This window comes from Phoca vitulina, unplaced genomic scaffold, assembly GCF_004348235.1.
Source record: "Phoca vitulina isolate PV1807 unplaced genomic scaffold, GSC_HSeal_1.0 scaffold12, whole genome shotgun sequence".
Classification (NCBI taxonomy): domain Eukaryota; kingdom Metazoa; phylum Chordata; class Mammalia; order Carnivora; family Phocidae; genus Phoca; species Phoca vitulina.
In genome coordinates this window covers 13014179-13086267 of record NW_022589715.1, presented here as the reverse complement: position 1 = coordinate 13086267, position 72089 = coordinate 13014179, and the positions used below count along the sequence as shown (strand labels likewise).

The 72089-nt window shown below is 40.0% G+C and overlaps 1 protein-coding gene across 1 annotated transcript; it reads left to right on the top strand.

Annotated features, from left to right (window-relative positions):
- The first annotated feature begins 15861 nt into the window (after positions 1-15861).
- On the top strand, positions 15862-69567 carry KDM3A (lysine demethylase 3A). The gene is made up of 26 exons (XM_032410515.1): positions 15862-15967; positions 16571-16786; positions 23283-23438; positions 24570-24680; positions 27984-28086; positions 28812-28936; positions 29188-29260; positions 29373-29461; positions 35879-36042; positions 37938-38455; positions 44140-44344; positions 47730-47944; positions 50946-51098; positions 51239-51334; positions 51723-51850; positions 53655-53850; positions 55587-55759; positions 56139-56375; positions 57646-57817; positions 60093-60180; positions 60844-60974; positions 65732-65851; positions 65931-66070; positions 67496-67672; positions 67756-67890; positions 68848-69567. The coding sequence occupies exons 2-26, from the start codon at positions 16601-16603 to the stop codon at positions 68926-68928; spliced, it is 3972 nt and encodes a 1323-aa protein (XP_032266406.1). The 5' UTR covers positions 15862-15967; positions 16571-16600; the 3' UTR covers positions 68929-69567.
- Positions 69568-72089: the final 2522 nt, after the last annotated feature.

Here is a 72089-nt window from a genome sequence, read left to right as displayed (position 1 = left end):
GGACCAACACTGGCCTCCTGTTACCTGTTAGGCCTTAGCCCTCTTTAGTCACTCTGCTGCAGCCACTCTGGCCTTCGTGGGACATGCCAGGTACACCTCTGCCTTATGGCACTTTCTGGTCCTTCTGCTGGGAACACTCTTTCCCCAGGTTACTCACATGCATGTTCCCACACATCCTCAGGTCTTTATCCAGATGTCACCTTCTTACTTAGAACCCCATTCTAGCCTCTTTTTCCCCTTCGTAGCACTTATCATCTTCTGATATTCTGTATAATACACAAATTTATTTTTCCCTATCTCCCCACTGAAAGCACCAGAGGGGCAAGAATTTTTTTCTGCCTTATTTTTTTACTGTACCCCAGTGCCTAGAACAGGGTCTGGCACATAGTAGATACTCAGCTAATCTTTGTGAAACATTAAATGACTCCACTGTAGCTGAGAAATAAAAAAAATTAAGCTGTAAGTGTCCTTAGATCAAGTCATATCTGCAATAAACCAGCTTTCTCACCTGTCTCCCACCTCATGGATAGGGTCACCATCCACCTCATGGCTCAAGCCAGAAAAACTGGAACCATCCTGGATTCCTCCTATACTTTTAGCCCCTCTCTATGCATCACCAAGTCCTACTGATTATTCCTTACTGTTTTCCAAGCCCTTCCATTACCCTCCACCTCCTCTGTCAGTAACCTAGGTCATCTCCCCTCTCAATTAAGAGAACAGTCTCCTGACTTCTCTCTCTGCTGCTGCTCTCATCTCTTCCATTTTATAATTCAGGATCACCTTAAGCTTGCCTAAACCATCTAATGGCTGCTGTTTGCTCTCAGCATAAAGTCCAAACTCCCTGGCATGGCTTAAATCCCCTTTCTATCTGGGTCAGTATAACTCGTTAGCCTCCTTTCTCTGGGCCTTTACACATGCTCTTCCCTTGGCAAAAAAACTGTCTCTCCATCCCCTCTTTGCCTGGCTAACGTTGCAGTGTCACTTCTTCCACAAACCTGGGGCTCAGACAGAAGCCTGTACTTCGCCATCCTAGCATTCATCAAATTCTCTGTTGCCTATTCCCCCACCCCACCTACCTACCCTAATCTCTGAGCTCTGAGGGCAGGAGAATGAAGGCTTGGTGCTCAGCCTACTCTGAGAGGGTCAGAGAGGTGGCACTGGAGTTGTGTTTCAAAGGTGAACAGGAATTATTATTCCACCTTACTAACATTCCCCACAACCATGGTACATTTGTTACAACTGATGAACCTATACTGACACAACAAAATCACCCATAGTTTACATTATGTTCGCTCTTGGTGTTGTACATTTTATGTACAATGTATATGACATTGTAGAATGACATGTATCCATCATTATGGTATCATACAGAGTATTTTCACTGCCTTAAAAATCCTATATGCTCTACCCATTCATCCCTCTCCCTGCCCTCCCAATCCCCAGCAACCACTGATCTTTTTACTGTCTTCATAGTTATGCCTTTTCCAGAATGTCACACAGATAGAATCATACAGAATGTAGCCTTTTCAGATTAGCTTCTTTTACTTAGTAATATGCACTTAAGAATCTTCCATGTCTTTTCATGGCTTCATAGCTCATTCCTTTTTAAGTACTGATTGCCTAGATATACCACAGTTTATTTATCCATTTATCTTCTGAAGGACATCTTGGTGGCTTTTAAGTTTGGGCAGTTATGATTAAAACGGATACAAACATCTGTGTGCATGTTTTCGTGTGGACATAAGTTTTCAACTCCTTCGGGAAATACCAAGGAGCAAATTGCTGGATCCCATGGTAAGAGTATGCTTAGTTTTTAAAGAAACTGCCAAACTGTCTTCCAAAGTGGCCATACCGTTTTTCATTCCTGCCAGCAATGAACGAGAATTCCTGTTGTTCCACATCTTCACTACCATTTGGTATTGTCAGTGTTTTGGATTTTGGCCATTCTAGCAGGTGTTTAGTGGTATACAAGATGGTTTTGAAGATGCCACATGGCAGGTAAGTGGACCAATGAGAGGATTTCACTTTTCTAGAGCCTCTCATCATGGCAACTATGTCTTCAAATCTGCCTTACTATTGGTTCTAACAGGCACGTTCAGCTAAGTCAAATAAGCCAAAATATGATTTTTTTTTGAAGTAAGAAGATGTTTAAACAGAAAAGATGTTTAAGATGGTCTATTCAATAATTTGGTTTTTTCATAAACATTTCCTCGACTTTCCAAGGTTAGATATTACTTCCCTATAGCTCTTGTTAAACCAGGAACTGCAAGGATGAAACCTGTGTTTCCCTAAATATGGAATGGATAAAACCTGTTTTACTTTCCAGAGCTTTGTGATAAGAAATGAGAGGAATGCCTCTCTCACTTTAGGCAAATGAGATGGAGTTCTGAAAGGCTATCACTGGTAAAAATCACTGACAGTGAAAACCTTTTACTATCTTAATTTTCTTAACCTCTTGATCTCATCAGTTCGATGTGAGTCCTTGATAGTTTAAAATGTATGACTCTTTGTGCCTTATGTACATGTTTCCTATTCCACAATGCAAACCCTGTCTCCCTTGACATATTAGGATAATTTTCCTCATTTTCCAAAGTGCTATGATACTTTGCTATTTTAAAATTAATTTTATAAATAATGTTGGGCATATGTATGCATTAAAATATGCATAACTAAACATACCTTGTTTCATGAAAATAATATGTATTTATAATCTTAATTTCATTAATAATGAATCATGAAAGGTGAATAATAATGAATAATAATTTTCATCAATTAATGAAAATAACATTATATATAAATATATGAGTTAATTTATTTTATATATGTATTTACATATATAGATAGATAGACACAAACATATATATATATAACTCTGTGTGGTAGGTATTACTGGAGCAATCTTATCTGTGAGGAAACTGAGACCCATAGAGATTAGATAATGTGCTCAGTCATCCAGTAAATGATGGAGCCAGGGCATGACTCAGGGTTATGCATGAGTCAAAGCCCTGGTTACTTCCACTGTACAGTGCCTCTCCTTGTGTCTGCTGTTTGATCAATGTAACTAGGAACTTTCAGCAGCACTCTTAATAACACCACAAGAAAGACCCTTTCACCCCCCGGAAAGCTCTTAGAAGCTAAAAAGCCTCCATGGGAAATGTATGTGATGACAAAAATAGGGACCTGAGGGGGTAGGACCCAGAAATGCAGTCAATTGGTTGTGGATACTTTGTCATACAGATGAAAAGCTTTGTAGAGTCTTTGGAACACCTCCCAGATGCTATTAATACAGGCTACTCCTAAGGCAGAGTCATTGAGTTAGATTTATGTTCATTTCATAGGTCATCAGCATTTCATTGGTCTATTTTAATGTTGTTTATTTTAAATCTATAAGCTCTTAAATATTTGATTAAAAGATAGAGATGTAAAAAAATAAGTTATTTTTTAAAAATTTTCTTAGTTTTCTTTTAGTACTGTTTCAGTTTTATTTTTTCCTGCTTAAATCTTTCAACTTCTCGTGTAAAATATGAGGTAGGGATTCAACTTTACCTTTTTTCAGATGACTATCCAGTTTTTGCTGTGGGATCATTTGTCATATTTGTATCATTTGAATCTCATTTCTATATTTGGGGCCGCTCTTATGTTATGTGCCCTGCCTCCTCAAAGTATGAGGCAACATTCAATTCCCCAACTTCTGTTGTGGGTAGGAGAAAGGCACATGACCTAGGCTTCATCATCTAGGCATGTACAAGTGAGGTCTTGATTTGGTAAAGAGTATCATGGGGAGGCAGGTACTACTACCCAAATGTAGTTCCTGAGGAGGGTGATGAAGCACAGCAGAAAGATAAGTCAGCAGCAGCAACAGCACATCTATGCTGTAAAGTGTGGTGCTAGCACTAGAAATGGTGTGACCATTCCTGTGAGCAGTTGAATAGGCTAACTTAGTTTTCTTTTCTTTTTTTTTTTAAATATTTTATTTATTTATTTGACACACAGAGAGAGAGAGAGAGCACAAGCAGGGAGAGCAGCAGGCAAAGGGAGAGGGAGAAGCAGGCCCGCCACAGAGCAGGGAGCCCAACGCCGGGCTTGATCCCAGGACCCTGGGATCCTGACCTGAGCTGAAGGCAGCCACTTAACTGACTGAGCCACCCAGGCGCCCCCTAACTTAGTTTTCAAATGCTTCACCTCAATGCCCAACTCAATGACCCTTGTAGAAAAAATTTTAACCTACTTAATATTGCTTGATACATTTCTGTTAAAACGATCTCAATTGGATTCTATGATTGCAAATTAGAACCCTGATTAAGAGGTGTTGACTACATTTATTGAATAATTCATCTTTTTCTCCACTGATCTGAATTACATGTTTGGTGAAATTCTGCTTTTGAAAAAATGAAATATCAGGGACCAGATTTACTCCCTGCCTGAAACAAATAAAAAAACAGACAAGATATATGAAACAATGGGTTTCAAACATAACATTATGTGGCGCAAGGCCATGATTCCTGAAAGAGGGGAAACAAATGAGATGAGCCCTGCAATTGCCCAAGCTTAGACTTTTGAGAGTTTTTAGGCCACAGTTCAGGGAGTGGGAACCCAGGCAAAGCCTTGGGTTTCCTCGAGCTAAACAGATAGACTTAGGAGACTGGGGAGGCCAAGACAGCTCAAATTCACAGAGCAGAGTACCAGAGGGGAAAGAGCTGCACAAAGAAAAAGTTCTGGATAATTGTAAAAGGTTCACTTCAAGTGGTTAGCTAAATGCTCTAAATACTCAGAGTATATGAGTAACTGATCTGCCCCAAACTAGGGAAATAACTGTCTGAAAGGAACACTATCACCAGAGCTTGCAGAGAGCCAGGAATAGCCAATGACTGTACCAGACAGAGTAGAATATAGCACCATTCATGGGTGTTAAGTAAAGTTCTCAGAAGAGCAATATAAGCCTTAGACTAATTGCCTCAGTAGTGTGATGAAACACTATAACAAAGCTCAGTACTATTTGTAGGAATACAAAAAATATCTAGGATCCAGCAAAGCAAAATTCACAATGTCCAGCATCTAATAAAAAACCACCAGACATACTATTCACAATGAGAAGAAAAATCAAGCCATTGAAACAGACCCATAAATGTCATGGGTGATAGAATCAGTAGATAAGGACATTAAAATGGTTATAACCAGTATATCCCATATAATTGAGAAGGTAGAGGAAAGCAGAAACATGTGAGGGAGAGACATGGAAAATACACAAAAGACCCAAATTAAACTTCTAGAGATAATAAAAACCAATGTCTGAAATGAAAAATACCGTGGAACAGATTAGCAGAAGACTAGACACTTCAGAAGAAAAGTTAGTAAGCTGGAAGACATAGCAATAAAAATGATCTAAAATAAAACAGAGTGAGAAGACTGAAAAACTATTTAATAGGGCATCATATAGCTGTGGGACAACTTCAGGTGGCCCAATATATGTTCAATTGGAGTAAGAGAAAGAAGATAGAGAGGAAAACAAAACAAAACAAAATTTGAAGTAATGACCGGTTTTTTCAAATTATTTGAAAATTGTAAATCTACAGATCCAAGAAGCTCAACAACTTCAAGTGTAAGAACATGAAGAAAACTATCTCGAGGCACATGATAATCAAATTACTTAAATTCACCAGCATAGCCACACTACAAGAAATGTTAAGGGAAGTTCTACAGGCAGGGAAAAAAAAAAAAAAAAGATGCCAAATGGAAACCTGGATAGACATAAAGGAATGAAAAACCCCAGAAATGGTAACTATGTGGGTAAACATTAAAGATTTTTCTTATTATCTTAATCTCTTTAACAGATAATCTCTTTATCTTAATCTCTTTAATAGATAATAGACTTTAAACAAAATAATAAAATGTATTTTGGGGCTTATGACGTGTAAAAGTAAAAGCATGAAAATCAAAATATCATCAAGGACTGACAATAGCAGAGTAGGGAGGTTTAAAACTCTGTTCCTCTTTTAAAGCAATGACTATGTTCACAAAAGCTGTCTGAATGAACTTTAACAGAACTTTAGAACATAGTAAAAACATATAACAACCAGAGGAATGCTAAATGCAGAATTAAGCTGCTAAATTTTTGTAATATAGCATTGTTTGGCATTTTTACTTACATACCTACCATCTCCCACTTCCCAGATCAGCAGCAGTCACAAAATGTCTCAATAAATTTAAAAGCATTGAAACCATACAAAGCATGTTCTTTAACCACAACAGAATAAAATTATAAATCATTAACAAAAGAAAAACAAGAAAATTCATGAAGTATGAATTAAACAACACTCTTAAATAATCACTGGGTCAAAGAAGAAATCACAAGGGAAATTAGAAAATATTTTGAGACAAATGAAAATGAAAACACAACATACCAAAATTTATGACATGCAGCAAAAACTGTGCACAGAGGGAAATAAAAGATCTCAAATCAATAATTGTACACCTTAAGAAATTAGGAAAAGGAGTACAAACTAAATCCAAAGCTAGCAGAAGGAAGAAAATAATAAAGATTTGAGATCATTAAAGATTAGAAAAACAATAGGGAGAGTTAATGACCCCAAAAGTTGGTTCTTTGAAAAAACAGCAACAAATCTGACAAATCTTTAGCTGCACTAACCAAGGGGGAAAAAAAGACTCAATTAATAAAATTAGAAGTGAAAGTTCTATACTACTACCAACCTTATAGAAATAAAAAGAAGTATAAGAAAATACTATGAACAATGATACACCAACAAATTAGATAACATGTGAAATAGACAAGTTCCTGGAAACATACAAACCACTAAAATTGACTGAAGAAGAAATATAAAACCTGAACAGACCTATAATAAGTAGAGATCAATTGAATCAGGAATCAAAAACCAGCAAAGAAAACCCAAGGACTAGATGACTTCCCTGGTGAATTCTACCTGGTTCATTTAGGCATATTGTCCTGCCTTCTCACTTTTTTCTTTCCAGGTTTTTGTGCCCTGTATTTGAATGCCAAGCCTCTCTGATTTTTTTCTATTGTGTGTATTTGTGCAGACTTTTCTGTGGTTATGTTGTATTCATCTGAGAAATCTGCCTGGCACATCTGCTGACCTCACAGATCTGCCTGGTATCTGGTTCCTCTCAGCCATGCCTGGTCATGTCCACTAAGCTGTAAATGGATCCTGGGCATGACAGAGAAAAAGGGAAGGATTCAGATAATCTGGGGAGAACTGTGTAAAGAAGGAAGTTGGTTCAGAATATACATGGAAGAGGAATCAGCAAGGAATTTGGGAACAATAGATTCAAACTGTCAAGGGTCAGCTCAATACTTATTGAGCAACTGCTAGTAACTAGTGCTAGTAAGTATAGTTTCAAAGAAAAACAAGACAAGATAGAAAAATCCCAGGCAGGATCTTTGAATGAGAAGGTAGGCATGCCTAATTTAAATGCAGGGAATGCATAAAGATCGGGGTCAAGACTGAGTCAAAGGCAGGTGTATCAGAGATCATGGTGATCTGAGGGCCAGAAGTTTCAAACAGTGGATCAGAGTCAGCCCAGTTGTTATCAAAAGAGTAAAAAAACAAAGTTACCTTTTGCTTTCTACTTTAGGTGTAGAAATCTTCAAGAGAATGTTGTTCCCGCTGTAATGATGAGAATGAGCTGAGTAATCTACAGAATCATGGTTAAGTCCATTAGAACCTCTCAAAGAAACCTAGTAAATGAAAATCCATGAAGTGGCAAGCCTTCCTAGGAGAAAGGAACCCATGGCTGATTTCAGTCATGGTAGAGTAGCAGAAACAGCAGAAGGAAGCATCTGTGGATGGAGGCAAGAAGAACAAAGCTGAATTTTAAATGAATTTTAAAGGCAGGATGTGGTCTAGAATGACAGTTTAGAATTCCTGGAATGTGAAGACACAGGGGAGTCTGAACAAAACTGCCAACTCTTTTCCATAGACTTTGTCGCTGACTTCTCAGAAGAAAGGTTAAGACAGGCCATTTGAGAGACACTCTCTGGGGTGCAGATGTGTTAGGCCTGTTGATGTCTGAGGGTGAAGTGAGAGAATGGAGAATCACTCTGGGCCTTACACTGAGTATGAGGTCAAGAAGTTGCCCACTGGGGAGAGACAAGCTGAGAGATCCCCCTGAAGAAACCCCACAAGCATTTCCAGCCTTACACTGATTATCAGGCAGTATCTGCTGCTTGGAGGCGATAGAAAAGCTCTCAACAGGACCCCTGAAATACTGTCACATGGAATCTGCTGACATCTGTGGGTAGATGAAGAAAAAGAAGACGAGTCTTCCAGACACTCAGATTAGAAGTCCTGTTAAATGTTCTCACACCAGACGGTCAGGACTAGAGTGAGACCAATGAGGCAAATGAGGAACTTGCCCTTGGCACAAAAAAGGGGTACCCAAAAAACTCAGCAATAATAATAAATGATATTTTAATGCAGTATTTACAAAACTCAAAGTTATGTGAAAAAATCCATAATAAGCAAAATCTAAAAATTTTAAATAATGACAGAGATGGTATTACTGATTTTTCCTTCTGCCTCAGGTTCCAAAATAGCTCAGCACAGCATTTATGGATCCTGTCTCATTGTGTGCCTCAGCAAATGCCTCACGTCTTTTACCTTAGTCCTGGTCTTGAACTTCTCTCAAATAATTCAAAGAGACCAAGAGATAATATATTAGCATCTTTTTTTTTTTTTTTAAGATTTTATCCATTTATTTCACAGAGAGAGATAGCGAAGCAGGAACACAAGCAGGGGGAGTGGGAGAGGGAGAAGCAGGCTTCCAGCTGAGCAGGGAGCCGGATGTGGGGCTTGATCCCAGGACCCTGGGATCAAGACCTGAGCCAAAGGCAGACGCTTAACAACTGAGCCACCCAGGCGCCCCTATATTGGCATTTTTAAATGAATTTTAAATGAAAAAAAAAATCCTGTCAATCCTGAATTCTGTATCTAGCAAAAATATCCTTCAAAAATGAAGGTGAAATTAAGAGTTTTTAAACAGACAAAAGCTGAAATAACTTATCTACAGATCTGTACTGCAAGATCTAAAAGAAGTTCATTAGCATAAAAGAAGTGCTGGGCTATATCTGAAGGCTGCAGAAATTAATGGTTTGGATATATTTATAATAAACTAAATTAAACTTTTTCTATAAGAAGAAAAATTAAGATCACTTATTTGAAAACAAAGATGAAGCCCCACCTTCCAATTTGCTTTCTTATTAGTTCCTTCCAAAGTAAGGTCTTAAAGCTGTGACTGACATTTTCCTCATAATGAATCCTCACAGAACATTGCTTAGCTTGTGGTAAGCACAAAGGGAGAGGAAGACATATTTAAGAGCTTTACTATCAGTATAATCCTTCCTAGCTGAATGTTGTCCTTCTCTTATTCCATTAAGTCAAAAAACAAATCAGCACTGTTACTCAGTTTCCAATATTTTTAAATGTATTGTTGTGAAAAGTATTCCTTATACAGTTGTGTATGTATTGCTTATATGACTCAAGCTAAATTGATGGCTTTGATGTATGCTCTAAAGCAGAATGAATAATGCAAAAATTAATATTATTACTTGTAACCATGAGATGAATCCTGACATCAGTGTTAAGTACCATTTTGTATTTTTCCCCGTATGTTCTCTATAGTGTACATACTCCCCAAATCATTGAGCTGCTCTTAAAAACAAAGAAGAAAAACAGCTTGACATTGTGTACATATTTTCTTCTTGTGGATCAAATTACACATGGAAACATGTAATGAAACTAAATGGAGTATATATCAGTCTTGTCTTAGTATTATAGGTGGGCAGAATTGCACAGTGAACATTATTACATTATTCCTTTGATTGGTCCTTAAGCTATCTAAATCACTAAAAAATTGTTAATCCATTTTAAAAGTTCATTAGGCTGAAGGTAAATTATATTGGATAGAAAGCTGGCTTTGAAGGAGGGAAAGAGGAATAGCAGAGTTAAAATATTAGAAAATATAAAGGCAGGACAGATAAGACAAACAAAAATAAAACTTAGTAGACTTAAAGTCAAACATATTTGTAATTATATTATTCGTAATAGCCAAGAACTGAAAAATGGATATGGAAACAATGGCATATTCAGACAATGGAATACTAACTAACAATGAAAGGGAATAAACATGTTACAGATGTAATCACATGGATGGATCTCAAAAACATGCTGAGTAAAGGAAGCTAGGCACAAGAGTACATACTGTATTATGTCATTTAAATAAAATTCAAGAACAGGCAAAGCCAATTTATATGGATAGAAATTGGAACAAAGGTTACTCTGGGCAGGAGTATTGACTTGAGAAAAGCACTTAGAAACCTTCAGGGGTGATGGAATGTTCTCTATCAGGGTTTGGCAAACCTTTTCTGTAAGGGGATGGAGAGTAGGTGTTTTAGGCTTTGAGGTTCATACGGTCTCTAGTGCAACTGCTCAACTTTACCACTGTAGCATGAAATTAGTCATAGATAAAACATAAACAAATGGGTATGGCTGTGTTCTAATTTCATTTGGGTATGGGTTATATGGATGTAGGCCTTGGTAAAACTAATGAAACTGTTCGCTTAAGATCTGGGCATTTCTCTAGATGTAAGTGAACAGAAAAAGTCCTTATAAAAAAGAAACAAGGAGCTTACTTAATTCTGATGCTCTGCTTGCTTCATTAATTGTCACAGGTGCACTGCATTAACAAAGAGCATAAGATATTTACATTTTCACACAAATACACCATTCTCATGCAATTTAAGGAAAGAATATTTTTTATTTTTTTATTTTTTAGAGAGAGAGAGTGTGTGCACACCCATGAACAGTGTGGGGGGGGGGAAGAGAGAGGGAGAGAGAATCGTAGTAGGCTCATGCCCAGGGAAAAGCTGATGCAGGGCTCGATCTCATGATCCTGAGATCATGACCTGAGCTGAAATCAAGAGTCTGATGCTTTTCTTTTCTTTTCTTTCTTTCTTTCTTTCTTTCTTTCTTTCTTTCTTTCTTTCTTTCTTTCTTTCTTTCTTTCTTTCTTTCTTTCTTTCTTTCTTTTTTTTAAAAGATTTTATTTATTTATTTGACAGAGAGACAGCGAGAGAGGGAACACAAGCAGGGGGAGTGGGAGAGGGAGAAGCAGGCTTCCTGCCGAGCAGGGAGCCTGATGCGGGGCTCGATCCCAGGACCCTGGGATCACTACCTGAGCCAAAGGCAGATGCTTAACCACTGAGCCACCCAGGTGCCCCTTCTTAAAGTCTTTTAGAAACTTCTGATGTTCTTTGGGGTAAAATTCAACTCAACTGGTTAGTGACAGGATTTGACTGGAAGGTATATGCTGGAGCTTATTAACCAGTAGAAATGATTTCTGATAATACCTCTAGGCTAAAATATATTTGTTGGAAATGTCAATAACCTGCTGCTCAGTTCTTTATCTGCCTTGACCTTAGCATATCCTTTGATCTCTCTGAATAGTTCTCCAAATTGGAATTCTCTCCTGCCTTCTTTCCAGGATGCACCTCTCTCCTGATTCTCCTCCTGCTTGAAACATCTCTCTTGGTCTTTTCATTGTCCTTTGCCGGTCCTTGTATGAATGCTCTCCTCACCTTCCTTAGGCTCTAATACCCTGTGCCAGGCTTTCCCCCAATGTGGGCAGTCTCTTCATCCTGGTTGGACTCTAACATACCACACTAGGTGACTCCCATTCATGGATGCCCTCCTCACCTCACTTGGCCTCTAGATGTTCTTTGTTGGTTCATCTTCTGTGTGTCTACCCTTCTCACCCCACTTGAGCTCTCCCTCCCCATGTGAGGCTACAACTCCTTATTCTTTCTAGTTCAATCATTCCATGCCAGGCAGCCTGTCCTTATGAAAATATACTTTGCTCTGTGCTCCTACTGCCTTTAGGACTGAAATGTTCAGGAAGAGGAAGGGAAAGAGAAGGGGGAGGGAAAGGGAAAGAAATTTTAATTACTATATTTTTATTTAGCTCTTTGATCCATATAACCAATAAACCCTAAAGCATATATTGAATAGTTTATTCACACTCATTTGAAATACGGTGTTAATCATAAACTAATTTTCACATATACATGGATCTGTTTCTGTATTCTCAACAATTTTATATTTCTATTTTGGTTCTTTCATTCATTGATATTGTAGCTTACTTTAAGAAGAAATGACATTTTTACCAAGTCATATAAGGAGACAGAACTTTTCAAATCTTCTTTTATGCCTGTCAGTAAAGTCTTACAGTTTTCTTCATATACATTTTATTGATTTCACCTTATGTTTTTTCCTTACGTAGTCGCAATTTTCAGGACCATAGATCGTTTCTTTTTTTCTATTGTACATTCTAATTGGTGCTTAAGGAATAGGAATTCTTTTAATTTTTGTTTGATCTTTTATTGCACCTCCTTTTTGACTCTTATATTAGCCTTAACAATTTGGCACAAATGCTCTTGGGTGTTAATGTAGTAGATACCGTTCACAGGATTTGAAAATTAACTTTCAGGGACGCCTGGCTGGCTCAGTCAGTTGGGTGGCCAACTCTTGGTTTTGGCTCAGGTCATGATCTCAGGGTCCTGGGATCCAGCCCCATGTTGGGCTCCACGATTGCAAGGGAGTCTGCTTGTGGATTCTCTCTCTTCCTCTGCATCTGCCCCTCCTCCCCGCTCATGCTCTCTCTCTAAAATAAATAAATAAATCTTAAAAAAAAATTTAACTTTCAATAGTAACATATGAATACATTTGCCTTATAAAAATGAATTACAAATAATGCTAAATCACCTTTGACCAATACCCCCAATCCTATTGTGCCTCCCCAATACCAGTAACTATTATCATGAATTTAAGTATGTTTCATAGAACATACATAGTGTTATTTGTGTACATTTTCAAATATTACCAAATGCAACTTTCTTTTTCATCCAAAATGTGTTTTGCTAACCTATCCTTATTGGTACATCTAAATATATTTCATTCAAAAAATATAAACATATTTCACTCATTTTCAAATGCTCTACAGCTTTCTATTAGATGTATTACATTCCATTTATTCATTTTATCTATTCATTCCCCAACTGAAGTACATTTAGATTATTTTGAACTTTCACAACCACAAACAATGCTGAAATGAACAAACTTGATGCCTCCTAGTTCACATGCGTGGATGTTTTTCTAGGGTAGATATCTTATATTCATAAGTTTCTGGGAAGTTTAACATTATTTAAAAAAATAATTAGTATTAAATATGTGTGTCTCCTAACATTCCTAACATTCTAGGCAGTTCAGTGTTCAATATGAATGTTTGGTCTTTTTAGCCTCTACTAAAATGAACACATGATTTTTTCTCTTTTAACCAGTTTTGGTGAATTATAGTAATTTTCTAATCTTGAAATATCCTTGTATTCATATAATCCTAATTAATCATGGTGATTATTTTTAAAAAAAGACTTTAATTTGATTTGATTTTTTAAAAAGATTTTATTTATTTATTTGAGAGAGAGAGAGCGAGCGCACACACAAGCTGGGGAAGAGGCAGAGGGAGGGGGAGAAGAAGACTCCCCCCCCGCCCCCCGAGCAGGGATCTCAACGCTGGGTTCAATCCCAGGACCCTGAGATCATGACCCGAGCTGAAGGCAGCCGCTTAACCAACTAAGCCACCCATGAGCCCCAGTTTGCTGATATTTTATATAAGAATTTTCCATCTATGTTCATGAGCCTCATTGATGTAAACTTTTCCTTTTTTGTATTCTCCTGATCAGATTTGATAATAGGGTATTGCAAGTTTTATAAAGTGCTTCAGGGGCACCTGGGTGGCTCAGTCGGTTAAGTGTCTGCCTTTGGCTCAGGTCATGATCCCAGGGTCCTGGGATTGAGTCCTGCATTGGGCTCCCTCCTCAACGGGGAGCCTGCTCTCCCTCTCACTCTGCCTGCTGCTCCCCCTACTTGTGCTCTCTCTCTCTCCGTCAAACAAAGAAATAAAATCTTGAAAAAAAAAAAATGCTTCAGATATCTTTCCTATGTTCTGGAACCACAAATAGGAATTATATGTTCTTTGAACCTTGGTAGAACTTATCCCTTTGTTTTACAAATTAATAATTATGTAATCAAAGTCCTCCATACCCCCACTTATTTTTAAAATCTGAGATGCCTATTTCTGGGGTAGATATATTTGTATCTTCTGCTTCTATTACAAATTGTCAAAAATTTCCCATAATTCTAATAGTCAGTCTTAGCTATGTTCTCAGAGTGACAATAGTTTAAGAGTGTATATTATCTTTGTGGACTTTTTCCTTTATTAATATAAAATCCTTTTCTCTTTTGATGCTTTTCTTTTCAATTATATTAACATTGCTATATTGCTTTCCTTTGATCACCATTTGGTCAGTAAATCTTTTAACCTAATATTTTCAAGGTTTCTGTGTCATTGGTGGAGCTTGCCTGTGGTCAAGTTATAGCTGGATTTTGTTTTTAATCCAGTCTGTCTTTTTAATTTATGAGTAAAATTAACCCATTTACATTTATTGTAAATACTGATGTTTGGACTTATTTTTCTCGTCTTATCTTTTTCTATTTACTGTACTTCCATCAAGTTTCTTTTTCTTTTCTTGTTCTCGTTTCTGACTTTTGTTGGACTAGATAGGTTTTCTTTGTTCCATTCCCCCCCTTTTAATGGTCTGCAAATTATAAATCCAATTTAATTCTTCAGTGTTTAGATTTTAAAATTTATTTAATGTCACATATTCAGAACATATATGTTAAAGCTCAACACCTGGCATTAACCTGTACCTATAATCCCTTTCTGAAATTTTTTTGATTCTCAGTTTTCTGTAAAATTGGGATTTTGCGTTCTTCACTTAATTTGCTTAAATGTGATGCCATGTCAAGCTCTAGTCTTTATTAAGTAAGGGGTCTTCAATTCCTTCGTTCCATTTCGTCTTTATTCAAGCAAAAAACTTCAGGTCCAAAAGACACAATCGCCTTTTATCTCCTTTGTCCTTCAAAGTCACCTCTTCTTATTTCTTGCATCATTATGGCCTTCATCTAGTCTTTCAATTTCTCTATAAGACTCAGAATATCTTCTCAACTTCCCTTTACATAAAAAAAATCCCATTCAGCATTGTACTGAATGGCCTCTTTTGCTCTAGATTCAAAGAACGTCATTTCCCAATGACTCCATGCCTTTCTTCATTTTTCCTTCAAAATGGCGGACTTTAGACGTTCCACGAATAACACCACGTGCGCCTGCGCCTCCCGCGGCCATTTCGCCCAGCAGCCCAAACTCCAGCCTCTGCTCCGCGAAGCGCCTGCGCAAGAGCCTCCAGAGCCCAGTGGCTCCTCCCCCTAGCTGAGTACGCTTGAAACCGCACGTTCCCGTCCCTTCCCTCCCCCGCTGACTCTGCACCGCCCTTACCCCTTTCCTGTGAGATTCTTCCGCCAAGTGGAAAACCCATCTTCGGTCGACAGCCTACGCAATTGAAGAGCAATCCAATAGGCACATACAGCCCTGGGGCTCGTCACTCAGTCTTATCTATGCACCCCTGCAATTTTCCTCTGGGCCCTAAAGTTGATAAGCGATTTCGCGGGACTTTTTTGCATACCGTAGGCAACAAATGGAAAGAATGGCTGTGGCGGAGGGATCTCTCGCTTACGCTCTGTGTACTTTAACCTAATGGGGGTCGTCCGGGAGTCGGAGGGGGAGGGGAGAGGGAGGAGGCAGCCAAGGAATTGTTTTTTTCTCTCGCCCCGCCTGCGCCAGGCCGGCCAATGGAGATGGGCTATTTACCCACGAGCCTCGCCCAGCTTCTTGGACTAGGCCAATGAGCGGCGGAAGCGGCTCCGAGGGGGCGGACCCGAGAGGCTGTGCGTGTCTTGTGAGAGCTCTTGAACCAAGTCAGAGCTAGAGCTGGGCGGCTGGAAACGGCGGCCGCCGCTGGTGACTCAGGGAGGCAGGAGGCGGGGTAAGAGCGCCGCGGCCTCGGCTGAGGGGAGAGGAGGAAGAAAGATGAAGGCGCCGAGCCCGCGGCCCTGCCGCCCCCGCCCCGCGGCGCAGGCCGGGGCGAGGGACGCCCGGGGGTCGGCGGCCGGGAGAGCGCTGTGTCGGGGCGGGGCGGCGGGGCAAGTGCGGAACCGCGGGCTCGCCCCTCCCGCGGGGCCGCCCGGGGCGGGGACGCGGCCGCCCCGGACGGGCCCTCGCTTCTGGCCTTTTCTTTCCCAGGGTGGGGGGCGAACACTTTAAAATCCACTTAGGCTACAGAATAATTCTCCCGTCACTCCCTCTGCGTTTAGGTTTAAGGTTTTGGAAAAGCGAAACTTGGGAGAACGAGGGTCACGCGGCGCTTGGGCCCGTGTTTGCGGTGGGGGAGGGATCCGGGGGGCGGGGGAGGACGCCGGTGTAGAGATCGGGTGTTGGGTCCTCCCTCGCACCGGCCGCCGCCGCCTAGGGTCTGGTGCTCCGAGCGGGGTTAGGACCCATCCCTCCGTCCCCGCTTCCCCCGCGTCCTCTCTTCCCGGCCCCCTCCCACCGGCAGCCCCGGTTGCATTTTGTTTTTGTATTTTTGCAGGGAGGAGCCCTTCCTGCAGGCGTGGAAACCATGGTGCTCACGCTCGGAGAAAGTTGGCCAGTATTGGTGGGGAAGCGATTCCTCAGTCTGTCCGCAGCCGACGGCAGCGACGGCAGCCACGACAGCTGGGACGTGGAGCGCGTCGCCGAGTGGCCCTGGCTCTCTGGGACCATTCGAGCTGTCTCCCACACCGACGTTACCAAGAAGGACCTGAAGGTAAAATCAGCTCCCGGGCCTCAGCTGTCGGGCGTTTTGTAGTTACCTTGGTAACGAGACAGCCAGTGGGGGGCCCCCCTCCCCTCTTCTGAAAAGGGCGACCAGAAAGTTGGCATCTGATCTGAAGGTGCAGAAAACTAGACCTTGAAAGTCTTTGAAATGGTTGTGTAGAACCGAGGTGTGTTTGGTTTCCAGTTGCTTGAGTTTAATGACGGCCTTGGGGTTGCTCAGACACGCTTCGTTACTGCCCGCTCTGTGCCTTAGTAGGACTGTATGATTATTTTTCCGAAGGGGGAGTATTGTTAATATTAGATTGGTCAGGTAGGTGATGTTAGGAATCATTAAGAATTGAGAGCTACCGCTTCCAGGTGGTTTTTTTGTTTGTGTGTTCCTCTTAATTTCTTCACCCAACGTTAAACTTTCAGACTTGATAGAAATGAAGTGCGTGAAGAGGGAGGAGCTTAGTTCTGTTTGGCATATTAGGGTGGGTACTTGTCCGTATATGGTGGGTCAGGGTGGAAGTGGGTTCCTGGTCGCCTGTGATGAGCCTGTAGGTAGGTGTGGGCTTTGACCATATATGGAGGGCAGGGGTGGAGCCGACCCTTATATGGTGTGTTAGAGGACCGGCTTTGAAATATTCCACTTTGGTGTTGGGGGGGGAGGGAGAAAACGGGAACAAGTGTGGACAGTGATTTTTAATCAGAATGACACTCAGAACCTTTTTCAGTTAGATCTTTTCAAAAAGAGATGAATTCTAATTGTACTCCCTAATTGAAGTATTGGTGGCAAAGGATTGTCTGGGAACAACCAGTGAGGAAGCTATTCTACCAACAAAGACTCCTTTGTGCAAAAATAACTGGAGAAAGGTCCCTAACAAAGACTCCAAAGTGGTGATAATTTGAAGGAAGCTTGTTAGAAGAGATTTCCACCCTGGATAGTGGATATGTTTTAGCATCTTCACTGGATCATTATGGCTTTTTCTTGAAAACTGTGTTCAGATTGGAAAGCAAGTTTTAGCATTGGCAGTTGAATACATGTTGATTTCTGACACCCTACTCATTTGAACACTTTAAGGTGATAGTACATGCCCAAACCAGTTTTAATCTGCAAAGGGTTGTTGGAAAAGGATATGTGGTCATATATTTTTAAAGCTTCCAGCATGCCTTGTCTTCATGTTGAAAAGGAGTGACTGTTGAGCACTTAGCCACGTGCCAGGCATCCTACTGAACACTTCTTAGCCATGATCTTATTAATCCTTACAGCAGCTCTTCGGGAGTAGGTACTAATATTGCTGCATTTTACAGACAAAAATATCGGGGTTGGGGGAATTAAGTATCTCACCAAGGTCACATACCTAGAAATTGGCATAGCCTGTGTTCTAACCTAGGAAGTTTTGATACTTGAGCCCACCGTCTTTACCATTATTCTCCCTGTGCCACAAAAGGACTCCTGTCATACACTGTGAAGTTTGGTTTTTCATTCCTCCCAGCAAAGTGGATTTTGCTGTTTATAGAAAGAAAGTAGTGTGGTACAAAGATGGCCAACCTATTTGCTTCGGGCTAATCTTTCTCCATAAAGTGGGCTTTGTGTACCAGATTTCAGTCATAGTTGTTGTGGTTTATTTCACCTGCCAAGTAGAATTTTCTCTAGTGCGTTTGTTTTTATCTCATTTGAATGGAAACAAGATTTAAGTCTTTAGTTCTTTGGCAGATGATGACAGACTAGGTGTTCTCTTCCCCAACAGGACCTAACTATAGACCCATTGGATTAGGAAGGCAGTCTAGGAGGTCCTTCTTGGGTATTCTTTTTAATCTCCACTTTCCTGCCACCCCCAGTCTTTGAGGTGGTGGTAATATCTTCGTTTTCAGAATGAGAAGCTAGATTTGGGAAAAGGAGTTTTGTCCAGATTTGCATAATTAGCTACTCAGTGATGGAGAGAGGATTTGAATCTAGATTTGGCTTTGTCTTTTCCATTGCACCAAGGTGCCTCACCTGAAGATAAACAGGGATTTTTCATTTGAAGAACAATTTTAACTATATTTGATTTTTGATTTACCTGCAGACTTTGTAATTCAGCCTTCATGTAAGGTGCAAATTACTTGATTTCTTTTATCTAATCATGATTTATCATTATGTTCCTTAATTGAGTAACAGATGGTTTAAGTTTTAAGGGCATCTTGTATTAGCAAAAACATAGACTTTCAAAATACTAGAACCAAATCCTGGTTGGGGAAATGCAGGCAGGAGCTAGTAATGAAGACCATGATTACAGTTGGGCTTAATGTATTAAGTTTTTGGGGGTAAAATGGGACTGGGGTCTAAGATGAATATAAATGAATAAAATTCAAGTAGTATGCAACTGGTTTGGTTTTAGAAGTACAAGTTTGTCTAGACTGAGGATGATGTTAATGAGGCCAAGACTTGTTAACTTTGTTTCACCTCGCGAGAGACTTTATAACACAGTCACTCACTCAGATACAATATGTCTAGTTGTTGCTTACGAAGAGGGTGAAGACCAAGTAATGATTAAATGCTTATTATGTGGCACCTTATTTAATTCTCACAAACATCCTAGATGGTAAACCACATTTTTTAGTGTTAGAAATTGAGGCTTGAAGAAATTAAAAAACTTGCCTAAGTTTGTCTTTAGATCTTAAACAGTGGACTTTAATATTCAGGTAGAGTGAGATTAAAGCACTGTATTTTGTGGGCCTTTATATCTTTAGCACTTAGAACACTGCTTGGCATGTAGTGTTTGCTGAAATACTTGAATGAATAAATGCAAGGAATCACAATTATTCTACATTGAAAAGCAGTTTTAGAAATAATCTACTGATGGAGCAGTGGCATTCTCTTGCTCTAGAATAACAACAAATCTTTATTAGTATGGTTATAAGAACCTCTTTTTATTTTACTCTTTCTACTTGAGTGTGAGACAAGTATCTTCATTGTGCATGCTGGGAATGTCTTTCTTCCCCAACTTGTCTGTCTAGGTCTTTTCTAGTTTCCTTTCTTCGAACCTAACTTATACTTGAGTCTTCTGCTGCTTCTTAGTTCTTAGGGATATCCCTAAGTAGCAGATGAGTAGTACTTGCCATCTCTGTGTACTATTTCCTGCTGTTAAAATTCCCTTTTTGGCAGTTGGGTGCTTTGACCAATGCCTAGCCTTTTCATCCTTACATGCAATTGGAATTCTGCTGCCAGTCAAACCATGTAAAATGAGAAATTCCTACCAGTGTAATAAAATCTGTTTACCCCCATAATTGAATGCTAAACTCTGGGATTTTAGGTAAGTATTTTATTTAGGTGTAAGAAGACATAAGCAGAAGCATAAAGTAATAATTTCCTAATTTGTGGAGAGTGGAATAAGTGGTATTCTGCATTATTAGTGCTGAGCATAGAATAGATATGTCATTAAAAACTTGACTAACAACCATGCCATTCTGTAAGTGCCTACTTTTAAACTTGGAAATATTTTACTTGGCCTTTCTGATGGTTTTCATAATCATATACTCAGATGAGATTAATGTATGTTAAGAGCGGGAGGTTTTGAGATTAGCTTGATTAGATATAATATTCATGTATTAAAAAGATCTTCTGTTGGGGAAAAATTAACTTGAAATAATTAATTTGAAATATTCAACATCTGGTCCAGATATTTAATAGGCTAATAAGGTACACATTTACAAAATGTCCTATTAAAAAAATAGCAAGTTTGGAAATTATAGGTAGTGAATCATAATTAATCGGCCTCTTTTTGGCCTTTGGAATCAGACAGCATAAATAACATCTACTTTGTGTGCCAAAGGAACATGAGGGGAATAACACAATTTAAATGAGAACTAGTTACATCATTAAGCTTGCAGAAGCTTGGTCAGGTCACTTTAGTTCCCCCTGAATTTGAATTTTTATTGGTGTCCCTTTCTGGGGGGGGAGGGGCAGAGGGAGAGGGAAGGACAGAGAGAGAGAGAATCACAAGCAGGCTCCATGCCTAGCGCGTGAGCCCAATGTGGGGCTCGATCTCACAACCCTGAGATCATGACCTGAGTTGAAAGCAAGCAAGAGTCAGATGCTTAACCCACTGAGCCACTCAGACGTCCCTGGTGTGTCTTTTTATAGAAATTTTTGCATAGGAGGCTTGGGGGGGGGGCGTCCCTTACATAGAGATCCTCAAGCTTCAAGGCACAAATGAGAGACATTTGTGGTTATGATAGGAAACTTTTGAAAGAGTGAAGAGAGCTTACAACTTGTTGGTTTCATTCTATTTTTTTAAAAAGTCACCTTTTTTCAAAGTAAAGTTACTGTGAGTTTTTGACCAATGCAGCCTAAACTCCGAAGTGATAAACTAAGTTATTTTTAAGGAGCTAAACTTAATTTTTGAATCACTCAAAAATTGGGATATAAAGAAGAAGGAGCCGTGTCTAAATTCTGGTTTAGGGTTGATCATAAGCTTTATAGATATAGTGATAAGTTTTGGAAAGCTACTGAACATCTTAATCCTTTACTTTTTTTTTTTTTTCTGAATAGATATTGGATAATCATATTTAGGATCTTCTCTCCCCCATTCCTAACTGAACTGATACTCTGATACAAAGTAAGATTTGAATTACCATGGAAGTCTTAAAGCTACCTAATCTCCTTGCCAGATACTTTACATACCTTGTTTTAAGATTTTACTAACAATTCAGTGAGGGGTAGGTGTTAGTATTTTCATTTTGGAGCTAGCAAAACCAGTTTCAAAGAGCTTAGATTTAAGCAGGGGTTCTTAACCTGGCATGCAGGCTAATTGGTTTTCTTTGTAATGCTACATATATTGTTTTATGCAGGTAAAATCATTCTAAAAAAGCTTCAGCATAGCTGGGATTCAAACCCAGATTTCTTTGGTGCTGTAGTTTGTATATGCTCATTCCTCTTACACCACATTGATGGGAAAACTCATCTAAATCTAGTGTGGGTTTGAGGTTGATGTGATGTGGGGCAGAAAGACTACCCAATTTAGGGGAGCTATCATAGGACCTGTATTCTGTGACTGGGAAGGCAGGAAGATGAGCAGTCTCTAAACAGTTCTGTGAAGGACCATTGGATTGGATATAGTGATGGATGGAATTCCTAGAACCAAGGAGAGTGACAGGGCCTTGTCACATAATAGGTGCTGACACATCGGTATGGATTCTGTTATAACTGCAAGATTAAAAGCCTGCCATACCAAGAAGAGCATCTTCTCAGGGGGAGTTGCCTGAAAGTTAGGGATGCAGATTTTACTGTAGCGGGAGAAGGGTAGGATGGTTTTAAATTTCACTGATTTTTAAAGATTGATATTATAAAGCCATAAAACTGGAGAAGGTTTGGGATTGGGACTAGTGGTATACCAGTTGGGAATGTCCTACCTGCTAAATGGTTGAGAGTAACAGAAGGTAAGAGGCCAATTCAGAGAGAAATTTATTCATTCAACAAGTATTTGAGTACTGACTGGGGACTGGATACCAGTGAAATACAGTGGTAAGTAAATACAGATATAGATTTCAACCTATTAAAATTCATGTGAATCAGCCACAAATAAATAATTCAAAGTGTGGGTAAGTGCTAGGAAGGAAAAGTATAGGGCTTTGGGTACAATTAACAAGGGGAACTCTTTTTGTGGGGGGGTTGCTCATTGGTATGGGAAGGCTTCTTTGAAGAAAGGATTTTTTAATTTGAGTTCTGACAGATGAATGGAAGTTAACTAAACTTTTTTTTAAGTTAAAGCTTGGAAAGGGAGATGGGATTGTCTATGAAATTATGAACAGGGCTGATGTGTTCATTAACTGATTCTTTGAAGCCAAAACTGAGAGGCCTCTCTAGTAAGAAAAGGGATTTTTAAGTCAAGTAAAAATAGTGATTTTTACACCAAATATTGAAGGAGTTTAGGGTCAGTTTATCAACTATTTGTTTCTATATTTAGCAAAGTAGTCTTTGACTCCAGACTCCCAGTTTATTCAACTGAAAGGGATGTTGAGGATGTGCTGTCTACTAGGCCTTGTAAGGCTAAATCCTATGCATACCAAAGGGATTCAAAACAAGTGGTGGATTATGCTGATGGTGGGGGGGTCATCTTAAGCCCACAGTGTCATTTTAGAATCACAATGACGCCCAATAGGTATTTTTTTTTAGGGTTTCAAATTTCTTTCTTTTGATTCTCAAAACTCTGATGTCTGGCATATGTAAAAACCTTCTACATGGGGGTTCTTTGCTGTATGGGCTTCCTAGAAGTTACTTTTGGGGCAGAGATTGGCCTCCTTGACTGCTATTTCCCAAAATGATGTGGAAGCCAAAGCTTGATGGTTAGATTAACCTGTTAGGTTGGTTTATTGTGGACTGTGAAAGGAAGTAAGAGTGGGAAAGAGGGACAGCACATTTAGATAAAGATTCAAGTAGAAAATTAAGGGTATAATTCAACTTTGGCATTTTTCATGTTTATTTTCATTAATTGAATCTGCTTTTTTTCACTTCTGTTTAGGTGTGTGTGGAGTTTGATGGGGAATCTTGGAGGAAGAGAAGATGGATAGAAGTCTACAGCCTTCTAAGGAGAGCATTTTTAGTAGAGCATAACTTGGTTTTGGCTGAACGAAAATCTCCTGAAATTTCTGAACGAGTTGTTCAGTGGCCTGCAATAGTGAGTACAGCTTGGGGTTATGAGAACAGCGTATTTAATCCATTATGAGTGAAACAAGGGAAATGTATATGGCCTTTAGAGAATAATATTTGGCCTTTGGAGAATAATAGTACAGATACATGGCAAGGTAGAGGAGTCAGAAGAGCACCCAGAATCTCCTGTCAGCCCTGCTAGGCACCCTATTACTCTGGGCCCCTGACTTTCTCCCACCTCATTTTCTTCACTTGAAAAATGGGGATGGAGGTAATGTGGGGAATGTCTAGGTCAGAGGTCAGAAATCAGCATATGTATATAGGCATACATATATATGTATATTTGACTTGACCTTTATAGAGTTTTAAGAAAATTTGAATTAGTTGTTTGCTTTTAAAATACGGAGAGTATACCTTAAAATCTGGCTGTTTCCTGGCTCCTGTAGGGGTTGCCAGTCTTGGCCTAATGATCTCTAAGGTTCTCTCTGACTCATAATATTCTTTGGCTCTGAAGGTACTGGCAGTCAGTACATGATTATGCCATTTCCACATCGTAAATCTGGTGTAGTTAGAAGATGAGAGTGCTCACAGTGTCTGGAGAGGACAATTCAGGTTTTGTGAGACATAGGGCTTAACAGTGGAAGTGCCAGGTTTAAACAGTTGGAAAAGCTAGAAGGTGGCTGAAAGGCTGACTAGATTGTGAAGGGTCTAGCATGCTGTGCTAGCAAAGTTAAGATTTTGCCTGTGGGTGAGAAGAGCTGCTGGAGGTTTTTGAGTGGTATAGGGTTTTGGTTAAAGTTGTATTTTGCTCTTTGTATCCCCACCCCCAGCTATTAAGAATTTCCTAAAAACATAGCCCTGTCTCCCCAAAAAAATGTATACACACAATTTTTCACATAAATTTTGGAGAAGCCGTGTATTTCTTAACCCAGACCTATATGTTAATGACTCCCAAATGTGTGTCTGGTTTAAATGATTGATTTTGGATGAAAATTGTGCAATCTTGTTGTGGTTTTATAAATAGTTGTTATTGAGATACCAGCAGTAAGTAAAAAACTTAATGGTTTTATCTCTCTGCATGTGTAGAAAATTGCTAGTCCCCATATTCAGAGTTATGCTGATGGCAATTGTGACGCCAAGACATTTTGTTTTGTTCTAGGTGTATAAGTCTCTGTTGGACAAAGCTGGTTTGGGATCCATAACCTCTATTCGCTTTCTAGGAGATCAACAAAGAGCGTTTCTTTCTAAAGACCTTCTGAAGCCTATACAGGTAAAAGATAAAAACAATATTAAACTCTAAAGATAGAAATATAAATTTTTTAATATGAGAACTAAAATACTGATTCTGATTGCTCTAATTCTAGTAGATAACACAGAAAAGGACCCATCTCATCAGAAGTTAGTTGTTAGACATCATCCTTCAGTGTTAACCATTGGGTTGGTGCTGTCCATTTGGGGTTGGAAGGACAGAGGTAGTACAGTTGATGGTGTGTGTTTATGTATGGAAACACTAGGTGATACGAAAATAATTTTTAAAAATTTGTATATATATACATGTACATGTATCCATATCCATGTAGGGCGGTCATTATTTATGTATTCTATGTGTGGGAAGTTGCCTGCTTGCTGGAATATATTTATAACCCCCAAATCAGTACTTAGGCACTTTCATGGTCATTCACAGACATTGGCAGAGTGGTAAAAAATTTGAGTTACCTGACAAGTCTTCCCAGCTGAAGTCAGATAAAGTGACACATTCTGCCTTCTTGTTTCATCTCTCATACTGTAAACTGATGTGCTTTTTGAGGTCTCTTTAGTGCTGAATTTTTGTGCTTTTTTTTGTTGGTGGTTTCACTATACCAAATGTAGTGCTGAAGTGCTATCTAGTGTTCCTAAGTGCAAGAAGGCCATGATGTGTCTTAGGGAGGAAATACATATGTTAGATAAGTTTCATTCAGCTGTGAGTTACAGTGCTGTTGGCTGTGATTTCCAGATTAATAATGCAGTGGGATAAAATAATGTGTCTTCCACAGAAACACACTTAAAACATGATTGTATATAGGTTGGTTGATGAAACTGACCAAGAGGCTCAAAGGAACCTAACCCTATCTTTCCACTAGGAACAGTGGTTCGCTATTCATTTGTGGTAATTTAGTGAAACATAATTATCATGAATAATGAGAATTGAGAGCACATGCATGTTTCCACTTAGCTTGCAAAACTCCCACCCTTCATAACATTTAGGCTCTTGGGTCTTGGTTATATGTGATTATTTTCTTTATGAAAATATTAGGAGAGAGGGAAAGAACACACAGATTATCTCTAGTTTACTCCCTTAGGAGTAATGTTGGTCATATAATAACATTCGTCTTCTAGATGTCATTTATGAAACTTAATCTCCTTTACCCACTTGGATTTGGTGACCTGACATGTTTCTGTGGACTGTACAAAAATTAAAGTCACTTATTTGTTAAAAGGCAGTTTAGGGCCCATGGTCATTGCCATTGATGTGCCTGTATTGGAAAACCCAAAGCACTGGCTTTCTCCCTACTTAAGTCTCATTTTCGTATCGTGGAAGTAAGTGAAAACAAAGTCCACATTCTGAACCTTCTTTTATTTATTTATTTATTTATTATTTATTTATTTATTTTTTAAATTTTATTTATTTATTTGAGAGAGAGAATGAGATAGAGAGAGCATGAGAGGGGGGAGGGTCAGAGGGAGAAGCAGGCTCCCCGTTCAGCAGGGAGCCCGATGCGGGACTCGATCCCGGGGACTCCAGGATCATGACCTGAGCCGAAGGCAGCCGCTTAACCAACTGAGCCACCCAGGCGCCCCCTGAACCTTCTTTTAATGTTTAAGTAAATAGAACAAAGAAGGGGTTTTTGCTTGTTAATTTCAGATGCCGGTTACCTTCGTCATGTCAAGTAGGCATGTTGATATTTTTCCTGCCTTAAAAGGAAGAATGACTTGCTCTTAAGGACCAAGGAAGATACAGGAGGGGCTTTGGATACCTTGCTTTACTTAGTGATAGAGTAGTTTTTACTTCTCAGCATTGTTTTCTGGACAGTTCTGCTTTACATCTTTTGTGTGTCCAAGCTTTTCAGTCAAAGTAGAACTTGTAGAAACAAAGTAGGAACTTTTGTTTCTTGAGATTGGAAATGCAAGGTCTAGATCAGTTAGTTTTTATTTGTTCTCAGTGAGATGCACTGTGGCTATCAGTATGAATATTAATATTAATTGAGGGAGATTATGATGTGTGCTCTTGACTTTTACTGATGATAATAGTGGCCAAAGTTCAGTGCTCGGGGCATTCTCTTATAGATATGATTATATTAGGCTTCTACTGTATGAAACTATGTTGAGGACTGTGATTACTGTAGTAGAATGCTTGTCCTAAATAATGCACAGAGAACCTGAAAATCATTTGGCATATATAGAAGTTGGATTTGAAGCTTAAGGTCTGTTTTTTGGATTGAATTTGACTTATCCACGTGTGGGTAAGAAAAAAGACAAAATACCCAGGTCAACTGTCTGGCATTCAAACTCTCCTAGGCAGAGTAGAATTTTTCTACCTTGTTTTAAGAGCCATTTGTGGCTTTCCCCATTAATGTGCTATTTATCTTTTAGTAGGAATTGGAGCACACATTTACATTATTTTGAAATTGCAGCAGCATGAAGAAATAAAAAGCCCCCACACATGGCCCATTCTGATAATTAATGTTGAGCTCTTCTGAAGACCCTGGATTAAGTCTAATGTTATTTGGCTTAAGAAATGCATTTTTCCAGCATGGCCTCTCTGAAAGACTAGTTATTCCCAGTGGGAGAGATGGATGAACTATTTTTGGCTACTATGTATCCATTTCACAGTGTCCGAAAAGCATGAAGGCCTGATATTAGAAGGGCTTCTGTGCTTTTAAGTTTGTGTTTGGCAGGTTATTCCTATTGACAGTTTCTGTATATGTTTATCGTAACTTAGTGTGCACACAAAGCCAAAAGACTATGGAATAGTGCCCAAAATGGAGCTGCTGCCAAGAATTGAGTGTTTCAAAACTGGCTTGCTGAAAACTTAGGCTGTTCATTCAGATTGTGTCCCTCCCCATCCCCCCTTTACCATTTGTAAACAAGAATGCATTTGGAATTCAGTTAGGTTAAATCAGTCTATGTGAAGTGATTTGTTAAAAACAGTTTCGATGAATTGACACTACATATCTATGTGCTTCTATGTGTGTGTGTTTTGCCCCTGGGAATTCCCATGGGTTGACCAGCTTCTTTGTTTCCTTATTATATTTCCCATAGTCAAAGTTGTGTCATATTTAAAATTATGCTTTGAGCCACTCTTAGTATTTGTCATGCTCTTAGCTTGGGGTGACTTCACTTTAGTCTCCCCTATATGTGTGATTATTTAATGGATTCCTACTATTTGACCTATTAAGTTCATTGGAGTTGCAGTGGTTTGGTGCCATCAAATGGCTAATGACAGTACTTTGACATTAAGCTGGTTGAAATGTCCACTGGAGTTTAAACAGCTCTTATTTGTTACTTTAAAATGTAATGCTCTTCCATTTTTCAGGATGTAAACAATCTTCGACTTTCCCTTATGGATAATCAGAATGTCAGTAAAGAATTTCAAGCTTTGATTGTGAAACATTTGGATGAAAGCCATCTTTTACAAGGTATGTAGCTTATTTTTTGGTGACAGTTCATGAGTTGACCAATGATTAGCTTGTAAGAAGGTACATTTTAGTCCTCACTCATTCTCTCATGATGAGATTTCTAATTTTTTAGAGATTTCCTTTTGCTTTCCTCATGCAGCTAGATGATTGAAGGACTTTATATATTCTGAAGCCTCTGAAATTTGGAAAGCTCAGGGCTTATGTGAAAACTAGTAAGGTAAATATTAAAAAAGCTCAGCTGTATTTTGACATGGAATTTGATATGTTTGAAATTTCAGTCTTAAAAAATGCGGTGAAACATGAATTTGATAATCCTGATCCTCCAGTATATTACTGAGTTTCCTGGTCAGTTCCACAGTCCTAAGGATTTTAGAAGACTTACCAGTTCTGTTGGGGTTCCTGAATCTGGATCCGCTAAAACTGCACAGGACAGTGAGTTAGGGCTCAATGAGTTATCTGGTACTACTTGGTCTTATACAAACGCTGGAATAAATATATTGGTTTTTTTTTATTCCATTTTCCTATTAATCTACCTAAAAGTTTAAAATAAAAAGCTTAAATTTTCTCCTGGCTTTGCTGAAATGTCATCTTCTCATGTTTATAGCAGTATCTTTTAATGTTTACTTTTGCTTACTGCTTTTTTTAAAGACTTGAGAAAATATTATCCTGGATGATGGTATGTTGGGAAATAATGCAAATTGCTCTAAGGATTTTTTTTTTTCCAGGTGACAAAAACCTAGTTGGTTCAGAAGTAAAAATTTATAGCTTGGATCCATCTACTCAGTGGTTTTCTGCAACCATTGTAAATGGAAACCCAGCATCAAAAACTCTGCAAGTCAACTGTGAGGAGGTAAAAGATGATGCTAATTGCATGTAAGATAACTTGACAGAGGAAGATAATTCTAAAAAGGAATTATAATATCTTATAGGAGCTAAACAGCTTTATTATCTTTATATTAAAATATTAGAGCAGAAAAATAAATAGAACTATTGTTTTTAAAAGAAATTATTTGTAAGAAGCTTCTGCTGTATGTTAACAGAGCTAATTTCTGGTATGTTTCTGAGCATTTTTAAGTTTTCTAGTATCTTTGTTTTATTTAGATTCCAGCACTGAAAATTGTTGATCCGTCACTGATTCATGTTGAAGTTGTACATGATAACTTTGTGACGTGTGGTAAGATATATTATTTGATTAAAGCCTTTGTTCTCCTTCCTATCTTTCCTCTTTCTCCTTTTCATGTTAAGAGAAACAGGGAAGCCAACCTACCTATTTTTAAATATTTTAGGTAATTCTACAAGAATTGGAGCTGTAAAACGCAAGTCTTCTGAGAATAATGGAAGCCTAGTTTCCAAACAAGCAAAATCTTGCTCTGAGGTAACCTGACTTATGTTTGTCACTTATGTGAAAGTTTCCTTAATTCTAACGGTGCGTGGCCAGCTTGTTAGTGGTTATTAAGCTCTCTTCTCTACTATTCTGTGCTGTCTTGTCTGCTCTTCTTTGCTAGTTCCAGATCTTGGCCATAATTTCTACACTCAAGCAGATGGAGATAATATAAGTTTCTGGTTAACTATTTTTTTTGTGTAAAACATGTTTTATTTTTTGATATTTGCTGAAAATTCTCAATAGATTTGACAATTTCACCCATAAGGAGTGTTTTTGAGGGTAAACTAGTTGTGTGTATCAAGCTGGAAGAAAGCCTGGCATGAGAGGAGGGGAAGAACCTTAGAAATCTGAGTAGGTATTGAAATGGGACTCCCCTTCCTCAGTAATAGAGAGGTTTGATTGATAATTTATGATTGGTTAAACAAACATACTAGTTTTTTAAGGGAAGTGGTTAGTTTACCATTACTAATTTCTGTCTAGGACAGTATAGTTTGGTATGAATGCCACTGTGAGTTCAAGTACTGGATTTAATTCTATTCTGAATTGGTTAGGATTTAGATCAAGAAACTTAAGGCTGTTTCTCCTTTTAGGTGAGTTGAATCCTTAGGACCTATTACAATACAAATAACTTTTTTACAACTTAGGTATCCAGATGCATTTGTGTTACCATGACAGAAACACCTTTATGATGCTCTGCTCCAGGCTGGAGTTTAGAATTTTAAAATTGACCAAGTTCGTGTTAAGATTGTTGACAGCACTTTAGAGGGAACTTTGGGGTTTGTGGGAGTAAGGCAAGGAGAAATGGTATGGGAGTGGGGCAGAGTCAGTTAATGAACCTAGGGCTCTGGATTGGGGCAGACTGGACTACAACATCAGCTAGAACCAAGGTAAGCACTGTGCTACACAAATATATAAGAATCTAACTGGCTAAGATGATTGGCTTTCCTGAGTCTTAAGCCTGTGTATAGGCAACAGGAACTTTGACACTTGACCAAAAACTTTGTAAAGCAAGATATATCTCTCTCTTCCTTCCAAGTCTGTAGGCCTCACCTCAGGTTGTTCAGGAAAGAACGAAGAGGTTATTATTGGAAATTAATATTACTACTTTCATTTTTACCTTAAAGTTTACAAGGGAGAAGTAATGTAGTAGGGACTGTAAAGTGAGGATGTCAAGCAAGTGATTCTTGTATCTCGGAGTTAAACTCACAGAGGATATTTTCAAGTACTCCACAGTATCAGAAGCTGAGAAAGAAACAGAGTAGAATAATAACTTGTTAGTTTTCAACATTGGATAAATTGTTGGCAATCTAGGGTAGAGGTAATAAAGGCCAGTTTGGAGATGTTAATTGGGGGTAGCCTGTCATGGAGAATGCATCAGTGTAAATAGTTGGTGAGATGAAAAGGAGCACCACATGATGTGTTGAGGAGGGGGCTAGAGAATAGGAAATGGCATCCGGATGGATCACTGAAGAATCATCCTGGGGTACAGCCTGGACTGGGGTCAGGGAAACTCCTATGGAAGAAGGTGCCAGTTCTTCACAGTGACAAGTGTATCAGTGATGGGACACATAATTGAGCAAGTAAATGTATAGCCTTCAAGGAGGCATGTGTAAATTGTGGTAATATATACGTACATAAGTGATCCTCCCTGCCTGACTCGTACTCTTCAAGGGCAGGGAGCATGTCTTTTTGATCTCTGTCAGCATTTTGTCCAGCTCAGTAGCTTTGTGTGCTACTGAACTGATTATTGGGTACCGTACAGGCTATTTTTGAAAAAAGCCTAAACTTTGGCTAGGAGATAAGTTCCCATAACCTATTTGAGCTTAATTTCTGCATCTAAAATGAGAAACTAAATTTGATGTTTTAAAAATGTGTGTTTGAGCTCTTAAACTCTGTAGTAGTCAAATTTTCATTCTAAAGGAAATTGGGATGGTAGATTTGGCTGGAGGTGGGTATTGGCATTTTTAGAAATTCTTTTTGTTATGGTTACTGTAAAGGTTATTCCCCTTTATATTTTACTTACTTGTCAAATAAAGATTCTCACCTTAAAAAAATGTTACTCTCATTTTAAAATTTTTAGTTAACCCAGAAGAACAAAAGAAACATCACTTATAATTATACTTCTCACAGACTCTCACTGTTCACATTTTGGAATACCTGCCCTCCTCCTGTCTTTTTTTGTTTTTGTTTTTTTCATGTATAATCATGGAGGCCTTTTAAAAAAACAAACTAAAAACCAAACTGTTTTATAGCCTCCTTGATTCCTTTCCAGTATGTTGTGAATATTCTTCCGTATCAGTAAATATTCTTTTTTTATCCTGGGTGGTTCTTGTAATCAGGCAAATTTTGGAAACACTGGCTGGGGCTAGATTCAGAGAGCTAGACAGGTTAAAGGAAGAGGTGGGGAAAGAAAGTTCATTTAAATATGGGAGGGAAAGGTGAGTACGGTGACATGCTTGGCACACACCTCACTGTTAGCACTTCCCAGACATGTTGGACTGGCATGGAGTTTACTTTTAGGGTCTTTGGAAGACAGGTGTTTGGGACTAGGTAGTCAAGACTCTTGATTGCCTTGGTGAATACTTTTGCGTAGAATCAACCTGTTTGCCAGTAACGTCTGGTTCCTTGAAGGTCTTCTCTGCCTAGCAGACTATTCCTCAGAGTTAGGACATTGCTTGGTTAATTGAGAGAGTCTGCTGAGTAGTGTGAGCCAGCAGTGTCCTTTTTAGAATACCGTCATACACTCAATTATATTATCTCCGTCTGCTGGCAGGGAGGAACTATTGCCATGACTGGTATAGAAGACCTTCAGGGAAAACTCTTCAGGTAAGAAGAAACCTTGACCCTTGTCAAGTCAGAGGCCAGGGCAGCGGTGTGCACGTGAAGATGGGTTTTGGAATTGGAGCCCTATCCCTGTTGAGCTAACCCTTAGAAATTTCTAGAGTGATATATTTCATTCCTAAAAGGAAAAGCATCCTGAGTTATGCTGTTTGTAACACATGGTGACCGTACTGAGAAAATTTTTGTATTTCTCTGCTTTGAGTCCGCTAATCTATATGCCAGGCACTGTGGCAGAGCACAGCCCTATAAAAAGTATGCTTCATTATTCTCATTTTACAGTCGAGGAAACTGAACTCAGAGAGCTTAAATACTGTGCTAGGAAGTGTCAGAGACCAGATTCCAACCAAGGTCTGCTCAGTGCTCTTAACCACTGTGCTGGTGTTACCACTCCTCTCCAAATCTTTTCCTTGGTGTGGTGAGTCACCATTGTAAAAACAGCAGATTCCTACTTCCTTTCCTCTGTCCTTCCATCCGTCTTTCCAACGAATATTTATTGAATATGAAATATATGCTAGACACATTAGTGAACATTACTGCCTGGCTCTTGAGGGTAACTCATAGGACTAACATAGCTATTTTGAAATAACTGAGTGCTAACAGCATTCATTCATTCATGTATTCCACCAGTCTTATTTGAGCATCTGCTATGTGCCTTGCTTTATAAGGTTTAACAGTGGACACAAGAGTAGGGTCTGCCCAAAGGAGTGTGCAATTCATTGTGAGGAGACTGATAATAAAAAAGTAATTTATAAAGCGTAAGTACAGTATCCTAGTGCGATGACAGTTATAAACATAGTAATATGATAAAGAGTAAGGGGGTGCCTTGTGGGGCACTGCTTTGGAAAGAGTAATCAGAGATTCTGAGGAGGTGACAATAGAGCAGATTTTTTTTTTTTTTAAAGATTTATTTATTTGACAGAGACAGCTAGAGCGGGGACACAAGCAGGGGGAGCAGGAGAGGGAGAAGCAAGCTTCCCTCCAAGCAGGGAGCCCAATGCGAGGCTCAATCCCAGGACCCTGGGATCATGACCTGAGCCGAAGGCAGATGCTTAACTACTGAGCCACCCAGGTGCCCCAATAGAGCAGATTTGAAGAGTGAAGGGATAGAACTAGCCAGCCACATGAAAACTATCCAGAGAGGGAATAACAAGTACAAAGGTGCAGGCAAGAAAAAGTTTAGACCATCTGAAGACCTGAAAGGAAGCCGATGTAGTGGAAGCTCTGTCAACAAGTAGAATAACACGAGTGGAGAGGGTTGGTGACCAGATCACATAGAATTCTTGTAGGCAGTGAAGTGCCATGATCTGATTGATTGATATATATATATAAATTTTTTTTTTTTAAGATTTTATTTATTTATTTGACAGAGAGCATAAGCAGGGGGAGTGGCAGGCAGAGGGAGAGGGAGAAGCAGGTTCTCCGCTGAGCAGGGAGCCTGATGTGGGACTCGATACCAGGACCCTAGGATCATGACCTGAGCTAAAGGCAGACGCTTAACCAACTGAGCCCCTTAGGTGCCCTGATTGATTTATGTTTTATCAAGATTGCTCTGTGGTAGAATAAAATTGAGTAGGAGGCAGAACATTTAGGCAAAAAATGGAAGTCAGGCCAGTTAGGAGACACCTGATAGTCTAGGGGGAAATTGGTGGTAGTGGTGGCATGGAAAGAAGGCTAGATTCCATAAATACTTTATTTTTTATTTATTGATTTATTTTTAATATTTATTTGTCAGAAAGAGAGAGAGAGTGAGAGGGAGCACAAGCAGGGAGCCCGATGTGGGACTTGATCCCAGGACCCTGGGATCATGACCTGAGCTGAAGGCAGATGCTTAACTGACTGAGCCACCTAGGCGTCCCTCCATAAATATTTTAGAAATAGAGGCAGGACTTACTGGTTCATTGATTGGATATAGGAGATGAGATGAAGGGGTTTTTGACTACAGCACAGTGGCTTTCATGGAGAAAAAAAATTTATTCAATCAAAATTTCTTAAGTGAGTTACTCTCAGGAAAGTAATTTAAGAAAAGGTAATGTATGTATTAGTGCATCAATTCTATACAATTCGGAACAAGGAAGGATGATGCTTGGTGAAAGTGAGCCTCGAGTAAGCATTTTGAAATGATTTGGCAATTCAACTTTGGGAGGGTAATTGTCTTATAGGTGATTACCAGAATTCTAAAACAGAGTCAAAAAGGACTTTAGGACTAAACTTCTCTAATTACCTCAGCTTAAGGATTAAGAAACTGAGTGCCAGAAAGCTGAAGTTGACCATCCCAAGGATATTCTTAGAATAACCAAAGTCTCCCCCTCAAAAAAATTTTTCTGGGGAACACTAGGTTAATATTTAACCAAAATTGAGTTGACTAAAATAATACACAATCTGATAGTTTTGTATTTTAAAATAGTTTGAAGATATGCCAAAACTTTGATAGTGATTAAGTAAATTCTTATTTTTCAGATATTTCTGTTTAGCATACATTAGGCACTCTTTTCAAGGCTGCCAGAGTTAAATGTCTGAGAAAAAGATTCATGAATGGACTACATGTAAATACACTCAGAATTGTGAAGTTTTAAAAACTTGCTAAGTTTTAAGGTCAGGTTCTACCTCAAATTTTAGAAACTAATTCCTAGAGGATGAAGAAACTTTGAAGATTCTTCAAGTGTAGATTTGGTAGTAAGATAAATGTAAAGGTCATTGTGTGTAAAGGTCATTGTGGAATGAAAGAGTTGCAACTGGGAAGGGCACGGGACTTGAAATATAAGTGTGTACAAAGAGGCTGGTGAAAAGGGGGAATGATTTCCCCTTGTTTAGCCGGACACTGCCCATGTGGAGTTGAGTTTAATCCCTTCCTTCTTTTTCCCTGATGGGAAGTTTACTTTTGTGGAAAGTGTAAATTGGGAAGAAGTGGGGTCCATTATTTATATTTTTGTGAAGATAAAACTACCTGAAAAGAGAACGTGTCCCAACTCCCATAGGCTTGTCATGACTTGATATTTTTTGTAGCTTGGGGTGGCCTTCGTGACTTGAAGAGCCATATAAGAGCAAGAACCGTGTTCTCAACCTTTATTGCGTTGTAAAGACTTCTCTTGGTACCCAGTAGGTATCACTGCCTACAGGAGTCCTACGTGGTCTGGTCTCCTGCCAGCCAATGCAGTGAGTGTGTGGTAGGCACTCAAGTAATGCTAAACTGAATGCGTGTGAAGCTGCTACCATCTGAAGACCGTCGTTGAAAACTCACTTTTGTGCATTGCATTATTAAAGTAATTGCGACATGCCTGCATTTTCCTGACATAATGATTCACAGGTCTGTAAAAGATCAACTGGTGATCTTTTATAGGAAGACTCAAATTTTGTGAAAAGCTGGCGTGATTTATTTAACAGCCTTTGGATAGAAGTCCTTAATTTTGTGATTTATCACTTGTTTTACTGTCCTGTTCTTTTTATTTGGAAATGGTATTGTGCTTATTTAGTACTAAACCAAGCAAATAAATTTGAATCTTGCTAGGGCTTCATAATTGCCCAACTAGGAACTTTCCTTTTAATAGCTGTTGGTTTGGTGTCTTCTAGGCGTCTCCCAGTATGTGTCCTGTACAGTCTGTCCCCACAGCAGTGTTTAAGGAGATCCTGCTCGGCTGTACTGCGGCAACCCCACCTAGTAAGGACCCACGGCAGCAGAGCACCCCCCAGGCTGCCAACTCGCCACCTAATCTTGGGGCAAAAATTCCTCAAGGGTAAGTAAAGCTGTTAAAGGTGTTCATTTGTAATAGGAGGAAAAATGATTTTAGCCATGGTTCATCGTGTGTGAGCTTATCTTTGCTCAAGTGGCAAGAATTAACCTGCATTTGGTGTTTCATAGAGAGAGTGTTAGTATAGCTGTGTTTGGTGTAATGACCAGCCATTCATCACATCTCAGGTTGTCCAGGGAGGTTTTTCATTAGAGTTTTCAAATTGGTCACTTGCCTTCAGAGGTAAAAAGGGTGATAGGCATACAGAACAATGTGGAAAACATTTAAAAAAATGAAGGAGATGTGAGAAAAGAGCAACTTTCTTGACTTGATAAAGTGAGAAGAGTCCATTGAAATACTATAGATAGTTGTAGAATAAATGTCTGCTTTAAGGAAAAGGGAGCATGTTGGTTGTATGTAGAAGACTGAGGTCAATGGGAGTGTGGAGAACCCAGAGACATGGTGATAGTGAGTGGTTCTTATCAGCCCAGATCTCAACTATAGGTGAGAAACGTGGCTGCGGAGAAAATAAGTCATGGAAATGAGGATGCAGTAGCCGTAGGAGGAACAGGTTGCTAATTTGTAGGTGAAGAAAATGAGTAAGAAATGTGAAGTGTAACCAGAGATTTAAAGTGGCTACAAGGTTACAGAGACAAGACTTTTAAGGGAAGGCTCTCTCTTAGAAGAGGTGGTGGCCTGTGCAGGCAGTTGATAAAAGCTTAAGATACAGGTCAGAGAGACAGTGGTATAGAAAGGTGGGCTTGGGGCGCCTGGGTGGCTCAGTCGGTTAAGCATCTGCCTTTGGCTCAGGTGATGATCCTGGAGTCCCGGGATCGAGCCCCACATTGGGCTCCCTGCTCAGTGGGGAGTCTGCTTCTCCTTCTGCCCTTCCCCCTGCTCATGCCCCCTCTCCCTCTCTCTCTTTCTCAAATAAATAAATAAAATCTTAAAAAAAAGGTGGGTTTGGAAGAGCGCTGCAATAAGAGGGGAGAGTGGCTGAGCACATTGGGAAGAAAGTGGGCTGTCTGAGATGAGCTTGGAAGGTGGCCACAGAGCAGTTAGACGGAAGGAGGAGCAATCTTCAGAGTAGAAGGAGGGAATAATAAGAAGTACAGTGTTACCCAAGTCTAATGTGAGTATTTAAATGAAGAAATTCTTAGGATGCCCTAGCTGGATCAGTCGGTGGGGTATGTGATTCTTGATCTCAGGATTGTTAGTTCAAGCCCCAAGTTGGGCATAGAGCTTACTTAAAAAAAGTTGTTTTTTTCTTCTCAAGGATGAAATCCCTTATTAGAGACATGGAAAGAAAAGTTTAATAGGAAAAAAGGACTTTGTGTTTTGCTGGGGAAGCAACTTTAGGATGAATTTCAGAGAAACAAAAGTTCTTTAAGGATACCGCCTTTTAGGGTAGAGGATGGGAGATCATTCTATGAACAAGCAAGTAATCAATTGGCTCTTCAGTTGCTTTGGGTCCTGATCACTAACCAGACAAGAATGGAATTACCCAGTGTCAGGGCTGGTTCCATGTTGTTCCATGTAGCCGGACCGGGTTTCGTGCTGCTGGTGGTTTTGGTTCCATATGATACCCAGTTTATTTTGAGGGAAAGCTAAGGTTCATTATGCTGTAATGTATAGAACTAACTTGAAGTAGTGAAGGATTTATAAGAACATACAGATAGGATTTAGGGTTGTATTTTCCTGAGTGTTTAAGATGTTTTTGCAGAGCCATTGACTGATTATTTTTAACTCCAGCTCACAGAAACCTATCCTACGTTCTCTCATAACATAAGCATTTTTTTGTCTTTCATACTGGTTGCCTTAGGGTATCAAACAATTGTTTTTGAAAGGTAGAGGAGAGGTAGAAGAGACCTAGATGCTAGTTTTTCATTTCTTTGTTTCAGATGTCATAAACAGATTTTACCAGAAGAACTTTCTTCCTGTCTCAATACAAAGCCTGAAATACTGAGAACAAAACCAGACGTTGTCTGCAAAGTAGGATTGCTGTCTTCAAAGTTCTCTCAGATTGGAACGGGAGACTTAAAACCCTTTAGTGAACCAAAAGGTAGCTGTACCCAGCTGAAGACCAACACTGATAAGGAAAACAAATTGGAATCTGTTTCTCAATCATCGACTGGCCTTCCTAGGGAGTGCTTACCTACAAAGCCTTCTACAGCAGAACTGGAAATTGCCAGTACTCCTGAACTGCAGAAGCACCTAGAATATGCACCTTCTACATCTGATGTCCTTTCAAATAAGCCAGAAGAGAAAGTAGGTGTCAATAGTAATAGCCCTAATAGTTGTGTGGAAAAGAAGATAGAACCTTCAACTTTAGGATGCCAGTCACAGAATTTGAAGGAATCTTCAGTAAAAATAGATAATGAAAGCTGTTGTACAAGAAGCAACAATAAAATCCAGAATGGTGAGTGTTTGTACATGTCTTTATTGGTAGAAGGTAAGAGATGGTAGTGGGTACATATATATTTTCTTACCTTATGAGAAAATAATATGAAAATGACTCTAGAAAAGTTCATACGGGGCACCTGGGTGGCTCAGTTGGTTAAGCAGCCAACTCTTGATTTCCGCACAGGTCATGATCTTGGGGTCCTGGGATTGAGTCCCATGTTGGGCTCCTTGCTCAGTGGGGAGTCTGCTTGAGGATTCTCTCTCTCCCCCCCCCCCTCCCCCCCCCCCCCCTTCCTCTCCCCCCCCTTCCTCTCCCCCCCCTTCCTCTCCCCCCCTTCCTCTCCCCTGCCCCTCCCCTGGCTTGCGCACACTTGCGTGTGTGCACGCACTTTCATAAATAAATCTTTAAAAAAAAAAGGAAAAGAAAAATTCCATACAATTGGAAAAATTCAAAGGAGAAAGTAACATCCCAAAATCTCCTCAGAAATGATTACCGTTAATATCTTGGTGTACCTAGTCCCACGTATGTTAGAAGTACAGACAAACTATTACACAAATGGGTTTATACCAACAGTTTTATCCTGTGAATTAGTGTAGGTGTCTATCAACATTTTAAAGGCTGCAAGGATTCCATTATGTATGCATTTATCAGATGACTTAATTGGTTCCTATTAGATGGGTAATTAGGTGGTTCCCAGTTTCTGGTTGTAAGCAGATAATTTTGAAACAAAATGTAAAGTAATCTGATGATTATTTCATCTTCAGCTTATCACTGATTTTTGTGTGATGGGTGGCTCAGTTGGTTAAGCATCCAACTCTTGATTTCGGCCCAGGTCATGATCTCAGGGTTGTGAGATCGCTCTCCGTTCAGGCTCTGCGCTGGGCATGGAGCCTGCCTGGGATTCTCCCTCTCCCTCTGCCCTTCCCCACTCCCATTCCCTCCCTCACTCTAAAAAAAAAAAAAAAAAAAAAAGAGATGGAAGAGATGATTGATACTTTGTGCTCACGCAAGTAGTTCAGAGCTGCAATTTTCTTTTTCTTTTCTTTTTTTTTTTTAAAGACAGAATTATACCACCACCTCTAGATAAAAGGACTTTTGGTTAAAGATTTTAACGACAGGGCGCCTGGGTGGCTCAGTTGGTTAAGCGACTGCCTTCGGCTCAGGTCGTGATCCTGGAGTCCCAGGATCGAGTCCCACATCGGGCTCCCTGCTCAGCAGGGAGTCTGCTTCTCCCTCTGACCCTCCTCCCTCTCATGCTCTCTGTCTCTCATTCTCTCTCTCGCAAATAAATAAGATCTTAAAAAAAAAAAAAATTAAAAAAAAAAAGATTTTAACGACAGACTGAAACACCAGGCAGAGTTTCTTTGCCTAAGGGGAAGTCCTACTGCATTCACAATTTAAAAACTGTGTACAAGCATACCTCATTGTATTGTGTTTTGCTTTATTGCACTTTGCAGATAACTGCATTTTTTTTTTTGACAGATTGAAGGTTTGTGGTATCCCTGTGTCAAGCAAGTCTCTTGACACCATTTTCCCAACAATATTTGCTCACTTGTAGTCTCTATGTGACGTTTTGGTAATTCTTGTGATATTTCAAGCCCTTTCATTATCATTATATTATGGTGACCTTTATGTTACTGTTGTAATTATTTTGGGGCGCCACAGACCGCACCCATCTAAAATGACTTAGTTGGTAAATGTTGCATTGTTCTGACTGTTCCACCAACCAGCCATTTCCTCATCTCTCTCCCTCTCCTCCGGCCTGCGTATTCCCTGAGACACAAAAATACTGAAATTAGGCCAGGTAATAACCCCACAGTGGCTTCTAAGTGTTCACGTGAAAGGAAGAGTTGCACGTCTCTCACTTTGAATCAAAAGCTAGAAATGATTAGGCTTAGTGAGGAAGGCATGTTGAAAGCCAAGATAAAGCTAGGCCTGTCACGCCAGACAGTTAGCCAAGCTGTGAATCCAAAATAAAAATTCTGGAAGGAAATTAAAGAGTACTACTCCAGTGAACACGTGAATGATAAGAAAGTGGAACAACCTTACTGCTGATACGGAGACAGTTTTAGCAGTCTGGATGGCAGAGCAAACCAGCTCCAACATCCTTAAGCCAAAGCCTAGCCCAGAGCAAGGCCATTACTTTCTTCAATTCTATGAAGGCTGAGAGGTGTGAGGAAGCTGCAGAAAAGTTTGAAGCTATCAGAGGTCGGTTCATGAGGCTTAAGGAAAGAAGCACCTCCATAACATAATAGTGCAAGGTGAAGCAGTGAGTGATGGAGAAGCTGCAGCAGGTTAGCCAAAGATCTAGCTCAGATTATTCATGAAGGTGGCTACACTACACGACAGATTGGAGGAAGATGCCAGCTCAGACTTTCATAGCTAGGGAGGAGAAATCAGTGCCTGGCTTCAAAGCTTCAAAGAACAGGCTGATTCTCTTATTAGGGGCTAATGCAGCTGGTGACTTTAAGGTGAAGCCGTGCTCATTTACCATTCTGAAAACCGTAAGGCCTTTAGGTTATGCTAAATCCACGCTGCCTGTGCTCCATAAATAGAACAACAAAGCCTGGATGATAGCACATTTGCTTATAACATGGTTTACTGACTATTTTAAGCCCACTGTTGAGGCCTACTGCTCAGAAAAAAAAAATGCCTTTCAAAATATTACTGCTCACTGACAATGTACCTCTCCACCCAAGAACTCTGATGGAGATGCACAAGATTAATGTTTTCATGTCAGCTAACAGCACCCATTCTGCAGCCCATGGATCAAGGAATAATTTTGACTTTCAAATCTTACACGTTTTGTAAGACTATAGCTACCATAGATAATGTTTTTTCAGTGGATCCAGGCTATTGCACACTTAATAGATTTGCAATATAGTATAAATACAATGTTTACATGCATTGGGAAACCAAATATTCATTTAATTTGCTTTACTGTGATACTCGCTTTATTGAGGTGGTCTGGAACCACACACCTGCTGTGTCCCCAAGGTATGCCTGTACTCTAGAGAAAATGCTACATTGTATTTCATACTGCTTCTGTTAAGTTTGAGGATGCATTACACTGATGGTAGTTAACACAAGTTCTCCTGTTAGAATTAGTAGAACTAAATGGCTTCGGTATGTCAAAAGGTTCAGAGCTATTACAGTTTAAAAATACCTTTGATAATTGTCAGCTGTGTGGGAAAATTAGCATGGATTTTGATAGCTTTTAAAAAACTTAATACAAAACACTATGCACTTTGATAAGTAGGAAACGAAATGTATGCACAATTAGCTTTTACCTCAGGCCTCTGAAGCTAGAGAGAAAATGGATGGATTTGACTGTTGGTCTTTGGATGCAGAGTTAAAGGAGTAGGAAAACCTGTCTTTGCCTAGTAATAACTTCCAGCCCAGCTTCTACATTCTTGGGCTTAAGTTGATAGGGCTGTTAATTTGCATAAAATTAATTGCATAAGATTAAACTGTTTCTCTTGAATTATATAACTTCCCAAAGAAAGTGAATATTCATAACCATATTTCTGTTCTATTTTTTTTTTTCTTTTTGAGTCATCAGGCCTTACATTCAGATAGTTTTTGGAGGCAAATTAATGTTGTGTAAAGAAACAGTAAAAATTCTGTATCGATAAGCACATTATAGGTCTATAAATGAGTTACGGAGTCTTGCTTTGTCTCTTTATGTGTTGTACAACTGTACACCAGCTAAAGTGATTTTTAGAGAAATGAAAAACCTAATTAAATGTCCTGGTGCATGCTGTCTACTGGGACGTCTGGTTGAAGAGCGAGAGAGTGTGATCAGGATCTCTGCGCTGTGTCCACTGGTACTGCTTGTGGGTATGGAAAGACTCGACTGGAGGCTATTTTGTCCCCTGCGTCCTTCTCCAGTTTGGGGCTAGAAAACAAAAGCAGGCTGAGTCGAAGAACAGCTGTCTTTTTTCTGTTAGGTAAATGTGTGACTTCTTAGAAGTTGGCATATCTTTTTTCTCTTGGCTCTCCTCCAAATTTGTGAGAATCATTGATTGGGTCAACTATTGCTCTCCTCGCTAAAGAGCTAGATTTAGGTAGTTCAGCTTGCTTATTTATAGGTATTTCCTCTTGTAAGTGAGGGCAGAACACATAACCTTTGGACTCTTTGCCCATGGTCTGTGAAAACCTGGTCCAACCTGGAGGGTGATGTTTATTTCAGTATCTGAGTGATAAAATTACATCCTTGAACTGTTGATCACTTTTATTTTCTGTTCTTGCTGTACCTTTTCTTTCACTATAACTGAATAAGAATGCTTAAGGGATCACGGCCTGACAGTCAGCATCCGTTTAGCATTTTGCAGTGTGCTCTGGCTCTACTTTAAAAGAGAGGTAAGATGGGATGCCTGGGTGGCTCAGTCAAGGATTTGCCTTCAGCTCAGGTCATGAACCCAGGGTCCTGGGATCGAGTCCCACATCGAGCTCCCTGCTTAGCGGGGAGCCTGCTTCTTCCTCTGCCTGCTGCCTCCCCTGCTTGTGCTCTCTCACTCTCTCTTTCTCTCTGACAAATAAATAAATCTTTAAAAAAATAAAAGGTAAGATTAGAATACCGCTAAGGTCATTATTAAAGATGCTTATTTTATTTAAAGCCTTCTTTGCTTTGAGATCTTTCACTTTTCCTCCACAACTACTAACCTCTCCCAACTGTCTCTCAGCTGGTTCCGCAAAAGTTGTTTCTTGGGTTTTGTTTTTGTTTTTTGTTTGTTTGCCAAAGAATCTACATCCTTGCTCCCTTGGACCCCAAGGGAAGGTCTTTTCTGTTGTTTTCATGTGACATACTCCTCAAGGCTCCTGACTATTATAAATAAATAAATAAATAAATAAATCTATTTATAAATAGATTCATTTCTGTGTTATTTGGGTTGATGCAATGGACGCAAAGATCACTCTTCCCTGTCAAAACTCTACTTTTTCTCCCCTTTTTCTTTAGAAACTGTGTTAACATTTCCTTTGAAGTTCTCCTGCCCATTACACGTTAAGACTTAAAACATGCCTTTACTTAAAATCATAATCCTATCTTTAGTCACTCCCTTCATCCTGAATGGAACATATGTGTGAAGGAAATTGAAGAAGTATCAAGGGTCAAGTGACACTTCTTGGAAGCATTTAGAAGATGGTTCTTATTTTATAGACCCAGGGGCCTGTGTGGGAAAACTATTTGGCTGTTACTATATTTAGAATGGTTAGCTTTTGCACAGTGCTCTAGAAAACACACTTGTGTGCTTTGAAACACAGTCTTTGAAAAGTGACAGAATTGACTTGCACACAGATAGATCTCTGTTGAGGTGAATCTATCTCTGGACATTGTTAATGTTGCAGTGAGTTTAAGTATCTGATTTGGAAGAGTCTTCCTAAAATATTTTTCTTATCTAGGGTTGTGAATAGAAGTACACGCTACCTCGGAATTATGAGTCTAGTTGTTGAATTTGGGGTTTTAAGTTGCCTTGCCAAAAGGATATTACCAAATGAGAATTATTCTATAAAGCTAGTAAAGCTTTCCAATTATTCTGTTGGTTGTTTTATGTTAAGCCAGTTTTAGAAATTACAGTTGAATCAGTATTTAAGGAGTTCTCCCTTTGGGAAAGCTGGCCTTCGGAAAAGAATTCAGTCAAATGTTGGGGTGACTTAAAAATTTGAGGTCTCATTTCTTTAATCTTCTGTTTTCCTAGCCCCCTCCCGGAAGTCAGTTTTGACAGACCCAGCTAAGCTCAGGAAGCTGCAGCAGAGCGGTGAGGCCTTTGTGCAGGATGACTCCTGTGTCAACATTGTCGCCCAGCTGCCCAAGTGCAGGGAGTGTCGCTTGGACAGCCTCCGCAAGGATAAGGAGCAGCAGAAAGACTCGCCTGTGTTTTGTCGCTTCTTTCACTTCAGGAGGTGAGGCATTCGGGGAAAAGCTCAGGTAATCTGGGCCCCATAGCATACTTTTCCCCCCTCCTCTTCTATCAACAGTAAATCTAGAACTTACAGAGGGTGAGGATTGCATCTTTAATCTCTGGCTTTGAATGTCTAGATCTTATCCCATGTTGTTTCCTTCTCGATCTCCCTTTCAGTTTGTTTTTAAAGGAGAGAAGCCTAAACATACAACCTTCTCTTCTTAAAACTAATAAACATTATAGAAAAATGCTAAAATTTCTAAAAAAAACCAAAAAACAACAACAAAAAAACAACCACCCCCTACAAATAAACACTTAACTTTTCAGTGCATTTTAGTGTTTGTATGGTCATAAAATATATTCAAGCATACCTATTTGGGTATATAGTATATACTGTGTTGAATCTTACTTTCTCAGTACATAGTAGGAACCCCTTGGTCATGGTAGCTTTTTTTCTGCAAAAACTTTGATTACCTAGGTAGGAACCCATAATAGTATTTGAAAGTTCACTTAACCAATTTTCTTACTGGTGTTAAGATTATTTTGTGGGGTTTGTCACTAAAAATAATACACGATCATCCTGTCCCCGTCTCTCATTGTTGACTTTGGAAGGATTACTGGAAGTGGCATTACCAGGTCAGAAGCCTTGTGTGTTTTAAGGCATTGATATATATGTTCTGCCAAATTGCCCTACAGGAAGCTTGCACCTGTGGCCAGGCCCTCAGGCAGCATTCCTGTTTAAGCATTCCTTGTCTCTGTGTACTTTTGCCAGCAGAAAGAGGCATATGTTTTTTTAAAAAATCTTTCCTAATTTTATAGGCAAAAACTTTCATTTTTATACTGTATTTTGTTAAGTCAAATTTTCTCTAAATTTTTCTATCCTTAGTGAAGAAAAAAGCTGTTTCTTCTTTTTTGTTGTCATCTACTTTTTGATAAATGAGCAGTGTTATTCTGGGTATAGGTTAACTTTAAGTATGTTTCACTTTCTCAGAAATGTAGATACTTTCAGGCTCGACTAGTCCTAATCATAAACACAAGCGTTGACCTGAATTTATTCCTATTCACCTCCACCCCTTTAGTTTTATCAAGATTAAAGAGTTGCTGAAGAACTGAATTAAATGCACAGGTATTTTAGGTCATTGATTATATCAGTTCTGGTAACTTTTAGATTTGGGCTTATTTTAATGAACTCTATAGAGTCTTTTAGATGGTAGCTTGCCCCATTCGTTCCTGAGTAAATTGCAAATGTACCATGATGAAGTATGTGTCTAGTATTTAGAGCTGTAATAATTGCTAGCATGTTAGTGTAGCCTTATATTAACATATCTTGAATAACACGTGGCCCAGAATAAGTTCTTAATAAAGGTTAGTTCCACTTCCTCTCCGGAGAATTTTTTACACAGGTAGGTGTGTTAAGATGCATATGCCATGGGTTCTGACATATGTTTTGAAGAGAGCACAAAATGTTACACTTTGTACAGATCTATGTATTCCTATTACACACTTAGTCTCATTATGGTTCCTTTGCTCTGAAAGGTATAAGTGGACTGGAGGGGAGAGATTGTTTGATTTTGGTTTTAAGTGGCAGAGGCCTTTTAATGAGGAGACAATTACTTTTTCTTTTGAATATTACTAGAGCTTTTTTTTAAACCACTATTTTGTAACCATCTAGAAATCACTGATTTTATGACTTAGCTGTTTTCCCATTTTTGACTTCTTTGAAGAGGAAAGTGCCTTTGCTTAATGTTGCATAGTAGAAGCCAGTCTAATGGAAATTAGAACAAATTCATTTCTTGGGTAAAAAGAATGTCATAATTTAGGGGCGCCTGGGTGGCTCAGTCGTTAAGCATCTGCCTTCGGCTCAGGTCATGATCCCAGGGTCCTGGGATCGAGCCCCGCATCAGGCTCCCTGCTCTGCGGGAAGCCTGCTTCTACCTCTCCCACTCCTCCTGCTTGTGTTCCCTCTCTTGCTGTGTCTCTCTCTGTCAAATAAATAAATAAAATCTTTAAAAAAAAAAAAAAAAGAATGTAATAATTTAAAGAATAGAGCCTTTTTTTTTTCCCCCGATGTTTAAAGAGAAGATTAAGGCTGTCATTAGCCTCCTCCCCAAATTTGTTTCTTAATTACACTCTCCTGCAGATAAAATAGGAGGGTTAGGGTCTCAGTACTAAATAAAGCCCAATTGCCAAAGCCTATTTGCCATCTCCCCCTTTGAAATAGCTTTCAAATTCGTTTTTTAGTATTGAAACTGTCTCTTAATTTGGGCTGTCGATTAAAAATTTGCATCTCTCCTTTGGACCACTTGAAATTAATTCTCATCTGTTAAGCAACTCCCAGTGTCCTTCCAGTTCATTCTACACTCTTCTGGACAAATGGTTTTTCTAAAATACAACTTTAGGTGTATCTCATGGGCTCGAAGACTTGGTAGCTGGCCAGTGACCAATGGAGAAATCAAGATCCCTGCATTTTTCTTTCTTTTGTATGAGATACCATTTCCTTGACATGCTTCTCTTAGCTAATGTCTGCCTTTTCTGGTAAGGCCAATCTTAATCACTATCTCTACCATGAAGTCTTACAAAACTTTTGTATTAGTCCTACAAAACTCATAGTCAGTACTTCCTCCTCGGGCTCCTATAAGATTTAATGATTGTTAAGATATCCTACCTACTTCACTGTGTATTTTATGTCTACTTCTGTGTCTCCAACTAGATTGACATATGTCATTTCGAATGAATTTTGAAAAAATTCAAAACTAATATGTAGCTTAGGAAAAACAGGTGTCAAAGATATTGAAAGAGAATCTTGAGAAAGTATTCTGCCTTTTTGCTCCACTTCAGGTACTTAGGTCCGTCTTAACACTGCCTCTCATTCCAGAAGCTTACACAATAATTTGCAGCTAGGATTCATATGGGTGCTGAATTCCTCATGGATCTACGTGGTCATGGCTTCAGTGACTGTCTAGGGTTAGCCTTCCTTTGCTGAGCATTATTCTTGAAGGAGTGGTTGTATTCAAATCTGATCAGATTATCTATCACCTTCTGTTGTTTTCCGTTTTCTTCTCTGGTGACTTGTGATTGTCCTTGCTGTTAAGTCCCAAGTCTGGAAGGTTCAACAGCTGCCCCTGGAGGCGGTATGATTAGATCTTGGTTGAAGTGCAAAACACCTCTCCCCTGCCTCCCTCCCCATGTCCTCCGAGGGAAAACTTGGAAATTTTTAAATCTTTTAAATCTTTCCCCTGACATTGCCAAGTAACAATTGGCTATAATTAGCCATTGAGATTATAGAAAACTGGGAAGGAATTCGTTGATCTTAAATAGTAACTACAAGATGTAAATCCAATTTTGTGTGTGTGTGTAACACACTTTTTTTCCTCCACTTCCTCTAGGTTACAGTTCAACAAACATGGTGTATTGCGGGTAGAAGGCTTCTTAACACCAAACAAGTACGACAGTGAAGCAATTGGCCTATGGTTGCCTTTAACCAAAAACGTTGTGGGGACTGATTTGGACACTGCGAAGTATATCCTGGCCAACATTGGAGACCACTTCTGTCAAATGGTGATTTCTGAAAAGGAAGCTATGTCAACTATTGAGCCACACAGTAAGAGCATCTCTTAGGGGGTAGGATTTTTGAGTCCAACTTGATTTTGTTCCTAAATGACACCTAAGTTCTAATTGCATGGGTTTCATCTTCACCCAGAAGTTTGGATGACTTTGGTATAATGAAGTTGCATTTTCCCTTTTATAACTGCCTGTTGGTTTCATCACAGTCAGTCACCTATCTCTGGGGTTTATTTTGGGGCAGGTATCAAAGGAGTGAAACTCCTTTTTTTAAAGAAAGGTGAAGGTGAGGTAATGGTAGAATTTGCACAGCCTTTATCAGCAGTGTGGGCTCATCAAAAGGGGATGAGGCCTCAGGTTGGGTTATTTTTAAGACAAAGGTTCATAATCAGGAATGCATTTCAAAGAAAATAAGAACGGACAGGCTCTGTTCTATACCTACTAAATCAGAATCTGGGGGGCTGGGTCCCAGGCATGAGAATGGGCATAAGCTCAGGTGAAAAGGATTCTGTTAGAGTCAAGGTTTTAACAGGATGCTTGGAGGTTCCAGCTGGGTGAATGCCGATGTCTTCTCCTCTCTAAGAGCACTCTAACACTGATCTGGCAGCCCAGTAAACCATAGGGATCACTGTGAGTGACACATGAGAACCGTATGATATCTGGGAGGACAGCACACCTCTGTTTTTTATGCTTCTGTAAAAGTGAGGTATCCAGCCAGAAGCACCCAGGAACAGCTGTTTTTAAAGTCTCACGCTTCCTTCCATCATTTTATCTTTCCCAAATGATTGAAACTTAAAAGTGAAGCCTTTCATTTCTTGTAGAGATATCTTTTCAGACTTTGCATAACCAAATATGTTTCGATACAAGCATCCACACATACCAGTCTTGAGAAATTTGGTTGTAGGTACCAGAAACTAATTGAAGCTAGCTTCACAAAAATAATTTATTGGATAAGTACGGATACTGTTAAATTTCCAAGTCCATGGAATGGGAACTGAGGCATTCTGAGGAGCAGGAATTCAGAGCTAGAAAGAGAATGGGATCGTGAGCTCTGGGGTGCAGCCAAAGTCATGAGCCAGAGTACTCGGCCAAAGTAAATCACTGTAGAATCACTCCATTTGTTGGAGTAGTAGAGACTCTTAAAAATCAAGGATCTTATTGAAGTTGTTTTTCTGTAATCTTCTATTTAGGATGAGTGGCACTGGTTTCTAATTTTAGTAGAGATAAAGAGTTTCCTAATTACATACATTTAAGTAAAAGTAGTGAGGTTAAAGAAAAATTCTTAAGTAACTGATCTAGAGGTTATTTAGGTAGGTATATAAATGACTGGAATGTAGAAACACTTCTTTGAAATACATTAGTAATTTCACTCCTGAATTAGCAGGACTTGTTAAAAGCAACTGATGTTTTTTTTTTGCTCAAGAGAAGTCATCTGAATAATGGTACAGAAAAAGGTACAGATAGCTGTCATTTAAGAGTATAATTAAGAAACTCTGTCCTTGAAGGTTTAAATAGGATTAACTTTTCCTCCTTGCCTTTTTGATTATCCTGTTCCTCTCTTTCCTCTGTGACAAGCTGGTCAGTTGAAGAGAGGAACTCACTGTGAATGGTATTGACAAATGCACCATAAGATGTTCCTAGAGGGCTTACCCTCTGATCCTAATATTAGGAAGCAGGTGTCAACCTTTATACATTTGTCCTGTCTTTTCAATGACAAATAATCATTAAATGGGTGGCTAAGAGATCTAAATACTCTCTAATAAAATAGTCTAATCCAAGTGACCAAGGAAAAGTTCATAAAACCTCATTTATAAAATGCCTAAAGCTCTGTGTATTGTACGCTGAGCTATTACATTATAATGAAATGGCAGAAGTTCATTTAGCAGTTGGATTAATTTGGTAAAAACTGAAGTTAATCATTTGTGTTTTGGTCAGTTGGAAGAAAGAATGAATAAACCACAAATTGGATTAGGAAAAAGGTATTTTCCATAAAACAAGAATGTGACAGTATTGATCCAGTCTTGTTCGAGAGAGAGAGACAGAAAAGAGCTTTCTGGTTAACAAACATTGGGCTTTTCTGTGACCCAGGAAAATGTCTTCGCTTTGCACATACTCCTTGAAGCTTTCTGATTCCTGATTTGGCATTCCTCCATACTGGGGGAAGGGGTCTGATGTCTTACCCAGTCCTGGAAGGCCCCTCCATCTAGTTACCGGGGCTTGGCCACTGCTACAGAAGATACCAGTTTGTAGAATCTTGGATTATGCCTCCACCTATTGGTTATTTGGTTAGTGTGAGTCAGTCCTGGATGCCTGCATCACTACTGACACTAAAAAAAATCAAGTTTCTGACTCTGGCCCATGAAGAAACCAACTTTGTACTATTGTTAAGTTAATGTGCTGCTCCCTCCAGGTTCCCTAACCCCCTGGAGTTCTTCATAGGCTGTGTGTGAGTGGATTCAGGGCCTGTGTGAATAATCTGACAATCTGTGTTGGCTTTGTGTATCTGAGTCATTTTTTTTCCTTTGGAGAAAGCATGGTCCATGCTGTCTTCAGATTCTGAAAAGGGCTCATGATCTGAAAGGTGAAAGAACCACTGCTGTGTAATACCTGTGTGTCTGAACTGCAGCTTCTGTAATTACTGCTGCTTTTTTCAGTGATTTATTCTGCAGTACTGAGTATGTACCATCCCTGTGCAGAGTGGGTGGGGACCAGGCTCAGCCCTTCAAGAGGGATTCTGCTTGTACAGAGCTTCGTTTCCTAGGGAGAGGTAAAACCACACCTGACTGCATACAGTGTGAAGAAACCTGAGTCTGAAGTACAAATACAAGTTGATGAGAGTACTGAAGGAATCCAGGAGAGCTTCATGGTGGAGGTGGAGAGGTTGGGAAGGGGGGGGCATTTGAGATGGTCTTTGAAGGCTGAACAGAGTTGATGGGAACTCCAAGAAGAGGGAGGAATGACATCAGTTTCCCTCCCCTTTCATGTTTTATTTCAAAAACCCTCTCCTCCCCCAAGACTAAGTGATTTATTGATTTCTGTAGGACAGGTTGCTTGGAAGCGAGCTGTCAAAGGTGTTCGGGAAATGTGTGATGTGTGTGACACCACCATCTTCAACCTGCACTGGGTGTGTCCTAGGTGTGGGTTTGGAGTGTGTGTGGATTGCTACCGGATGAAGAGGAAGAATTGCCAACAAGGTGAGAAATGACTTGATTCTCCTCCAAGCCCCTCTTACACTCTTAAATTAAGCTTTTTATTGATTTGTGGTAAATGGGTTTCTGAAATATTTGGGGCCAGAGTCCATGAGGAGCAGTTACTATAAGTCATTTATTTGCAGGTGCTTCCTACAAGACTTTCTCTTGGCTAAGATGTGTGAAGAGTCAGATACATGAACCAGAGAACCTAATGCCTACGCAAATCATTCCTGGGAAAGGTATTTCGTGTGGTGCATTGATTTTCTTTCCCCCTTGTTTTGGTTAGCTCATAGGGGCTGGTCGTTTGGTTTTATTTTATATAGTATAATTACTTGATGATTTATCTTAGTATGTACCATAAATTGTTCAAAGATATATTAAATCATGCCCCAAAAACTTTTTGATTAAGGTCTTGTGAATAGTTTTGTAGAAGGAAGGAAAATGATGCATTTGCGGGGGAAGGCATACTTAGGAAGAAAAGGAGAGAATCTAAGCACCATGTTGCTTAAAAAAAAAAAAAAAAAAAGGAAAGTAATTCTGTTGGAAATACCAATTTCTGCTTTGTAATGTTGAGGTTGAAAGTACCTGATACCCTTGTTGAGATGTTTGTCTCTGCCCTTTTTTTAGCCCTCTATGATGTTGGAGACATTGTTCATTCTGTGAGAGCAAAATGGGGAATAAAAGCAAATTGTCCCTGTTCAAACAGGCAATTCAAACTCTTTTCAAAGCCAGCCTCAAAGGAAGACATAAAACAGGTATACTATTTATGCTAGATTCACCATCCTTGAGATTATTGTCTGTCTTTTCAAATAACCCAAGGATTTCTGTAGTATATTTGAAAGGAACATGGGGACAGTGTTCAGTGGAAATAGACAACTTCTACATTTTATGTGACACTTCATGGACCCATTCTCACTTTTCACATTTTTTGTGGACCTCATCTGTAGCCTCTTTTAGTAGGTTTTAATTTTTGTTCCTTAAAAAAGCAAAAATGTCTTCTATTTTAGTTTACTTAATGAGTTGCTGTTGAATTTTATGTGGGTTTTGAAAAAACTTCTCATGTTTTACAGAGTTAAGATAATCTTTTAAAATTATTGAGTATATATTATCTATATAAGATATATATTTGGGGGCGCCTGGGTGGCTCAGTCATTAAGCGTCTGCTTTCGGCTCAGGTCATGATCCCGGGGTCCTGGGATCGAGCCCCGCATCGGGCTCCCTGCTCTGCAGGAAGCCTGCTTCTCCCTCTCCCACTCCCCTGCTTGTGTTCCTGCTCTCTCTGTCTCTCTGTCAAATAAATAAATAAAATCTTTAAAAATATATTTATATTTGAAGGGTTAAAGGAAATAATATTGAAATGAACTTTAAATATCCATCACTCACCATAAAAAATGTTCATTTCCATGGTGCTCATATGCCTCTTCCTGGTAGCTTCCCTTCACCTCCACCATCATGTCTGCCCTGCTCTCTCTCCCTTCTTCCCCTTCACCCCACTGTCTTCTCCCATGTTGTATTTGATAGCAGAATTCCACATTTTCATAAAGCTGTGGTGTGAAAGGCAGTAGAGGTAGAAGAGCTGTGCTTTTTAGATTCAGAGCTGAATTTGAATTCTTCTGCCATTTTCTAGTTGCATGACATCAGCTGATTTACATATGCTTCCACGTCCTCATCAGTAACAGAGGAATTGGGGCACCTGGGTGGCTCAGTTGGTTAAGTGTCTGGTTCTTGATCTCAGCAGCTCAGGTCTTGATCTCAGGGTCATGGGTTCCAGCCCTACACTGGACTCTGCGCTAGGCATGGAGCCTCCTTTAAAAAAAAATAAGTAACAGAGGAATAATAAATAATACTGATAATTGAGTATCACAGAAATCCATCACACGTAAAAGAAAGGCTGGGACCACAGCAGAAATTTGACTGTTTTTCCTTCTTATGTTTGTATAAACTCATCAGCTAAGTCAAGGCAGTTAAGTAACACAAAAATAAGTGGGGTGCCCTGTCTAGTTTTTTAAATGTTTTGAGTTCTTTTAAGAGCTGTTCATCTCATTTTTAAAGCCTACTATGCTATGCTAAAACAAAGAACATTGTTTTTCTCTGCATCTCATTTCCTTCTGAAATCATAGCTGTACCTTTCCTACCCTGCCTCACTCACTCACTCACTCATTCATTCATTCAGCAACCATGTTGTGAGTGCTTATTCAGGATACTGTGAATTTGCAGGGGAGATAGGCACAAACTGGTCCTTTTAAAGCAACATGATAGGTGGAGTGATAGAAATATGTATGAGCAGGAAATGGTTGATTAAGGGTTAGGGAGGGATATCTTGCTGTATTTTGTTTTCACCAGTAATACTTAAAAGCTAAAAAAAATTAAAATCTCTTCTACTTTAATAGTTTTGCTCTATTAGTATAAGATTACTGCAATTGTGGTGATGTCCAGGGCTGTTAGGTGGTTTTGTTTGGGATATTTCTCTCTTACTGGTGAGCTGTTAGGGGAGAAGATAAGGAAAAGGAAATGTAATGTTTCAGCTTGTGGAAAATTCTCTTTTTAAATTCAACACAGACTTCTTTCGCTGGGGAAAAACCTACTCTTGGTGCCGTGTTCCAGCAGAATCCCTTGGTGTTGGAGCCTGTGCCTGTGGCTGGGGAAGCCGCTTCCAAGCCAGCCAGTAGCATGAAGCCTGCTTGTCCAGCCAGCACCTCTCCCTTAAACTGGCTGGCGGACCTGACCAGTGGGAATGTCAACAAGGAAAACAAGGGTGAGGGTTTCCTGCTTTCCTGTGCGTTCCTGAGAACTTGAGCCCATTCTCGGAGGGGGTTGGCAGCCTCAGTTGCTGTGAGGACAGTGTGATTAGAAGTGTGTGGAATGGAAAGGAGTGGTTCCCTATAGTCACCAGGGAGACCTGACCGAAATTCAAGTATTTTTAAAATGCAGCCCCAAGGGGCACTTGGGTGGCTCTGTTGGTTAAGCATCCAACTCTTGACTTCAGCTCAGTTCTTGATCTCAGGGTTGTGAGTTCAAGCCCCGTCTTGGACTCCACACTGAGTTTGGAGCCTATGTTAAAAAAAAGAAAAGAAAAGAAAAATGCAGTCCCAAAAGGGAGAACTTCTGCTGACAGTAGGACTCTAGGCTGAGATTGTGTTTGGCAAGAAAGGAGTGGGCTGAGACTTGTTTGTTTTAATAAATGATTTCTACTTTTCTGTCCTTACCCTGTTGTTCCTGTTTTGTCTAATTGGAATGTTCTGGCTTCAGTTTTATTTTTCTCATTTGTGCTGTTGTCTTAGGATACTGATGACAGTATAAAGAATACAGGCTTTAGAGTCAGGTAGTTAAATTAGAATTTATGTGATTCTGCTTTTTTTAGCTATAAGAAAGAAAAATTGGAGGTTAATTTCTTTCATGCAAAGATCCTAAACAAAGTTTCAGTACTCTAGATAAAGGAATTCTACAGTATGACCAAGCAGGGCTTCAGAAGAAAAGTCATGTGCCAAGACACAGAAAGTAGTAAAATTCAATACCTATTCACGATTTAAAAAAAAAATAACTTTTAAAATAGGAACGAAAGGGAACATCCTCAGTCTAATTAGTTTCTACAATAAAACTGACAGCAAACATCATAATGATTGATTTTTTTTTTTTAATTGGTTGAGTATTTTTAACAGTGTGCCTCTATTCAGGAATAAGAGGTTACCTGCCATCACTATTTTATTAAACAATGTACTGGAAGTCCTGGCTATTGCAGTAAGGCAAACAAAAAAAAGATGTTAGGATTGGAAAGAAAGTGATAAAGCTGTTGATATTTTAGACAATCTGATTATACCTGTGAAAAATCTAAAATATCTATATTTAATAAACACATATCTATCAAGTTTGCTAGTTACAATGTTAATTTATAAAAATTTTATTTTATATACCAGGAGCAAACAAATAGAAAATGGAAGTTTAAAAAATACCATTTGCACCATATGATTTCATGCATGTGGAATCTAAAAAAAAAATGAATAAAAAAATCAGACCTATGATTGCCAAAGGGGGGTGTGGGGTGGAGGGGTGGGTGAAGGGGAGTGGGAGATGCTTCCAGTTATGGAATGAAGGTGACATGGGAATAAAAGGCACAGCAATAGGAATTACTGTCCATGGTCTTGTTACACTTGGTGACAGATGGGAGCTACACTTGAGTGAGCACAGTATAACAGAGAAGTTGAATCACGATGTTGTACACCTGAAACTAAAGGAACATTGTCAGCTATACTGGGGGAAAAAAATTAAAACAAAAAAAACAATATCACCTTGAATGTTGGGTACTTACTGTTTTAATACCAGTGGGAAATCCTTGTCTAAATCAATGATTTCATTAGGATTTATCCTCTTAAGTTTTTTGGTTCTAAAGTAAATGAAAACCAAGTTCCAAAGTAATTCTACTAATAGAAGACAAGTAAGGGATTTGCCTTTCAGAATGCTTTTCCATCTGGATGTTTTTGGTTTTGTTTCTAGAAAAACAACCGACGATGCCAATTCTAAAGAATGAAATCAAATGCCTTCCACCCCTCCCCCCTTTGAGCAAATCCAGCACAGTCCTCCACACCTTTAACAGCACAATTTTAACACCTGTAAGCAACAACAATTCTGGTTTCCTCCGAAATCTCTTGAATTCCTCTACAGGAAAGGTATACATTTGCCTTATTGTTTGTATTTCGTCTTGTAAAAATGAATAGAGTCAGAACAGGAAGAGACTAGAGAAATTGAAACAGACAGTAGAAAGAAGATATGAATCTTAGGCTTTCCACCTAGGTACAGAAGATTTCATTGGCAGGTGGGCTTCACAGGGTTATAGTACCGAGCTGGGCCATTTTTTCGTTAAATTTTTTCTGTACCTACTTCTGTGAGTTGTAATGTCAAGTGGGGGAAGGGAATTTACCTATTTGTCTTAGGGTCCTGACTTGGACTCTTCTGGATATTTGATCTTTATCCTAGCATTATAGGAATGGGTTTTTTTGATGGTAGGCAATGACCTATTTAAAGACTTGTGTTCTTTCTCAAATTCAGACAGAAAATGGATTGAAGAATACACCAAAAATCCTTGATGACATCTTTGCCTCTTTGGTGCAAAATAAAACTTCCTCTGATTTATCTAAGAGGCCTCAAGGACTGACTATTAAGCCCAGCATTCTGGGCTTTGACACTCCTCACTATTGGCTATGTGATAATCGCTTGCTCTGCCTCCAGGATCCCAACAACAAGAGCAACTGGAATGTGTTTAGGGAGTGCTGGAAACAAGGGCAGGTAAGAGGGGCCTTTGCTCCCCCAATCCAGTTCAGAGCCCCTTTCTCAGTTCTTTTAGTAGGCTTCTGACAGTCCTGCCCCCCACCCCACCACCCTTCATTTGTAAGTGGTATATACCTTATTTGCTCTTTTTGTACTTTATCGTTTAGGGTGAATATAATTAAGGCACTGTAGCTCTGAGTCTTATTTTTTACAGCAGACATTCCTGAGCTCTCTTCCAGTGAGGTTTTGACTGCTTCTAAACCAGTCATCTTTGGGTTTTTAATGAATGCTTTCTGGGCTATGTGATTCTTGGGTGATAAACCTCAACAGGAGGAGTGCGAGCAAGACTAAGAGGCTGATGGGGCTTGGGGGATTAGACAGAATACAATCAAAATCACGTGTCCCTCTTCCCTGAATTAAAACGCTTATCCTGAAGGCAATTTTAGGTGTGCCAGAGCCATGTGCTGTCCTCTTGGAGCTGGTGTGTGGTCTCCCAGGGGCCTGCATTGTTCCAGCTTACATTTTGGTTGATGGTTTGGGAGATGCATGGCTTTGTGGACCTGCTCCTCTGCTTTCTTGTTTTGGTTTTTGTATTCTGGATCTTTGGCTTCTCTTTGGGGCCACATGGAGTCCTCGCTAAAGGGATACTATGTTCTTGGACAAGGCCAGGACTTGGGGAATTGCCAAATAGAGAAATGTATGTGTTTAACCAAAAAAAAGTTCCTGCATTTTTTTTCAGCCCTGTATAACTAACTAATAAGATTTGCTCATGGTGACAACGACAGGCTGAGTATAATCCACCAGCCAAGTTTTGTTTGGATTCCATAATGTTTAAAAAAATTGAACTTCTCAATATTTTAGTTAGGCTGTTGCACATAAAGATTGGGATGGTTGGCTTGGCAACCGCAGGTCCATGTTCCTGCCTGGCAGCAACAGGCTGGAGACCAATGGCAGCACCCCTTTTGGACAGGACACTCCTACCACCTTTGTCTCTCCTTTACATTCCCTGCCTGGTCCTGAGACTTGCTGTTGGTATTCTGTGAGTAATGGCCTCTGAGTCATAAGATAGGATCCTTGCTTCTGGAAGCTTACTAATGTAGTTTGAGAGCAAGGAGCACATGAAAACAAGAAGTGGTATGGGAGCTCAGAGCACTAAGCTGTCACCTCGGGATCTGCCACTGAGGACCAGCCACAGAGAAACAAACAAGCAGCCGTTTGAAAAGGGGCTGCCACTGGTTTGGGGACCAGAGCTGGAGGAGTTCAAACTAAAGTCTTCATTCTCTTTTAGCCAGTGATGGTGTCAGGAGTGCATCATAAATTGAACACTGACCTTTGGAAACCTGAATCCTTCAGGAAAGAGTTTGGGAATCAGGAAGTCGACCTAGTTAACTGTAGGACCAATGAAATCATCACAGGAGCCACAGTAGGAGACTTCTGGGATGGATTTGAAGATGTTCCAAGTATGTATTAAAGCCCTTTTAAGGGAGTTAGAATGTGGAAGGAGGGCACGGGAGTAGCAGGAGTCTGAAGCCCCTCAGTGGCAACAACAGCATTGTCCGTGATCTTGGAGTTTAAAATTCGTGTCTTATCTCTTCTTCCCCTTTCTTTTTAAAAGTTATGCTTTCAAACCAAGGCAACATTCACCTTGTAGTTCCCTAGAGAGGTAAGGTTTTGGTCATCTGTACTCCAGGTGGCTCCACGTCTGTCCCATGACAGAAATTCTGTGCTTTCACTTGTGCCCAGGGGGAGGGGAGCACAAAGCCGGGGCCTGGGACTCAAGGCTGGTGGTTTTATGTGTGTCTCACCCTCATACATCCTTTTTGCTTTTAAAAATTTTAACTACTGTTTAACAAGATAAGTAGACCTGAAGATGCCAGGGAATGTGAATGCATTTAACACGGGGTATCCTGATCATTGCCTACTGCATCTGGGCTAGGGGCCGTTGCAGTAAGAAGGTTTGTGTGTCTAGTGCTGAGGCTTGGCCCTTTCTGTGTATTGGCCAGTCAGTAAATTGATGTTCATGTTGGGCCCTGGGGATTCACATCAGCACAGGCCCCCATCCCCACTGGAGGGTTTGGCCAGTTCATTCATCAGACTCTCCGTAATTCAGATTCACTCATTCATCACTCTCATTTTTTTAGACACACATCTTTTAATCTATTGCTTTCTTATTTCATTTTACCCACATTTATAGATTATAGCTCATACTTTCAACAAACTTTATAACAAAGTTGTAGCTGACTTTTTAATACAAGGCATGATGGGGTTTTCCACAAGTAGATGCTGAGAATGGAGTTTCAGACAGAAGATGGTTACTTAGGGATCAGCATCTGCGAAACAGAGGAGAGAGCAGGAAAAGGAGTCAGCCACAGTGCAGACTCAACAAAGCCTCGGCCAGTCTTGCAGGGAGTTCTGAAACACGTATTGCCCTTCGTTGTCTCAGGTTGGGCTAAAGTTAGAAATGTCAGGGCCTTTGTCCCCCTGCCTCCCTCAGTCTCTAGATACTGGTGCCCCGAGAAGGGACCTGACCTGGCAAGGCCATGCTGTGCAGCTGACCCTAAACTCTGTGTCTGGGCAACAAGTCTTTTGAAGCTTTCCAGTGAGGCCTGAGTTCAAATCCTGTCTCTTGATATGTCCTTGTTGTGTATAGGAGCTTGGTAACTTAATTTTCCTGGGACTCAAACTTCCTCATGCTGGCAGATGGTGAAAACAGCTCCAAGTCAACTATAGCCTGCCCGTTCTATACTGACGATTCTGTCGCACACACCCCCAGCACACCACCCACACTAACATACTGCTGGTATTCTGAACATACCCTGTCACCCTGTATTTTTCTGTTTCCTCCTGGAGTGTGCACTTATGGAAACTAGGTTATGGGACAGTACTTGGTTGACTACAAAACATTATACAGATGTTAGTCCTCAAGAATACCAGGTCTGAAGTCAAACCTGGGTTCCAGTCCCAATTCTGCCACTTAGTAGCTGGATGACCTTGGGTGTGTCTGTCAGTTTCCTCGTCCCCAAATGGGAATATTAAATGGTGTCTAATCTCATTGAGATACTGGGTTTAGTTGTAAGGATTAAATGGTTAAGACACTTGGCAGAGACTGGAACACAGCAAGAAATGAAATAATAGTTGTCATTGCTGTTGATCATAATTACCAACATCTTTTTCGATTAGAGTTCCTTGGTTCTTGGTTCCTTGCCATGACCTGCAACGGGTAACAGTTCTGACTGAACTGCGTGGTGCTATTGGCCCTACTTGTCCCTGGACAGAACATCAGGTGGTTTCAGTCTCTGAACAAAACAAGTCATTTTTATTTCATGGTAGCCTTAGGAAACCTGGGCTACTAAACATCTGTGACCTCTTACTGTTAAAGTTCATTGCTGTTTATTAGTTAAGGAGCTGCTCACTTCTTCCAGAACACTATATAGACAGAAGATACTGGATCTGAGACAGACAACTGTCAAAACACCAACTATGTGTAATGGGCAAAGGGGGTGGCTGAAATCTCAAAGAATGAGCCGCAATTTTAAGAAGCATCTAGAAAAGATTAGTTGGTAATTTTTATTTTGCTACCCCCGTGCTGCCTCCTGGGTATGAATGGATTTCTTGGCAATGTAAAAATAAAACAGTTGGCAGGAGGGGAATATTAAAGAAAATAATATTTGTGTACTAGGTGGTCTGTTTCTGAGTTATGAATAGTAAAATTCAGTAATTCTGGTTACCTTTCAGACCGCTTGAAAAATGAAAAAGAACCAATGGTGTTGAAACTTAAGGACTGGCCACCAGGAGAGGATTTTAGAGATATGATGCCTTCTAGGTATGATTATTGGCAGGGGGGAGGGATGATTCTGTCCTTGACTTGGTAGGATAAATTCTTCTTGAGGTGGTGAGAAAAGAGTTTTCAAAAGGGAAAGATGAAATACGGAATAGTTTTACTGGTGCTGATATTTTATTTTTAGACTACAGTCTTTGGATATGTGTGTTTTAAATGAGATAAAGAGGTTACTGACTTTGAGATTTGGCTGACTGATGGAATCTTCACACATTTCCACTGTAGTGCTCGGCCAGAGAGAGGCCACATGAGCTGTGCAGCCTCCGACTTGGAGGCAGTATTGGGATTGGACCTCTCAGGGTTCAGTGTAATGATATTGCATTAGATAGCAAGACAGCTGAATTGGTAGATCCATTTTCCTGATTTGAGCTTGAACCTTGGAAAGGATCCTTAGAACTAATGGATAGTACATCCCTGAGTGTCACTTCTTATCAGGAAGTTACTGACGTATTTCAGATCATTTTGATAAAGATGAGTGCTATGGGAGAGAAAGAAGATATCTTTGTTCATAACTACTATAATTCTACTCTTAAATATTGTTCAAGGAAAGCTTTCTCCATTTTTACAAGCACAGATATTTTTATTTGTTCCTTTTGGTAAGAAGGAACAAAACAGATCACACAATGATGGTTGGTTCTCTTGTCCTAGGTTTGATGATCTGATGGCCAATATTCCACTGCCTGAGTACACACGGAGAGATGGCAAACTAAATTTGGCCTCCAGGCTGCCAAACTACTTCGTGAGGCCAGATCTCGGTCCCAAGATGTATAATGCTTACGGTGAGGAAGAAATGGCTAATTTGAAAAAATTTTAATGGAAATAGAGCATGTCAGAATGTTTAGAAAATTGCTTTTGGGGGAGTTGGAGACGGAAGACCTTTATAGTCCTAACACTTCACACAGCAGTGGGCTTCAGTTTCACATATTTCCTTTCATTCCTTTTCATGTGTAGGTGTATTTCCTTTTCATAGTTGCAGTTATAGGGCGTGTGTGATTTTTTATTTTTCTCTTTTCTACATCTTATGTTCTATCGTAAAATCTTTGTGTTGCTTAATAGTTTTTAGTGTGATAATTTTTTAGTGGTTGTATGGTACATCATTAAATTAATTTTGTTACTCATTATTTTTAAAAATTTTTATTATTTTTTTATTATTGAAATTTCAGGTAGTTAACATATAGTGCTATGTGTTTCGGGAATAGAATCCAGTGATTCGTCACTTACATATAACATCCGGCACTCATCATAACAAGTGCCCTCCTTAATACCTACAACCCATCTATCCCATCCCCCACCCACCTCTCTCCAACACCGTTTGTTTTTTCCTCTGTAGTTAAAAGCCTCATGATTTGTTTCCCTCTCTTTTTCTTCCCCTACCATATGTTCAAGCATTTGTTTCTTAAATTCCACATATGAGATCATGTGGTATTTGTCTTTGTCTGACTTTGTTTCACCTAGCAAAACACCCTCTAGCTCCATCCATGTCATTGCAAATGGCAGGATTTCATTTTTTTGATGGCTGAATAATATTCCATTGTATATATATTACCACATCTTCTTTTTTTTTTTTTAAAGATTTTATTTATTTATTCGACAGAGAGAGACATAGCGAGAGAGGGAACACAAGCAGGGGGAGTGTGGGAGGGAGAAGCAGGCCCTTCACGGAGCAGGGAGCCCGATGCGGGGCTCGATCCCAGGACCCTGGGATCATGACCTGAGCCAAAGGCAGACGCTTAACGACTGAGCCATCCAGGTGCCCCACCACATCTTCTTTATCCATTCATCTGTTGATGGACATCTGGGCTCTTTCCATAGTTTGGCTATTGTGGACATTGCTGCTATAAAATTGGGGTGTATGTGCCCCTCCAAAACAGTATGTTTGTATCCTTTGGATACATACCCACTAGTGCAATTGATGGGTCACAAGGCAACTCTATTTTTCACTTTTTGAGACGCCTCCATACTGTGTTCCAGAGTGGCTGCTCCAGCCTGCATTCCCACTAACAGTGCAAGAGGGTTCCCCTTTCTCCGCATCCTCGCCAACACCTGTTGTTTCCTCTGTTGCCAACCTTAGTGATTCTGACAAGTGTGAGATCGTATCTCATCATGGTTTTGATTTGTTGTTACTCATTTTAAAGTCAGTCTGCTAGCTGGTTTTAACATCTGCCACACTTAAATACCCCCGTGTTGGGGGTAGTAGTTTGTTACTTAAGTTAGTATCAGAAGCACTCTCTGAATTGGATCTTCATTGTTTAGACATGACTCAGTAAACTACCCAACACGGAGGATTGCACAGGATAGAGAATGATTTCCTTGGAATGTTCCAGAGTTGTCTTTTATCATTATTGCTGTGACCTTGACCAGTTTTCTGTTGGGTCTTTATTTAGATCTTGATTATAGTTGGCTGTTTTGAAGGAATTGTTTACTGATTGATTGATGAATGAAGTTTCAGTTGTTTGGATCATTTATTGACTTTGCTTTAGTCTTTTATACTATTTGGACCCCATTTTTCCAGTCCTCTAGAATTACTTCTTTGATTTTATTCCGTCCTCCCATAATTACTCTGACGTCCAGTCTCTCAGACCTGAGGGTGGCAGCCCTCCTGAAGAAAGGACAGAACCCTTTGGCATCTTTGCCGTGTTCTCCAGAGACTGTTGGGGGATGAGAGGAGCAAGGGCTTGCATCTCAGCCCCACAGTTTTTCTGTTATGGTGTCAGTCCGGGTATCCACCTGGAATGGGGTCAGGGAACATTTCGAGAAGGGAGTTTATATGGGGAAGCTCCCATAGCCTAGATGCCCGAGAGCATTCTGCCAGGGTAGGGTGAGAAATGGTCTGTGAGAGAGAGGACACAGCAGGCGAAGCCCCCAGCCTATTCCCTTTACTTTTCAGGTCTCAGTTTAGAGAGCCCTGCACACGCTGTGGGGCTGCTGAGTTTCCTTCCCTCAAGCCCTTCGGAGCAGCTAGTTGGTTGGGGTCTCAGGATGTACTCTGCTCCCAGCGGAGATTTGCGATGAACCTATGTGAATGAAAGTATTTTTCCACTAGAGTAAATGGTGTAGTGTTGCATAGTGATTATCCATGCCTTGTAGGTCTCATGAAGCTCTATGGGGTAGAAGTGGTTACCTGAGAAGTTTCAGAATAAATTGCTTGGTTTAAATAGCTTGGTAGCATAGACACCAACAGATAGATGGCAGTGTTACTCTGTACAAGCTTTACCTCTGACAGAATTGTTCCCATCCGGAGTCAGCAGTTAGGGATTGAAAATAATGAAAATGTGTTCATTTTCAAATATCTTACACCTTATCATAAACAGTAAAGAGCAGTCATTTTGAAAGGTTGGATGATTGATTGAGCTGGGACTCCTCAGGCAGAGTAGGGTGAAAAGGCTCTTTAGAGAGAGAGAGTCCGCATCTCTCCATCCCCCGTACCACCACCAGTTTTACCCATGGGGGCCAGGACTTCAGGACAGTGGCAGGGACAGTGACCTGCTCAGGATGTATGAGGGGCAGTCAGTAGCAGGTCTGGGACTAGGACGTTGGGTCTCCTGATTTCCAGGCTAGTTCTGCTGCTCTCCCTGCAGCCCCAGTGCTGTCACCCAGCAGTCCCTGTTGTGTCAGCTCGCGTGCTCTTCATAACTGTCCATGGTGTTATGTTCCAGGAATTTCTCTATTCTGGGAATCCTTTCCCTGGGACCTTTATGTTTTTATAATCTTGCTTCCGTTTAGGCTCAGGCTCTCTTCATTCAGAGACCGTTTTATCAGCTTGCAGTGGCCCGTAGCTGCCTGTGGATGAGTGTGGGGCTGATAGCTGGGTAGGTGTCGCTTCCTCCCTTGTTTGGCACAACTCTTTTCCTCCGTTTGGCACTGGCCAAGGAGCAGGCAGCCTGACAGAGCTCTGAGACCTGTTCGCCCTTCCCCCCCTTCTCCCATCACATGTCCTTCCTTCCTCCCGCAGGGTTGCCTGCTGTCCTGCAGTTTGTACGTTTGTAACGCCGCTGTATGTGTTTGTATTCCCGCAGAATATTCTTTCAGTTTTAACCTGTGTTTGAGCTTTATATAAATAGAATCAGACTTTTGGATCATCATCCATGCTATCATTTATAACTGTCCATTTCATTCGTTTTCTTTCTATTCTATTAATTGCTTTTTCTTCTTACATTTTAACTTTTTTTACTTTTTATTACAGAAAGAGTTTCCAAATGCACTCAGAACTTGAAAGTCTAATACAGTGACTCCCCATGTACTTACCCCCCAGTTATAGCAGCTATCAATTTTTTGCCATGATTTCATTATTCCCTCCCGTTCTGTTTTTCCTTTACCATTTTAAAGCAAATCTTGGGGCGCCTGGGTGGCTCAGTTGGTTAAGCGGCTGTCTTCGGCTCAAGTCATGATCCCGGGGTTCTGGGATCGAGTCCCGCATCGGGCTCCTTGCTCAGCGGGGAGCCTGCTTCTCCCCGGCCTGCCGTTCCCCCTGCTTGTGCTTGCTGTCTCTCTCTCTCTGTGTCAAGTAAATAAGTAAAATAAAAACAACAACAACAAAAAATAAAGCAAATCTCCTTTGATAACTCCTTTAAAGCCTATCCTTTGATTTTGCCTAAATACTTAAATGTTCAGCCCTCTCCTAGGGCTGATAGTTCAGCTAAATGGAAAGGAAATCGCTACAGTACAGGGCTCTTAGGGCTACCATCCCAGGTTGAAGTTATGGGGTGCCCTCTCCTGTGTCGAGCTGCTCCTCAAACTGCAAGGCTCTGGCAAGCTGGAGGGAAGTCCCTTGGCCTCCTCCAAACAAAACAGAGCTGTTTCAGGGGCTGGTGGGTTAGCAGACAGCCTCTGCCTGCCCCCTATGAGCCATGCTTCTCTCTACTGCCCATTCAAGGGTCTTCACATCAGGGCGGGCCGTCCACGGTGAGCACAGGGCTCGGTGAGCCTCAGCGTGACTGCCAAGAAGGCGAGTCTTTTTCTGGGGATAAGAGATGAAAGTTTCAGACTATGAGCACCAACCAGGACTTCATGCTGTGGCTCACTACCCCCACTCCCCACTTTTCTTTCTTTCTTTCTTTTTTTTTTTTTTTACAGTTGAAGGAACCAAGGAATGCGTTGGGCAGTGTTCTGTCTTGTTCTAAGTGTATAGCCATTTGAGGTCCCAGCTTTATGTGTATGTGAGGGGGCTTTCTGTTAGACTATCCATCTTGAGTGGGTCCTGGGCCTTTTGTTTTGCCCCAGAGTACTCTAGGCTGTGACAACCAAAGCTTGAGAACTGGTCGAGCACATGTCCTTTTGGCAAATTCCAGCTCTAGGAGCCACTTTACCATTCCCGAGTCCTGCTTTCTTGTTTTTTGGCTTAGGAGTATTTCTTCTTCTCTCGCCAGCACATTGTTTCATTAAAAAAATTTTTTTCAATAAATATTGTTCTCTTACTTTTACATGATTTATATAAGAGGCAGCTTTTAAATCTTGTGACCAGGTATCTCACAGGGAGTGGGAGAGACAGTGGCAGCCTTCGTCATCTCCGTAAATTTAAGGTGTTTTCTGTTGACAGGATTAATTACTCCAGAAGACAGGAAATACGGAACCACAAATCTTCACTTAGACGTATCTGATGCAGCTAATGTCATGGTGTACGTGGGAATTCCCAAAGGACAGTGTGACCAAGAAGAAGGTAGGGTGCTAAGTGTAGAAGTGAGGCTTACTCTCTGAGTTGGAGACTGGGGTCTGATATTTGCTTTCTCTTGCTCTAGAAGTCCTTAAAACCATCCAAGATGGAGATTCTGATGAACTCACAATAAAGCGATTTATTGAAGGAAAAGAGAAGCCAGGAGCCCTCTGGCACATATATGCTGCAAAGGACACAGAGAAAATACGAGAATTCCTTAAAAAGGTGTGCTTTCTATCCTATGGCTTGTGAAGAGAGGCGTGGAGAATAGCACTGTTAGAAATTACTCCATGTTGAGAACTGACTGGCTACTGGGCAATAATCATAACCTCAGAAGTTTAATCTTTGCGTATCAGATTGACTAGGCTGAAGCTGGTTGCTGAGGAACAAAGATTTCAAAATGATCAGGCTCACACCTCTGAAAAGAGGAGGCCTTGTGTTATGTCTGTGTTTTACATTATAGTGCATTTGGAGATTTTTGTGCTCTCCCTTCAGGTCCGAACCATTCCTCTGATTGTTTAGCATCTATTTGTTTTTATTGCCTTAAAAATCTAAGTACCTCAGAAGTTCATGTGTAATTCCTTGGCCCTTGATACCTGTGTTCTGAGTGAGTTACTTAGGGCCCTGTGGGTTTTGTCCACCCTCATTTAGTAGGTCAGGAAAGCCTCAGGTATTACTTGTGGCCCTTAGCTTGCAAAGGGCCATTGGAAAGGGATACAGGGGCTTTTTTTTTTTTTTTTTTTTTTTTTTGAAGATTTTATTTATTTATTTGACAGAGAGAGACACAGCGAGAGAGGGAACACAAGCAGGGGGAGTGGGAGAGGGAGAAGCAGGCTTCCCCCTGAGCAAGGTGCCTGATGCGGGGCTCGATCCCAGGACCCTGGGATCATGACCTGAGCCGGAGGCAGACACTGAACGACTGAGCCACCCAGGCGCCCCAGGATACAGGGGCTTTTAAGATTCCAAGTTTCCAGTGGTTGTCAGGTTGTTCAGCAAGGGCTGTGTGTGGAAGTTCTAGGCAACTGGAAAGATGGGTGCATCCAGTATCTGTGGCTGATACTCTTCAGTTCATAAGGATTAGATGTGAACACCCCTAGCCTGTTTCCTGGTGCCAAGTAGGTCCTTAACCAGCATTGGTTTGAATCAAGCTGTTTCTGACTTAGGATCATTTGACTCTTCCAAAACCTCCTGGTCTCCATATTGCTGCCAAATACTGTTGTCTAGAATAAACCGATTTAATTTATAGCTGTCTTTGGGACTGCTCTGTAACTCGGATTGTTAAATGAATATAGATTTTTAATAACGGCAGTACAACAGTCTGTTTCTAAGGAACTCGAGTCTACTTACATTCAAAAGTCTAGACCAAAATATTGTCCAAACATAGTATCTAGAAAAATATGCAGACTGCCAGTCAGAGATTATTGGAAATGACAGAAGGAAAACCACATTTTCTTTCAGTTTTCTCTTGGTTCTTTCAGTTAATGTCTTTGAGTATCACCTGTCTCTTTCTGCCAGCGGGGTACCTGTTAAGGAAGGCCTGACATCTACTGACTGTCCACACTATTCGGGGGCCTGGGGGTGGGGTGGCGGAATGCCCTCATTGTGCCTCACTGTGTTGCTCAGTTTCATAATATTTCAAATGTGTTCTAGGTATCAGAAGAGCAAGGTCAAGAAAACCCAGCAGACCATGATCCCATTCATGATCAGAGCTGGTATTTAGACCGATCACTAAGAAAGCGTCTTCATCAAGAGTATGGAGTTCAAGGCTGGGCTATTGTACAGTTTCTTGGGGATGTGGTATTTATTCCAGCAGGAGCTCCACATCAGGCAAGAAACATTACTTTATTCTTTATTCTCTTTACACTGAGAACTTTTGCATATGTGTTACTGATATAACCTGTGTTTTCCAGGTTCATAACTTATATAGCTGTATTAAAGTGGCTGAAGATTTTGTTTCTCCAGAGCATGTTAAACACTGTTTCTGGCTTACTCAGGAATTCCGTTATCTGTCACAGACTCATACCAATCATGAAGATAAATTACAGGTAAAAATAGCACTGATTCTTGGCATTCTCTCTCTCTGGCTTCATGGCCCATTACTGACCTAAAGAGAGTCAGTGAACTTGGCCATGTCACAGTTGGTACAGTGAGTTGATAAACTGGCTTCATGTGTAGTTTCACTGTCTACTTAGGCCAAGGAGGAATGAACATAGAGGAAGTCTCACCTTGGTTTGTTATTGTTTATACTCTAAAGGACTATGCCCCAAGAGAAAGACTTTAGTACTGAAAATGAATAGATCTTTGAGGGGCCTGGGTGGTGCAGTCGGTCGAGTGTCCGACTCTTGGTTTCAGTTCAGGTCATGATCTCAGGGTTGTGAGATTGAGCCCGATCTACACTGAGTGCAGAGTCGGCTTGGGAATCCCTCTCTCCCTCTCCCTCTATCTATCCCGCTTATGCTTGAGTGCACATGCTCTCTCTCTCTCAGATCTTTAAAAAAGAAAGAAGGAAAGAGAATAAATAGATCTGACTTCTGATCCTGGCTCAACTGCCAGACATTGGTCTTGAACAAAGACTTGTAGTGCTGTGTTCTCATCCTTGAGTAGAGCAGCACAGAATCTCTGGGATCCAAAGAAGATCTCGGAGAGTGGGTTTAAAGATGCTTTCAGTAGTGAATTACGTAACATAGTTTCATGTTTGGAAAACTAAGGGAACATAAAAGTTTTGAAAAATTGTACCTTGGGGCTTGCCTCTCCCTGTACTCACCAGGCTCAGGTTTATGGGACATCAAAACCTGTGGAAGGGGGAAAAGGAGGCATGGGTTTAAAATGTGTATGACATACTGGCCTAAAGGAGTCTAGGTGCCTTTTAAGTACCGACATTTTGAATACCAAGTTTTAACTTTAGAGAGAATGGTAGTAAAACTGACAGGGGAAATGTTTGGTCTTAGTGACAGATTTTAGATATAGTGGTAAACTGACCATAATTTCTCCCGTTCTTTTAGGTGAAGAATGTTATCTACCATGCAGTGAAAGATGCAGTTGCTATGCTGAAAGCCAGTGAATCCAGTTTTGGCAAACCCTAGGGGTCCCAGAGACGCCTTAACCCCTGTACATTGGAAGTGAATTCCTGGCAGCTGATCAAACTCTTCAGGCAGGATTCCTGTGGACTTTGAGATTCATGTTACCTCAGCTTCTTTTTTAAACTGTACCCAACTGGTAAGGGTACTCTGTCTAATGTATATTTCTAGTGTTTACACACACTAAATGTGTATATGTAGGAACTATTTACAGAACATGCATCCTTAAACTGTGACTTTTCACCTAGTGCAGAACTTCTACCATATTCTGTAAAAACAAAACCTCTTGTCCGCTCTGGAATAATACCTGCAGTTACTCCCCAGCTGTGGGGTTGGACAGCTTAGTCAGAATGGGTTTATAACTATTAGGAATCACTGCGCAGTTTATTTGGTTGTATTTTGTTTTGTGTGTGTCTGAGTACCCTCTCCCTCAGCCTGTAGGGCTCAGGTGAGCGACGGAGGAAGTGACAGCTAATGATGCAGTTCCTGCTGTGTTGCATTAGGACTGGCATTATATAGCAGAAATCAACTACTGTACAATTCTTGGGTTTAACCATCTTTATTTAGTTCAATGGAGTTTTAATTTAAATGAAGCTTTGCTAATTTTAAGTGTTAAGCATTTTGCATTAAAGTATTCATATAATATTTTGACTCCACTTATTGGCATTGTTATCCTCTGGTTGTAGGTTCAACAGACTTTTCTCAAATGTTACAAGTGTAAGGTTGCTGCAGGAGCTCATCTTAAAAGCAAAGAAATTAGATGCTATAGTGATTTGTGGTTATTATAATGCTAACATGGAAATAAGTTTCTTCCCAGCCAAGTGGAAACCTTGTCACACCTCTACAAAGAAACATCACCAATTAGCTAAATTCAGAGTGGAAGTTAACAACAACAACAACAAAAAACAAATAGTGACTGGTTAAATGGTTCTTCTAAAAAGGTATTTCAGAGAGATCGAAATACATTGTTTTCTGGCCTTTCCTAAAGTAAGTTTACAAAGGAAAAGGAAATTACTAGAAGTTTTAGAATAGTAGTATCTAAAATAGTCCTTTCTGATGGAAGAAATTCATCAAGAAGCCACCTTTCTGTATCTCCCTGATTCTCTTAGACAGCTATCGTTATACTAAATAAAAGGAATGAAGTTGAAATCAAGTAGTAGAGACAAGGCCTAGAGTTTTTTCCTATGTGCTCAGGTAGGAGGTCAAAGATCCCTGCCTAATGCCAGCCCCCTCTTCAAGCCAAAACCTGTAAAACATAAATTTCCTGGAAAAAATAAGTAGACATATCTGCCCACATCAGTGGGAAACATCTTCCCTGGGAATTTATCAGAAGCTCCTTTATACAGGTTTGGCTCTCAAATTGGCACTGCTACTTAGAAATCTCCCTCAGCTGAAATAGGAAAACTTGGATCCTCTGTAGAGGAAATCAGCTTCAAGCCAGGCCTCAAGGGAGTGACAGTTCCAAGACTGTTATTCACAATCAAATAGATTGTAAAAACAAATATGAAAACTGAAAGCCACCATGAACAAGATCAGCAAGGACCTTCAGATTGCCATATTAAACCTGCAGAGGTTTATAGACTGAAATGATCCTGTATTATTTTATATTCTGAAATGTTTTCTCTGTTAAAAGAAATGAGAGTATAGGAATATGAAGAATGTGATTTCTAGAAATGACAAGATACGGAAGAAATGAGACATGATGTTTAAAATTAGAAACTTAGCAGATGAGTTAAACAACAAAAAAAGTTCTTCTATGAACTGGGAGATTGGTAAAAATACAGAATACAGCATTGAACAACAGGATTCTATAAAGAGGTGTTAACTGATAAGCAGAATGCCAAAAAATACAGATTTGGTAATCAGGGGCTGAAAGCCTAGAGGGATGGGGGGTGGGGGATGCTGTCCAGAGACAAGAGTTTCCCGGTACTCATGAAGTCATCAGATTGGAGAAGCCCATCTAAATCAAGCAAAGTAAATAAAAAATCCACATATAATAATAAATTAAAAGAAAGGCAGCCAGAGTGGAGAAAACATGATCCTCAAAGAAGTGACAGACTAACAGGTGACTTCTCCACGTCAACAGTGCAGGTCAGAAGAAAGTAAACGCTTTTCTCACTGTGCTGAAGACCAGAGCCTGAAACAGCAACACAGACACAGCCAAATTCTTTCCCTGTTCTTTATGGAAACTTTCAGACAAAAACCAGAGTTTATTTTCAGGCCCTTACTGAAGGAAATTTTAAGGATATCCTTAGGAAAGAAAACCCACAGCATGCAAGAAAAAATGGAGGACAAGGGAAATTACAAACTCCTGGATACATTTAAGCAATAATGGCATTAAACAATATTTTTAGAAGTCAGGATAATTTTTCTTAAAAAGTTAAACAGAATTATGATCCAGCAACTCCACACCTAGGTTTACTCAAAAGGATTGAAAGCAAGGATTCAGATACCTGTACATGCATGTTCATAGCAGCGTTATTCACAAGACCCAGCCCAAGAGTGCATCACAGATGAAGGGATAAACAAGATGTGGCATATACATACAATGGAGCATTTTTTGGTCTTAAAAACAAAGGAAATTCTGGCATGTGCTACAACATGGATGAATAAGACCCAAAAGGATAAATACATGATTCCACTTATATGAGAAATAATCATAATCTTAGACAAATTTCATAGAGACAAAGTAGAATGGTGTTGCCAGGGCTGGGAGGAAGGGGTAATGGGAATTCCTGTTTAATGGGTACAGAGTGTATCTGTCTGGGATGAAGTTCTGGAGATGGATGGTGGTGATGGTTGCACAACATTGTAAATGTACTTAATACCACTGAATTGTACACTTAAAAATGGTTAAAATGCTCAATTTTTTATTATGTATATTTTACCAAAATAAAAATCAACTCCCAAGTAGGGAAAACCTTTGGAGTTGAATGAGAAAATGACATTTTTGTTTTTTAAAAACTGATTAGAAAGTCAGGAAAGAAGGAACAAATGGGACTTTTCTGAATATTCCAAATACAAGATAAAGATGGTCCGGCTGTAATAAAAGACTCGACTGTTTGCTGCTTATGAAAGATACGGTTTGACTGTAGGTTAAAAGTACAGGACAAATTATACCATGTAAACACTAGTCATATGAAAGTAAGTATGGCTATATTGATTCC

What these genes read in the sequence shown, in the direction of transcription:
- KDM3A (XM_032410515.1), top strand. Translation starts at nt 16,601, where the DNA reads ATGGTGCTCACGCTCGGAGAAAGTTGGCCAGTATTGGTGGGGAAGCGA. An exon ending in ACCTTCTGAAGCCTATACAG is followed by an intron (nt 24,681 to 27,983) that starts GTAAAAGATAAA and finishes TCCATTTTTCAG; the next exon opens with GATGTAAACAATCTTCGACT. An exon ending in GCAAATCATTCCTGGGAAAG is followed by an intron (nt 51,335 to 51,722) that starts GTATTTCGTGTG and finishes CCCTTTTTTTAG; the next exon opens with CCCTCTATGATGTTGGAGAC.